Raw genomic sequence first — 54,106 nt, 5'->3', positions numbered from 1 at the left:
TCTATGTTAATGACACAGCAGGCCCACAACAGGCACAGGAGTCAATTCTCCACCCACTCTGCTGCCCTCAACCACAGCTTTCCTGGGCTTAGTCCCTGCGTGGATTCATACCTGCCTGTTGGATTCCTGAACCCCTTTCAGCTGGTCACTTGAGCTGCCAGACTCAAAGGGAGAAGCAAAATGGGCTACCCTTCACTTTTTTCCAACTTGAATCCCCCTGGGTAAAATATTTTCTGTGCCTGTTTCACTCATATTCTGCTAGGTACATCCTAGGTCATGTGGTAGGTGCTCATGAGGACAGTGTGGCAATGTTTGCTATGACCTTCCAGCTCTCATGGCAGCAGCCACAGTGAAACCACCTTCAGATGGCTCCTGTCTCAGCTCTACGTGACCAGTTGAGAAACAGAGTACTTTTCATACACCAGTGCACAGTGCAGCCTCTGGATCAGCTACGTTTAGGCTGTTCTGATGTACAGGTTTTTCTGTATCAAACCTGTTCATCACATTTCTCTGTGTTTTCCCACCCCTCTGTAGTGATCCAGTACCTCTGCTGCTGCCACAACCGGCTTGGATCCAATGTACTCTTTCTTCTTTGTTCATTGCACCTGAATTTCTGAGACCACAAGATTCTCTGACGGTCCAACACTGAATTTTGTGAAATTCTTCTTTCACCTACTTCACTGAGAAGCAGTACTCCTGCTTCTTGAATCCTGAGCCCTGGAGTAACTAGAAATGCAGGTTACTTCTAATCCTTCATCGTGAATCTCCCCAGAATAGATTCTTAACCAAACTTTCTGCAAAGTAGGAAGAGAAAACCATATGATGGGATTTCAACTTTTAGGAATAAGCTCACTAATAATAATCCACTTGTAATATCCAAAGCCTGAGTGTATGCAGTCGTGTGTCACTAAATGACAGGATGACATTCTGAGAAGTTCACTGATAAGCAATGTTATTGTGGGAACATCAGAGAGTGTACTTACACACTATCACTGCGTGTGGCCTCCTAATGCAATACAGAGACACTAAACACAAGATGCATGAGGCTGCTACCCATATATGATAATGATAAATACCTAATGCAGTGATGGTCATTTATAATGTATTGTACACTGTTCATTCTCATATGTGCTAAAACTGTGTATGACTAGTAGCACAGGTTTGTTTACACCAGTACCACCACATACACATGAGTAATGCACAGCGTGACAAATGACAGCTGCAATGTCACTAGGCAATGGGAATTTTTCAGCTCTACTGTAGTCTTGAGAGACCACTATTGCACAGGCAATTCCTTATTGACTGAAACATTGCATGGCATGTGACTATATATGTCTGTTTATATGTAACATTTTGAGAGTTGGCTGTCCTTTCCATTTCATAATCTCCTACATTTACTGTTTTAAAGAAATATAGCACAGAACAGCACACAAATCATAAGTGCACAGCTCAATGAATTTTCGAAACTCAACAGGTGCAGCCTATCTTCCCTAAGTTTACTTTCCAAGGCAGCATTTAGAATTTAGAATCTAAGTTGGATATCTGCCAGAAGCAATAGTAAAATAATGTTTATTTTCCAACCTAAAGAATAGAAAAAAAAGGGATAAGCCTTGAGGCTTGAGAGGAACATTTTAAAAGATTATCTTTATTTAGGTTTCTGATTCAACACATGTGTCAAAGACTAATAAACATAAAGTAAATAAGACATTAACTGGAAGTCTTACATCTTTCTAAACTCCGTCCAAGAATTCAAGATTGCCACTATTACCAGAATCCCAATGTAATCAAATTGTAGACAAGCCGCCTCAAGCATCATGGTATGTGCATGGATATGGAGAGGGAAAAGGCATGCTAGCTGGCTCTCCTCTTTCCCCTGTTGACCTCTTCCCTTTTGACAGTCCACTTTTGTTTTTTAAAGCTAAGTTCTAAATAAAGACCAAAGATAATTCAAGGTCAATCTGACCACATTCTTTTTCAGAGGAATGTATTATTCTTAACATGTTGTGTTTTCAACTTTGTTTTTGCCAGGATGAAGTTCAGACTGAGATGTACGGAACAATCTAGATGACAGTGCAGACTAAGTCAAATAGTAAAGTTGAGCAGTAGCCTGAGATAAGGCATGAATGCACACACGCACTCCTGCACACACAGCACCGTGCTATCCTGAACACAGGTTCCTTCAAGTGCCTACCAAGAGGCAATCTAGGTGTAGCAGTTAATCTCAACTGCTGAGAATTCTGAAAAATGCACCCCAAAACTTTATGCTAACATGTTTTATCAAACACACACAGAGAAAAAAGAGAGAGGAGAAAAAGTGAAACTAAAAATCAAAAAACCCTAAAACCCCTTTATCTCTCTCACAATGGCTCTTGAGCAAGGAATTCATGTAGCAGCGTCAATGGCTGGCTCTTTAATAACTTGGAAATAAAAATTTGTTTTATTATGCATTTCTTAGGTAGTCATGACTACAAAGTTTTCAGTGTAGGTTACCTATGAAACAAGAACTAAACAGAAGATCCAGTAACAAAGAAATATTTCTTTTGTACTAATAAATACTAAGTTCTCAAAGCACAAGTAACTACGTTTTTTTCTTGCCTTGTGGGGAAAGCAAGGCTCTGTGCAAGGAGAGTTCATATCTAACTAACAAAGGGTGATGATGCACATTTTTTTCCCTACAGTTGAACAGTTAACAATTCACATTACAGGTTATTTCTGGTTGAATCAGTTAGAAGCCAATCACAAGCCACAGCAGCACATGGTGTCAAAGCCACATTCTGGTCACATTTGTTCCATAGTTGCTACTCAGAATCTCACTTGGATTACAGATGTGCACTCTTGGCCTATTAACTCTAAAAAATACATTCAAAGGGAAAAATGGAAGTTTCTACTGTATAATATTAAATATCGACAACATAATGGTTCTTATTTTTAGGAGTGTGTTCAATAATGAGTTAGGCATGTCAGAAAACATGAACTCTTTTTTTTTCTTTCCACATATTTTTATTGGTATATTCTAGTCATACACAATGATGGGATTTTTTGTTACATGTTCATACATACACAAAATATAACAATATAATTTGGCCAATATCACACCCCAACACTCCCCACCCCACTCTCCCCTCCTTGGTCCCTTTCCTCTGTAGATCTCCCTTTTATTTTCATGATATCCCTGAACCCCTCACCTTTCTTTTCCTTTTTATTTATAGCTTCCACATATGAGAGAAAACATACAATCCTTGACCACCCAAGCTTAGCTTATTTCACTTAACATAATGGTCTCGAGTTCCATCCATTTTCCTGCAAATGACATAATTTCATGTTTCTTTGTGACTGAATAACACTCCATTGTGTATGTGTACCACATTTTCTTTATCCACTCATCTGCTGATAGACACACACCTAGGTTGACTTTATAGTTTAGTTCTTTTGAATTGTGCTTCTTTAAACAAGGGTATGTATGTATCACAGTCATAAAATGACTTTTGTTCTTCAATATAAATAATGAGGAGTGGTGTAACTTGGTCATATGGTGGTTCCATGCCTAGTTTTTTGAGGCGCCTAGATATTGATTTCTATACTGGTTGTACTACAAAACATGAACTCTTAAAAATTCCTGATAAATTAATATTCAGTTCTCTAATTATATCTAACAGATACATATTCTCATGATACATATTCTCTAGTAAGCTATTTTCATCCACAGCATATATAAATATGCAAGCACAGGTGGTAAAAAAGCACTTTACTACCAAAGTACAAATCATAATTGTTGAAAAATAAAAAGAAAAGAAAGATGGAGCAAACATTAAGAAAATAGTGACTCCATGTTCCACATCAAAGTAAAACCAGACGGTATATTTGTGCTAAATGAATGGAAATAATGCATTAGAATATACGTCTTTGTACACCATACTTGCTGATACTGGGTAAAATAAGCAGTCCTCAGTGCTAACGCCACTTTCCTGTACTCATCTCTTTTTTTTCTGCCAAGCAATATTGTATTTTGTGCCTATTATACCAAGATAGTTCTCTAATGTCAGTATTTTCTACCTTTAATGTAATTGTTCAAATTTTATCTCAGGAGAACACAAAGAATGGGAGGAAAAATCACACTGATTGGGTTACAATCACCTTGCCCTCCACAGTAGGAATCAAAGAGCACATTCTAATCAGCCACTGAAACCACCCACTGACACTCATGTTAGACTCATGTAGAGGGGCCAGTTTAGGTAGATTAGCATTAAGGATAAAGGGAAGAATCTCAACTTAAAATGCAAGAATTATCCATCCTACATTTGTGGAGAAGATATAGCCACGTGATTCCTTCCTTAGTCCATTTTAAAAGACATGGAAGTCGAATTACATTAGAAATAACCTACAAAAGTGTACCTGTAGAAAGCTCTACTAAATCAGTGTCTTGGGCACTGATTCTTCTAACTTCCCACTCTACACTGAAAGTCAGATTTTCAAAGGTGTGAACTGTAGTGTTGAATTCTTGGTAGGTTTGGTCAACGCCATAATAATTGGACAAGGGGTGATAACAGCTCAAAAATTTTCTGCAGATTCATGGAAAAAAATATTAAAAAAAAAATATCCCTTTTTTATTTTACAAAAGCCAAGGAAATGAAGCTCTGAGGCCAAGCAAAAATTGCACACTGCTGCTGTATTACCAAATACCAAATAGCCAATGTTCCAGCCAGGGAATGGACATACATGTAGATTCAAGTAAAACACGGATGGAAAGTCGTCTGGTTAGTGTTGTAGACCCACAACACTGGCTGCGTTTCCAACAAACGTTTACATACAACACAATGAAGAGTGAAGCCTAGATAACCTCAGTGCAAATAAGTCAGATCCAAATATGCCAGGGAAGGAAGCCTTTGGCGTTGAGTAGACGGCTCCAATGGACGAGTTCCAACTTGAAATTCAGACTAAGCACATGCATTAAGGCTGGGAGGAGGGGTGCACCGAATGTTGCGAAGGGGCAGGCTGCAAGGTGCCTGCCGAGGGGACCGCGGGCTGCATGGGTGGCGGAGGTGGAGGCGGAGGCAGCTGGACTGGGGTTTGTGTGTTGGGAGACGGAGGCGGTGTGGGCCGTTTGAATTTGTCAGGACTGTTGCTTCTCCGTGGTGAAGGCCTCTGTGGAGAGGACAGGAAGCAGGTCAGCCTGGGGCACCAGCAAGTACCAACACAGCATCACTAGGATCAGAGACTCCTGGAGCACTGAGCTGCAGACACCAGGAACCAGTGGTCTCCTTCTGTATCCCCACTGGTTCCTGGGGAGGCAGGAAAGCTCAATCAGTGCTTACACCTACACCTACACCTGTGGGAAAGCAAGGCAGTATTACTATAAAACTGGCATTGACCACACTACTGGATGTGGCCCCATCAATGACACAGCTGTAACATTTAAAAACAGCTGTCATGTCTTATATCTTTACTGCCAGTTGTAGGTCCTCAATTTCTTCTATCACCCCTCTCAAACAACTTTTCCATATTCCAAAGGTCACAGCCCAACAAAACAGTCCCTTTTGTACAAAGTCCATCAAACTGAATTTGAAAGAGCTTCATAAATGTCTTAAATGATTTAATAGAGTTTCTCTCTGAAATATTCTTTCATTAGAAATATCCTCAAGTCTTTCCACCTTTCTCAACCTATTAAGTATCTTCCTTTCTCTCTCTCCATCTCTTTCTCTATACCCTCACCTTCTTTCTTCCCCTCTTTCTACCTCTCTTCTGGGGATCAAACTAGGGCCTCATGCATGCTAGCTAGGCAAACACTTTACCACTAGTTACATCCGAAGCCCGCCCCCTCCCCATCCTTTTTTTTTTTTTTCTTTTTTGGTACTGGCGATTAAACCTAGGAGCACTTAACCATGGACCCACATCCCCAACCCTATTTTATATTTTTTTAGAGACAGGGTCTCACTGAGTTGATTAGGGCCTTGCTAAGTGCTGAGACTGGGTTTGAACTCACAATCCTCCTGCCTCAGCCTCCTGAGTTGCTCGGTTTATAGGCGTGTACTAACATATGCAGCTTCCCCAACCTTTTTGAGACAGGGTCCCACTAAGTTGTCAAAGCTGGTCTTGAACTTGCAACCTCCTGCTTCAGCCTCCCAAGGGTCTGGGATTATAGATGTTCACCACCATGCTGGTCCTATTAGCTACCTTTTTGACTGCTCTGTTAGAAAACTATGTAGCTAAGTGTACAGGGAAAAAAAAAAACAATTTTCTTTAATGGAGTTAGAATCAGATGCACTTAAGCTTCCTCTAATTCCAGGAGATAAATTTCTTGATAAAACTAGAAACAAGATTAACTTTAGGGAGACTATCAAGGGTTAGTAAACCATGAAGGTGTAGATAATAAATATTTTCCAACATTATGGCAATCAACAGTAATTCTTTATTTTTTCTCGTGCAGTACCAGGGATTAAACCCAGGGATGCTTAACCACAAAGCCACATCCCCAAACATTTTCTTTTATATTTTATTAGAAAGAAGGTCTCACTGAGTTTTTAAGGCTGGTTTTGAACTAGCAATCCTCCTGCCTCAGCCTCCTGAATCACAGGTATTATAGACGTGCGCCACCACGCCTGGCTAATTATTTAGTGTTTTCAACCATGTAGGTTTTTAAATGCAGACAGTTAACTGAAAATAAAAACAAATGAGAAGGGCAGTGGGCTTACTGAACAGCATGCGGGGTAATGAGGAATATAAAAAAGCAAGCCCTGGAATAGAACAGAAAGCCCAGAAAGAAATGCACACATATGCCATCAACTGATCTATGACAAGCATGCCAAGAACATACATGGGACAGTCTCTTCAAAAAAAGATGTTGGGAAAACTGGATAGCCACATGTGAAATAATACAATTGGACCCTTATAATAAAAATCAACTCAAATGGATTAAAGACTTTAAGACCAGAATCTATAAAAGTCCTAGAAAAAAATAATCAACAGAAAGGGCAACCTACAGAATGGGAGATAATGTCTACAAACCACATATCTGATAAGGGATTAATATCTGAAATGTATAAGGAAATTCTATGACTTAGGGAAAAAAACAAACACAAATAACTGAATTACAAGGGAACTGGGGGTTACATAATGTTATATCACTTTTCTATCATATGAGAAACCTTGGGTTTGATCCCCAGCATCACCACCAGCAAAATTGTAAAAACTAATAAGAAGAAACAGCAGGCTTAAATAGGCATTTCTTCATAGATAAAGATGGTTGATAAGTATGTGAAAAGATGTTCAATGTCACCAATCATCAGGGAAATATAAATCGAAACTACAATGAGGTATCATTTCATACCTGTCAGGATGGCTATTATTATACTATCTTGGCAAGAATATGGAGAAGTTGGAACCCTTATACATGTTGGTGGGAATTTAAAATGTAGCAGCCACTACAAGAAAAAAAAAAAAAGGTATGGAGATGCCCTGTTCCACCAAATGAAAATAAAACTACCCTAGATATAGATACCAGGAATTCCACCTGTGGGTGATCATCTGCAAGAAAGGAAATCAGGATCTCAGAGAGATATTTGTACCCCTGTGTTCCACATAGCATCATTCTCAACAGCCTAGATGTGGAAACAACCTAACTGTCCATCTGTGGATGAGTTCATAAGAAAAAATGTGGTAGACAAATAAAATATTATTCCTTTCAAAAGAAGGAGATCCTACTGTAGGTGACAACATAAATGAACCTGGAACACACTATGCTAAGTGAAATAAAGTCACAGAAAGACAGAAGGATAATAAATGGTTCTACATGTATGTGGAATCTAAAACAGTCAGACGCAGAGACAGAAAGTTGGTTGCCAGCAACTGGAAAGGAAGAGGAGAAAAGGTAGAATTACTGTTCAACAGGCATAAATTTTCTGTTAAGCAAGATGAACAAGCTCCAGAGAGTTGCCATACAACATTGTGCCTACAGTTACAATACTGTATTGTCTGCTTAAAAATTCAAGGGAACTGTTTTCATCTGAAGTGTTTCTATCACAATAAAAAAAATGTTGAACCAGACACAGTGGCACATGCCTGTAATTTCAGCAACTTGGGAGGATGAGGCTGGAGGAGCTCCAGTTCAAGTTCATCCTGAGGAACTTATTGAGACCCTGTCTCAAAATAAAAAAAAACAAAGGGGGTTGGGGATGTGGCTCAGTGGTTATATGCCCCTGTGTTCAATTACTCATACCAAAAAGAAAAGAAAAAAAAAATGTTGAGCCCTGTCAGGAGTTCAACTGAGGTGAAGGACAGGAATAGGAAGATATAAGAAGACACAAGAATTAAGTGTGTGTGTCGGGGAGGGGGGATAGAGCTAAGAGCTAAAAATCAAATGTGAGAAAAGGGGAAATGTCAAAAGATACCCCAAAAATAAGCAGACCAAATTACTTTGTGTCTGGTGTGTTGTAGGCATAACAGTAAACAGAACTACTGGAAACTTTATAACCTGAAAATATTCAACGCAGGGAACAAAAAAGCTCTTTATATCTCAGTGTTTCCTGAAAGAAAGTGACATTTCAGGAAAAAACAGTCCACAGCAATGTTTTGCATACTCTTCATCTAGGACCTCAGGATCTTCTCCAAAGTGTTTTATAAGTACACAAGTCCAGACTCTCCTTACTATTGAGAGGTCAACGTAGCCGCATTTTAACATGCATGTGATAATGGGAATTGACTCCAGGGCCTCATGCACGAGGCACCACTGAGTAACACCCCCTATCCAGACCACTGTATTTTGAAAAAGTTCCAAAAGAGATTTTTACCTATTTGCAGCCTAGGAAGCCCTGATCTTTGGAGAGTTAGGGCTGAAGGGTCCACTGGTTTGGGCCATCACTTACTGTTATTCATTCAAATCCAACTCTCTTTACATTTGGAGTTCCCAGAATCTAGCAGGAAAACTACCACAGGCTAGGTTCCATATGAATGAATAAGTAAAAATGGAAACAAAGGAGCCGCTGGGGGAGTGTGGATAGGAACTCCCTATGAATGATTTTGTGCCTGTGATCCTCCATTAGATGCCAAGCCAAGGGAATTCTACTTTGCTTTTCTGAATGACATGAAAGGGAGAAGCAGCTAAGGATGCTTGTCGAACTCTTTTTGCTACCACAATAGTATTCAGCCACCAAGGTTCTTCCCTCAGTTGTCCGACACAGGACTTTGCTGTGCCCTCAACACCTAATGTCAAGGGCTTGCTGTGTTTCTTGGTTTAAATATTAATTACTGATGCTTTCTGTTTGACCTATTTCCATTTCCAATTGTGAATTTTTTATTCCCAGCAAAGTGGAGGTCTGAGGTAAAGCGACCAGTCTTTTGGAGCTAAGCAGTCACTTAATATGATGATGCCTACTGGTATCACAAGGGCATTGTTCAGCTGGGAGAGGGAAGAAGAGATTGTCTTAAATAGGTTTAGTGAATAAAACTCTGATTATACTTCTTATGAAAGTGTTAAATTTAAGAGAAACTCTATAAAAGTGGATCCTTATCCCCAAAAAGAGCTCAAGAGGTTCATTTAAAATTTAAAAAAGAATCTAAAAATCTAACCCATTTTCTAGTATTATGAGGCTAATTTTTCTGAAGAGTTATTATGAGTATAATAACTCTTATATTAAGCCAGTAAACAAGAATATTCAAAAACTATTACCTACCTACAAAAAAAAAAAAAATCCGTTCTCTGGCTGCTATAAAGGACTTCTTCATTTGGCTCCAAACTACTTTCTGATGCTCTAGGTCAGTATTCCCAATGTGGGTATAAAAATCTTGCTTGACTAACCCCGAACCAAACAAATAAGAATTTCAGCTGGGTGCAGTGACACACACTTATAATCACAATCACTCAGGAGGCTGAGGCAGGAGAACTACAAGTTCAAACCTAGCCTTGGCAATTTTATGAGAACCTGTCTCAAAATAAAAAATAAAAAGAACTCTGGATGTAAGTCAGTGGTAAGGTCCTCTTGGTTTCATCCTGAATACCGAAAATCTCCAAAGTTAAGGGGAGCTGGTCCCCAGAGCAGCAAGATGAGAAGCAGAGAGATCTTATCACTCCTCCTTCAGACCTGTCTATACCTCCTATACCCACTGCTTGAGATTGTCTTTGCTTTTCCTGACTCTTCCTTCCCCCAGGGTTCTTTCCCAAGCACCTCCCCCATCCTATGAAGAGGCAAAAAGCCCAGACTTTAAAGCCAAACTGAAAGATTACCCTGGATCCCAACTGTGTCACTTGGCACTGAACAAAAGTGGACAAGTCACTTAATCCCATTATGCTTTAAATTCATCAGCTGGCAAGTGGGACTATGCTACAAAACTATCGTAAGGGTGAAATGAGTTTTCATCATATGTATTGTTTTACCTACTTCCCCAGGTCCTGCTGTGGCTTATAGGCCCTGTTGTCTCTTAGAGGCCCTGTCTTACTAATTTTTGTTTTCCCTTAAATGCTAATGATTAAACATCTCACCCTCTTGCCCAGGAATAGAATAAAATATAAAATCCAAAACAAAACCCAAAACCCTAGGTTGAAATTGCAAACTGCAAAAACTGGCTCACTAAATAGAATATAGTCAGGCATAGCTTAATGAGGAGGGTGCCTTCTGAGAAATGCATCCCTAGGTGACTTCATTATTTTATGAGCATCACAGAGGGTGCATACACAAACTAAGTCAGATATAATGTCTCTTGGCAATACCCTATTACATGCAGTCCATCACTGACAGAAACATCATTATGCTGCACCCATTTCTTCCATTGCTCAAATTGTTCTAGTTCTGGTGTTTGAGAGCTCCTGTATTCACCAGAACACCCCCCCCATTTTATTTTTTTGAGCACTTCCTTACCCTATTGTACTACCAGGTGCCCCAGATGTGGAAACATTCATTACTCAAACAGCCCATATTCTTTTCACTGAAGAATGGAATTAGAAACCAAAATCTGGGACCTGGGAATGCTCAATATTAGTGGAAGCAGAGTTATTTTTAGACCTCATTATTATCTACCTCTGATTTAGATGCATCAGAACATGCTAATTAGGAATAATATCCTTTTCTTAGGCACCATAAAATATGGAAGAATTTGAAAAATAATTGTTGAAAAGTAATTCATTTCGTACGTGTAATTCACACATATAAAGCTACATGTAGTCAAGAAGAGGACCTTTCAGAAGTTATTAGATTGGTGTTTTTCAAACCAATTGTGAAAGAGGATGCAAACTACTTTAAAAACCTGGTGAAAATGTAAGCTTTCGAATGTTGGCCACAAACAAGGAGGGAAGAAGAAAAGCCACGATATTTAAAGTGGAAATGAAAAGTATACAGACTTCTACTAAGAAAGTGTTGAGATATTCTTAAGAATATCACTGAGAACCAAAAATTCTTCCAGAAAACAAAACAAAATGAAAAATTATTGTAATATTCCTGTTTTGCTTTTATGCTATTATAGCACCATGATATTACCAGATTAGGATGATTTAAATCTACAGCCAAATAGGAGATAAAAGTCTACTTTTAGGATATAACTTAATATAAAATATTCTCATTTAGGTTATCTGAAAGAAAAAAAAACAGTAGTTATTATTTATTCCATAGTTTAAGGGAAAATCAAATAGCTCATCTAGCCAAGCTAGGCTTACACTTTAATAGTTCCCACTACAGGGACAAAAGCAGAAGAAGTCAAAATTATCCAAATGGAATAAGATTTTCCTGCAGAATATGTTATAATAGAAGTAATATCCTGAATCAAGTTTTGACTTTTTTTTTCTTTTTTCAGTGACTGAAATATTCTTTTTAATCAATTGGAAATTAAATGTCTCTAAAGTTTAATTTAATATCACACATGATATTAAATTATACTTAGTATGAATCAGCATTGCCATCAACTGCCAAGTAACCCTCCATCTTGCCTCTGCCTGATTCATGCCTTCTTTCTACGTCAATAAATCAGTAAGCAGAAAAAAGACCTTTACTGTGGTAATGAAGCCAAGAGCTATTTTGAGAAAACTGTGAGACAAATAGGAAGAGAAGACTTCAGGCCACTGGAGAGAAGGAGAAACAGATTCAGAAACATCCTCTTGGCAAGAACAAGGGACAATGACTATGCCATTATCCACGGGTTAAAGTCCTTTCAGTCTGTGATCAGTCCCTCTTTACCTTGCTTGAAGTCAGACAACATACTGGCCCCAAATAGACACAAGCTGCCACTCTATGTGTCACATATTTCATCTTTTGATTTTCTCCACTTAAAAAAAAAAAAGTCTCAGCAGCCCAGTGCTGGGCTAGATCCCCAAAATCACAAAACCCAGCCAGCCATTCCTTTCTCATGTTCTTATTGATGGCCAATGGAATTACAGCACATTTTCTATCCTATCAACCTTAAGAGGAGGGATCCTTCACTTTAATTATCGTTAACAGAACACATGAAACGCTGTTGCCCTACATGAAAGGTGTTTGTACAAAACCTTCACACTGCTCCACTTGAAAGCAGTCACCTCACTGGATTCCACTGTGAAACTCCTCCTCCATCCCCCTCCCGGACTCCATACACTTTTCCTCTGGTTCTTTTAAAACATGTTTATCAACAACCACAAGAACAACGGTCTCACCATTTCAGTCACAAGCTGCAATTCCTTAGCTGCCACCTGTCTTTCCTCCCCCTCCTCCACCTGCCTCCTGTCCCCTCCTCTCCTTTCTCTTCCTCTCTTGCTGGACTCAATTACTTGTCCTCCTGGCCCAAAAGCCCCACACAGTGCTGGTGCTGAGCCAGATGCCCCGGGGTAGGGTGCTTTCAGGTTCATATGAAACAAGCCTGCTTTGGAGGAGAGGCTTCCAAGAGCAAAGCCAGAAGCAGCCTGCCAGACCCAAGTCCACTGCTTCTTGCCTGGCCAGCCTACTGGGGCCCAGTCCCATTCATGAGTCATGGGAAACATTAGGAGGCAGCTCCTGCTAAGCAGAACACAGGCTGTGGAAACAGCTGTGCCCTGCCTTCTGTCTTACTGGATCTGTGACCCGTAGGTGGGGAACCTCCTAATGGCTGCTTCCCCAAGTTTAATATGGGAAAAATGATACTATAATATAATAAATAAAAATGATATTATAATAATAAAAATGATACTATAAAACTACAATGGTTATTATTCTGAAGATAAAAATTGGAACATGATAAAGGAACCCATAGAAGATTTGTTATAAGGCATCTTGGAAATCTACCTAGGAATTCTGTCCATCCACTGAGATTTAACATCTTAGCCAAAGACAGTCTTCTTAACAGTCTTCTTTTAAGAGGTATTTTGTATTCAAATTTCTTTAAGGGAGGTTAAAAATTTTGAAGAAAAATACCAGCTAGCACTACAACTTTTGTGCTTAGAAATTTCAAGTAAAGATTTACTCTTGACAGAGACTTGTTTTGTTACTTTTGAAAATCCAGCGACTTTGTTCATAAGACTTTTATATGCTAGAAGGGAACATATTCAGGGTTGTCTATTAAACATTCTGGAAATCAATCAATGAGGTAGCTGAAGACATATACTCACCACGTGATATAGACCTACTTGAACTTGGCGGTGTGTAAGGGATTGGGCTGGACACAGTACGAGGTCTTAATCTTTGTGCAGACATCTCGTTAAAATACCTAAGAGGAAAGAAGGGGAAATGATCAGAACTAACTGCATTTAAAATAGTTCTTAAGAGAGCTCCTATGAGAAAGTGTTTGGAGGTCAGTCACATCTCAAAGTCAAAATCTGGAATGTTCAGAGTGATAATGTACCTAGGAGACATTTATAATATAAACTCCCAAGTCACACTACCCCACTATTTGGCAAAGGGTAGGGAATTCAGGATGCTTTTGCTCAGGATTGTGATCTGGTCACAGAGTCTTTGTGATACAACAGAGAGGACAGACTTTTCTCCAGCACACCATGGCTATGAGGAAATTCACCTCCAATGTCCCAAGAATTACAAAGACACCCATGTTTTAATGGGAATATTTGAATTAATATTTGATACTAAAATCAAGGATTTCCCCTGAGATTTATTATATCAAATTAAAGTTTAAAGAGACATACATCCATGAACTGAATGTCACCTCTTTACAAGGCAAGCCATGCTTACCAAATGGCCACAGGCGGACATGAGTATCAAGCACCTTTGGCTGGTCATGCTCGGTCACACTTTGCTGAGTCTGACTTTTTCCTGGATTTGAAAGTCACATCAGACCACAGAATGCTGAAATGTGATTGTGAGGAACATCAGTTTTCACTCTGTGAACCAAGCACAGAGTGCTGAGGAGGAGAAATTTCTGCTTGAGAGACTTCCTGATAAACTATCCTTTGGGAGCCTTTCAGCCCTATGCTTATACACCCTTATCTCAAGGAAGATCTCAGCCCTGATACTCAGTTCACAGGAAGAACTGACGTGGCCACTTCCAAACACGTTTATGGGACTTGAATAAAATCAGGCTCCTTAATTTCACAAGTATGTCGACTACATAGCCATTACTGTTCTCTTTAGAGAGGCTCACCACAGTGACCCTGGGAGGGACCTCTCTTTGTATTCTATATCCAGGTAGGCAGCCAAAACCACCTATTATGGTCTGAAGTGTCATGATTTTTTTTTCTCCCAAATGTGAGACGATCATTTCTAGAAGCACTTATTGGGCAGCTGTACTTATTGGATGGGATAATCTGACCTATGAAAGGTAAAGCAGATCTTCTGGAATGAATACTAGTTCTGGAAAATATATTCATCTGGAATCAGCATTGTCACCACAGTCAGAAGAAACTGTCCCTACAGTATGTGTTATCCAAAATTGGATGGCTACAGGATGCTTTGAAAGGTAACTCAAGGTCTGCTCTGAGACTCAAGGTGGTTAATAAAGTAGGTAATAAGCCATCTAGTTTTCTAGCTGACATTATCGGTCAAAAGATTCTCAGTGGATTTTTAGGGGGGGAAAATGGGAAAATGCCAGAAATAGATCAGTGAAATTTAGAATTATGGATGACAGTTTTGAAATGCAAACTTTTCAGAAAGAACAATGTTCATTCTTTCAAATGAGGACACATACAAATATTTTAAATAGGATAATCTACTGTCCTCTTCTTGTAAATGCCTATTTTCTCATTTATATACTTTCTTACAGAAAATCTTATATTTTTCTTGAAACTGTCCACAGCAAACAGATCAAAATCCTTGGCAGCCCCCGGATCTATTTCGTAACAGGAAGTGCTGATGTGCTTGGTTGAAGTGCTCATATGGCTTGGTTTCAGACATGTTTGGCATCAACACTGCTATTCCTCAGACCCTGCTGTCATATACTGGCTGCCCCAGTAGAGTTGGAGGGGCCCCTGAGGAAGCTCTGTCTCACCTCTCACACTGAGATGTGGTCTAAGGTCCCTAATCCAGAACAGGGAATTTCCTTGCAGAAATAATCTGATTAAGAGAAAAGCTAATCCCCTACCTGCAGGGTTTCTCTGTTAATTAAACAGCGTTGTTGTTGTAGTTGTTGTTGTTTTATAATTTACACTTGTCATTTATCTTAAGAACACTTTCCTCTGAAGTTCAGAGGAGGAGGTAGAAAAGAGACATCAAGATAAGGGATAATAGCTGAACCAGTTCCCCTAGTTGAGCCCATCCATAGGGGCACAATGAGGAGGTTCACCATATTGTCTCAAGCAGGTGAAGGGAATGTGTTAGTTTTATTTTTAAAAGGTAGCTGCAGAAAGACTCAGAAGTTATCCACTGTGCTATGGCAAAGTCCTTGGGATATCAGCCCCCTGCACCTGTCTCCTGCTGGTTCCTTCAACCTACAACAGACATTTGTTTCCTTGGGCTGCCCTACAGCTTGTTTATCCTTCCAAGGGAGTTAAGATATGCCCATGCTTTAAACAGCCTTAACACAGAATTAGACTAAGTCAACAACAAAGGCAAACTTTGCTTCCATTTCTTCCCCACCAAATAATCTTAAAATGAAAAAAAAAAAGTGTTTTCTTCATTTTCTGTTTAAGGTGGCATTCATCATCACTGTTAATTTGAAATGTGTTTAAGCCATCTACTGTTATCATATCTAACAGGATGCAAAGAGAGGTCTCTTAGGGCCTGTTTTGTTTTCTTCTAAGACTCATAGGACATGTGCGCACCTTTTATCATCCATTAATAAGCTGGACTCGCTCTCGGAGAGCTGTCGACAGAGGGCTGCTCTTCTCTCCATTTCCCTCTGCAGCTTCCTCTGCAGCCGCAAGTTCTCTTCCCTCATGCGACGTTCCTCCTCCAGATACTGGGCCATTTTCTCTGAATCTGCAAAGCCAGAGTTCTCAATTAAACCACATTTCACACAATCAGTAGCCAAATCTTAAAAAGGAGACTCTAGTTCCTAGGCAGCAGATAGGGGAATTACTGCCAGACAGTACTTCATGCTCTCATGCACACAAATGAAATCTGTATTTAAAGTTTATTCCAAATATCAAAGTTTACCATTGATTTACAATTAGAGAAACATACAAAAGGCAGTGCTGGGAGGTGGGCATCTTCATTCCCATTCCTTTGCATTCAAAGGAGCTTTAAGTAGAAGAGGAAATGGAATTGTAGCTGAGTCTGGAGGTAGTGGCTTCTCTAAGTTGCTGGAACTGAAGAGAAGGGAGCCCAGTTGGGGATAATGGATTCTGCCACAGGATGCCCTCTAGGTATCAGCTTGGTTGCTTCTCTGCTCCAGACACTGCAGGTGGCCTATGGGGCCTGTCACACTTGTTAGCACAAGTATTGTCCCTGGTAGGGGAAGTGCGTAAAAAAGCACCATGCTACAATAACAGTTAATATTCTTTTTTTATTTAATATTTGTTAGTTATATATGGACACGATATCTGTATTTTATTTATTTATTTTTATGAGGTACTGAGGATTGAACCCAGTGCCTTATGTGTGCTAGGTGAGCACTCTACCACTGAGCCACAACCACAGAACATTCTTTTGATAAAAACAGAAATTGACAGTTAATAAGAAAGTTTTAGAATAATAGTTCAAATAGGCCTTATTTGTGGTGTGCAATGCTGTTACCCTGACTCATGCACAGCCAACCAGATGTTAGTGAAAATCTGTATACTGCTAGCACCCCTTGGGCCTGTGTCTTGCCAATGCTCTATACCTGGTTCTCGGGAGATGCCCCATATAACCAGCCTCCCAGCTGTACATTATCACTGTACACTATACAATATCCCAGGCGGAGCCATTTAGATTCTCTTTCCCAGGATGTGAAATAGGAAACTTACATCTTTATGAGAGCCCAGAATCTCCTTCTGCTAAGTTCCCCTGTCCTTCTGAGGTTATTCTTCATAGGATCCTGTGGCTGTGTCCAATAAAAAGCAAACACCCCTCCCCCTAGTTCTGGTTAACCTCAGACCTATTCTGCTGTTACCAAGTAACCAGAAAAAACTTAATATAAAACTCAGTATCTACCATCTGCTTGCTTCCTTCTTTTTCCCTGTTTTAGTCAATGAACTTAGGAAAAAGTAAAATCCCCATCTATTTCTCTCCTTTGAAAAACAGCTGCAAATTTAGTGACTATGCACATGTCTGACAGCTTCCTATAAGTTACTACTCTGTATTATCGACCAGCCCAAATTTAAGAACAAGGGAGGAGCTTAAATGCTGCATGGACAATTTCTCTCCCACATCTGACTCTACTTGGATTCCCAATGCCCATCAAATTTGTTTCAGTTTTAAGCAACTCTATGAAGGTCTAGTATTTCAGCAAATAACTTTTTATAATAATTGTTTGATGATTTCCAAGAACACATCATTACACAATATATAAAAGCTCTCGAATATCCTCATTTTAGAAATTCAAATAAAAATATCAAATATTAAACACTATTGTGTACCCTAAACACTAAATCCCTCAGTTGTTTTTCAATATAGCCAGAAACCCTGCTGTCTAATCCAGTCTCAAAAATCCCTTTAATTGAAGGCATGCTGGGAAAATATTTACAAAGTGCACTTTTAATAAGAATGATTTAAATTATTTCTTCCCAAATATGAAAGTGTGCAGAATTTTTCACTTAGCTCTACAGTTAAGTATTAGTTAGGCCTCTGGGCATACTGACTGTTTCTGGAACTGCAAGGGTGACTATCAGAGCAAGTTACCTTTTTCTTCCATAAGTAGAAAAGTCTCCCCTGAATTAAAGGTTCATGAGGCTCCTAGAACACTTATTTAAGAGGAAGCATGTCTTTCAAAAAAAAGTCAATTCTTTAACATCTGAGGCATTTGCAGGGAAATACTGAAACATAAACCCATAAGAACGTTACCTAACTGAGGGTGGGTGCTAAATCCCCAGGCCTTTTTAAAAAAATTTATTTATTCATTCATTTTTATTTGGAGACAGGGTCTTTCAGGAAGGAATGAAAGAGGATCTGACAATTCCAAAATTCATTCAGATGCCAGAGGCACAGAAAAGACCCCAGGTCCAACTCCTTAGGATGTCAAGGACCCAGGCACAGAGGGTGGCACCATGTCATTCCTTGGGTGCCCTCTACTGGGCTTTCTTACATGTGTCATGTGCATTTCTTCTCTCCCTAGTCCTTAGGAGCCACAGTTTGTTTTCTCCCAATCTTTAGCTACCTCCCCATATTTAGTCAAAAATACCATCAATTGAGGGTGATTTTTAGACAAATGTAAAAGAGGAGGCCCCCAAAGGATCCTAACCTGGCCTATACATTTTGCATTCCGTTACAATTTGATGGATAAGCAATACAAATTCCCAGACCCCATCTGAGCCAATTAAATTAGAATCCCTGAGCATGAGAGGCCCAGCTACTGCCAGATTAAGATTCCCAGCAGATTCTAATGCTCAATCAGAGCAAAGAACTATTGAGAGACAGGATCACATTCACATGCAGTGGGACTTCCAGGTGGAGGCCATGGCCATATTTGCATTCATAGGAGACGAAAGTTATCAAATCTAAGGGGATGAGGCAGACAGTGAGGAAAAGCTACCATTCATCCTCCCAAGACCAACAGAACCAACTGCAGGCAGCTAAGAGCCACTTGCTGCTTCTTTGGTTCAGCTGTTTTTGTCCTTATACAATCAGAAAAGCACTTATGGATACCTGCACTGGTATCTACAGTCTTTTCAGAGACCAAATCGTGTAACAGGGAGAAAAAAGTGATGGTGAAAAATCCTCCCCAATTTTTTTCCCCAAAAAGTTTCCTTGGAGTGCAACAAAGCAAGTATATAAAAGAGGAAGAAAATGGCAAACTGACAGCACTGCAAAGAGCTCAGAAAGGTGCTCAAAGGTATTTGTCTACCTAACACAGAAAAACTCAAAAACAGACAAATAATAGCTGAGAGATTTTTGATTAACCTCACATTTTCATGGAGTATACTTAGTATATAGCAACCTGGGATACACATCAGAATTACTTGTATTTAACATTCACAAAAATAGAATGTCCCAAACGCTCTACCTTGGTGTAAGTCCAGAACCTCTGTAGTATCAGAATGATGATCTGTGTCCACATGCTAATCCTCAACACTTATTAAAGCCATTACTTTTCATGACAAAAGGGACATTGCAGATGTGATTAAATTAAGGATTTTGAGATGGAGAGATTATCCCAGATCATTAGGGTAGGCCCAACATGACCATAAGAGTCCTGATAAAGGGAGGCAGGGGCCAGGTGTGGTGGTGTGCACCTGTAATTCCACTTGCTCAGGAGATCTAGGCAGGAGGGTTGCAGGTTTGAGGCCAGCCTGAGCAACTTAGAAAGATTCAATCTCAAAATAATTTAAAAAACAGAGAGAACTGGGGAAGTAGTTTAGTGGTAAAGCTCCCCTGGGTTTGATGTACAGTACCACAAAATAAGAAATTTTTTAAAAAATGAAAAAGTAAGAATAAAGGGAAGCAGGGCAATCAGAGTGAAAAGGAAAAGAGACAAGGAAGCAGAGTTGGGAGTGATGCCACGCAGGGAAGGGCCTGGAGCCCAGAAAGGCAGCAGCCTCTAGAGGCTGGAAATGGCAAGACCAAAGCTCCTCTCAGTCTCATCTGGAGCCTCCCCACAGGACTCTGATATTAGCTCAGTGTGATCCATGTCAGACTCCTGGCCTCCAGAGCTATAAGGTAATAAATTTGTGATATTTTGATTGAGGTGATTTGTTCTAGCAGAAGTAGGAATCTTACATACCATACTTTGTAGAGTCTGGAGATGATCTGGATGCACCATCCCAGATGCATCACTGGACTAGAACTTACAGTGAGTCTCCAGAAGAAACAAAGAACCACTAAAATCTCCAATGCACATTCTGTTTGATCCAGGAAAAGCACCTAGGATCTATGCTGAAGGTGTTCTTGCAGAGGCTTCAAACATATATACAGAAATGTTCACTGCAGTTGTTGCCTTAAAAAACATATATAGGGTTTTTTTTTTTTTTTTTTTTTGCAGGGGCAAGATGGCAGATTGAAGTGAGGCAGCATTACTCCTAGCTCAGCTACTCAGAACTCAAGCAGCAAGAATATTGCTCCTCCCTGAGGCTTAGAGTGAAAAATCCTGAGACTAGAGGGGCACGTCTGCCCTAGCAGAACCAGAGACTGCTTGACTCATTAAGCAGATCTTAAAAAAAAAAAAAAAAATGCCCTGAGTTTTATCAATCGTCCATGGAGAGCGGATGCAGGAGCCATCTTGTGACTGCAGCACAGCAGTGCCAACTGGAACTTGAGACCCAGATCTGTGAGTTCGCGGCTAGTTCCACATCTATATGTCTGAGCCTAGCAAACCCTAACTGAGCCTAACAAATCCATGGAAATCAGAGACAGAGAATTTTGCCCAGGGGAACACAAGCTGGAGAAAATAGAGAGAATCTGCTCTCCCCAACCCTGTGAGTCCTGCGGCTCCTGTGGGCTAACAAGGCCAGCTATAACAAGTGTGAGGGCACTTGCTCCCAATTTGCGCAGCTGACAGGTCCCAGTACACTCCTGGTGTGCCACCCACCACCCACCGTGTTCAGCACCAGCCAGGTCCCTAGAAGCCACCTGTCCTTGGTGCCCACCTGGTCCAGCACCCGCTGAGTCCTAGGCACCCACCAGGTCTGGCACCACCAGTCTGACACCCACCCAAGCCCCTCCAGCCCCCAGTATAATGCTTTGTCCACTAGGTCCACAGTTCCACCACTGGCCCATAGCCCAGCCTGCTCACCACTCTGCTGCCAGGTCTGCCCAGCCTAGCCCAGCCCACAACTTCACCACCAGCCCACAAGGCCCATTGTCTGGCCCTGATCCACGTGGCCCAGGCCTGCTAGGCCCACCTGACATAACCAGCCACTTTGCCACTTAGCCACAGCCCAGCCTGCCTGGCCCACCACTTCACAGTAGATCTACCTGACCCACACAGCTGCTTCACCACCTGGTCCACCCAGCCCCCAGTCTCCCGATCCCCCATCCCCCGACCTGGCCCACCAATCCAGCTACTAGGCCCACAGTTCTGCTACCAGTCCATAGCCCAGAATGCCAGGCAGCTAAATTCACTGCCAGGCCTGCCTGGCCCTGCCCACAGCTTCACCACCCGACTGCAAGGCCCGTTGCCCAGACCTGTTCCACATGGCCGGGCCAGCTAAGCCCACCAGACATAACCAGCCATTATGCCATCCATCTGCAGCCCAGCCTGTTGGCCCACCAATTCAGACCAAGCATGATTGGCCTAGCTACCGGCTTTCCCACCAGGCCCTCTAGTCTTGCCACTTTCGTGCTTGGCCCACCTGGCCTAGGTTGGCTAGGCCTGTTTAACAAGCCACTACACCACCTGGAACAGCCAGCCACTTTGGTGCCCAGCTGCAGCCCAGCTTGCCTAACATGCCACTTTGCTGCCAGGCCCACCTAGCCTAGCCAGCGGCTTTGCCACCCAGCCCACAGCCTGGCCCACCCACAGCAATCTCCCAAGAAGGGAAGTTGGGAAGTCTTAAAACACAACCTTCAACTCAGTGGGCAACACAATAAAATGGAAGAATTCGACAGCCCATGCACATACTCCCACACTCAGTTCATCCTTCAAGAAGAGACAAAATCAGTTGGGCACAGACAGTGAACACATATGCTCACTGACAATTTTGTTCACCATAGTGGAAACAATACCTTAATATGTTTTCATCAAGATTTTTAACTTTTTTTAAAATCTGTTGTTGTTTGGCTTTGCTTTTGCTTTTTGTTTTTGGTTTTTGTTTTATTTGAATGTGTACTGATCAATTCAAGGGCACCTATGCATATACATGTTTCTCTCTCCTCATTTATAAGGTTTTTATTTATTTATTTTTTTGAAAGTGTTATTTTCCCATGCTCTGTTTTTTGAGGATTAGGATTTTTGATTAGCATATTTTGAATTTGTTTTATATAGTCTTTGGGTCTATCTCCCTTGACTCCTTCTCTCTTTTTTCCATTGCTGACAGCCAAATTCCATTTTCTCTCTCTCCTCCTTTATGTTCTTCTATTTTTTCTTCCCCTTCCTCATTAATATATCCTAAGTTACCACTGCATTCACTTTTTTCACTCTTTGAAATTGCCAATGCTTTTCTACCCTCCTCTGACTTCTACTTTTCTCATACTCAACTCTACAATACCTCTTAATACTAATTGATGTATATAGCAGCTTCCCCTACCACCAAACCACACCAATAATTAATACAGCATAAGACATAGAAAACCCCGGTTGTTTGATCTTATATCAGACATAATTCATGATTATTTACTGTTTTTACTGATGAAAATTGCTGATCCTACTATTTCTGCAAATTATACCAATCTCTATTGCTATGTATTGTTTGCATGGATTGTTGCTATTATTAGGCTCTCCCTCAATCTGTGAGGTACTTGTAACATAGAGGGAGCCTATAAACTGATAGGGTAGAAACTCTACAGGTTCAGATCAGAAAGCTAGTTGGGAAGACACACAGACAATGTGAAAAGCAAGGGAACAAACCATCCAAAAAAAAAAAAAACACAAAATACCTCAACAACAGAATCCATTGACACTACAGTGGAGGAAATGTCAGAAATGGAATTCAGAGACTTCATATTTAAGCTTATTTGTAAGGTAAAAGATAACATAAGAAATGAAATCAGAGAGAAAAAACAAGAAGCGAAATATCATTTCAATAAGAGGATAGAGATCCTGAAAAAGAATCAATTAGAAATCCTCAAATTGAAAGAATCAATAAACCAAATTAAAAACTCATTGGAAAACATCACCAGGAGAATAGATCACTTGGAAGACAACGTCTCAGGCAATGAATACAAAATATATAATCTTGAAAATAAAGGTGACCCTTGAGAAAAGATTTAAGAGACCATGATCAGAAATTTCAAGAAATATGGGATAACATGAAAAGATCAAACTTAAGATTTCTCAGAATAAATGAAAGCTTGAAGACACAAAACAAAGGAATCCATGATCTTTTCAAAGAAATAATAACAGGAAATTTCCCAAACCTTAAGAATGAAGTAGAAAATCAAAAATAGGAGGTGTACAAGTCCCCAAATATACAAAATTACAATAGACCTTCACCAAGTCACATTATTATGAAAATGCCTAACATACAGATTAAGGATAAAATTTGAAAGGCTGCCAGAGAAAAATGACAGATCATATTTAGAGGGAAAACAATCCATATCTCAGCTAATTTCTCAACCTTGACCAAAAAAGCTAGGTCTTAAAATAATATAGACCAAAATCTGAAAGAAAATGAATGCCTATCAAGAAACTATACTCAGCTAATTAAGCTTCAGAATTGACAATAAAATAAAAACCTTCCACAATAAACAAAAGATGAAAGAATTACAATTAGAAAGCCTGCACTATAAAACATACTCAATAAAATATTTCATAAAGAAGACATGAAAAATAAAAGTGAAAAACCAGCAAAGGGAGGAACTACACTAGAAGAAAAGTCAATCAAGGGAGAAACTAATTTAAATTAAAACCCAGAAATAACTCAAAATGATGGGAAAAAAATTTTACCTCAATATTAACATTGAATGTAAATGACTTAAACTCATCCATTTAAAGATGGCAGATTATATTTAAAAACAAGATACAACCATCTCAAAGTGACTCACCTCATAAGCAAACATATCCACAGATAGAAGGAAAAAGGGAGGGAAAAAATATAATTCATATGGATCTCATAAACAGGGTTTTCTATTCTCATATCAAAAAAAGTGGAATTTAAGCCAAAGTTAATCAGAAGGTACAAATAAGTTTATTTCATACTTCTTAAAGAAATTATACGTGAACAAGACAGAACAATTATAATTATTTATGCCCCACATGGTGGAGCATCTACGTACATCACATAAACCCTTCTTAATTTCAAGAATCAAAGAGACTATGGGACACTATGAAGGCAGTGCCAAGAGGAAAGTTTATTGCATGGAGTTTATTCTTTAAAACAAGAAAAAATAAACAAATAAACGATCTGACATTACAGCTCAAAGCTCTAGAAAAAGAGGAACAAACCGACACCAAAAGTAGTAGAAGACAGAAAATAATTAAAATCAGGACAGAAATCAGTGAAATTAAAACAAAAGAAACAATTCAAAAAATGACAAAACAAAAAGCTGGTTCTTTGAAAAAAAAATAAATAAAATTAACAAACCTTTAGCCACCCTAAGAAAAGAAGGAGAAAGAAAACTCAAATCACTAACATCTGTGATGAAAAAGAAAATATCATGACAGACACTATTGAAATATAAGGCACCAACAAATTTCTAGAGGCATATGATCAACCCAAACTGAGTCAAGAGGACATGCACAATTTAAACAGATCAATTACAAGCAAGGAAATAGAAGACACCATCAAAAGCCTACCAACCAAGAAAAGCCCAGGACCAGGCAGATTTACAGCTGAGTTCCACCAGACTTACAAAGAAGAATTAATACCAATAGTCCTCAAATTATTCCATGAAATACAAAAGGAAGGACCCCTTCCAAACTCATTCTATGAAGCTAGTATCATCCTGATCAAAACCAGGCAGAGACACATCAAGGAAAGAAAATTTCAGACCAATCTCCTTGATGAACATTTATGCAAAAACTCTTAATAAAATTTTGGCAAATTGCATACAAAACATATTTAAAAAATAGTGCACCATGATAAAGTGGGGTTTATTCCAGGGATGCAAGTTTGGTTCAACATACAGAAATCAATAAATACAATTCATCACATCAATAGACTTAAAGATAAGAATTATATGATTGTATCAATTGATGCAGAGAAAGCATTTGACAAAATATACCACCCTTTCATGTACAAAACACTAGAAAAAATAGGGATAGGGTCTGTGATATTTTCTTTTTCATCACAGATGTTAGTGATTTGAGTTTTCTTTCTCCTTCTTTTCTTAGGGTGGCTAAAGGTTTGTCAATTTTATTTATTTTTTTTTCAAAGAACCAGCTTTTTGTTTTGTCATTTTTTGAATTGTTTCTTTTGTTTTAATTTCACATACCTCAATATTGTAAAAGCTATCTATGTTATACCCAAGGTCAACATCATTCTAAATGGAGAAAAATTGAAAGCATTCCCTCTAAAAACTGGAACAAGACAGGGATGCCCTCTTTCACCACTTCTATTCACCACATAGACCTTGAAACTCCAGCCAGAGCAATTAGACAGACAAAAGAAATTAAAGGGATATGAATAGGAAAAGAAGAACTCAAACTACCATTATTTGCTGATGACATGATTCTATAATCAGAGAATCCAAAAAACTTCATCAGAACACTTCTAGAACTCATAAAAAATTTTAGCAAAGAAGCAGAGTATAAAATTAACACTCATAAATTAATTGTGTTCCTATACATCAATGATGAATCAGCTGAGAGAGAAATTAGGAAATATATCCCATTCACAATAGTCTCAGAAAAAATAAAATACTTGTGAATCGATCTTACAAAAGAGGCAAAAGTCCTCTAATGAAAGCTACAGAATACAAAGAAAATAATTGAGTAAGACCTTAGAAGACAGAAAGATCTCCCATGTTCTTAGATAGGCAGGATTTAATGTTGTCAAAATGGACATACTAACAAAAGTGCAATACATATTTAATGCAATTCCTACTAAAATTCCAATGACATTCTTCATAGAAATAGAAAAGGCAGTCATGAAATTTATTTGGAAAAACAAGAGACCCAAAATAGCCAAAGCAATCCTTAGCAAGATAAGTGAAGCAGGTGGCATCATAATACCAAACCTTAAGTTATAGTATAGATCAATAGTACAAAAACAGCAAGCTATTGACACCAAAACAGCCACAAATATCAATGGAACAGAGTAGAAGAAACTGAGACAAATCCACATAAATATTAATATTTCATACTAGACAAAGGTGTATATTGGATATTAGATAGCCTTTGCAACAAATGGTGCTGGGAAAACTGGAAATATACAGGTAGTAGAATGGAATTTAACACCAATTTCTTAATCTGTACAAAATTCAACTCAAAGTGGATCAAGAAACTAGGCATCAGACCAGAGACCCTGTGCCTAGTTGAAGAAAATGTAGGCCAACTCTCCATAATAATGAGCTAAAGAACCAACCTCCTCTACAAGACTCGTAAAGAAGTAAAATCAAAAATCAATAAAACTTCACGGAGGGCTGGGGATATGGCTCAAGCGGTAGCGTGCTGGCCTGGCATGCGTGCGGCCCAGGGTTCGATCCTCAGCACCACATACAAACAAAGATGTTGTGTCCGCTGAGAACTAAAATATATATATATAAACTTCATCAAAAAGAAGAGAGCCACCTGCACCTCAGATAAAGCATTAATCTCCAGAATATACAAAAAACTCAGAAAACTTAACACCAAAAAAAAAATAACCCTATCAATCAATGAGAAAAAGAACTAAATAGACACTTCAGAAAAGAAGTACAAATGGTCAACAAATATATGCAAAAAATGTTCAACATCACTAACAATTAGAGAAATGTAAATCATAACTACAGTGAGATTCTGTCTCACTCCATTCAGAATAGCAGTTATCAAGAATACAAGTAACAATACTTTGGCAAGGATGTGGGGGGAAATGTTAACTCATACATTGCTGGTGGGACTGCAAATTGTTGTAACCAATCTGGGAAACAGTATGAACATTCCTCAGAAAACATGGAATGAAACCACCATATGATCCAGTTATCCCACTCCTTGGTATATACCCAAAGGGCTTAAAATCAGTATACTATATTGATGCAGCCAAATCAATGTTCACAGCAGCTTAATTCACAATAACTAAGCTATGAAACCAAACTAGATGTCCTTCAACAGATGAATGGACAGAGGAATTATGGTATATATACACAATAGAATTTTACTCAGCCATAAAGAAGAATGAAATTATGGCATTTGTCAATAAATGGATGGAGCAGGACCTGCTAAGTGAAATAAGCCAATTCAAAAAAAAAAAAAAAACAAAGACCAAATGTTCTCTCTGGTATGTGGATGCTGACACATAATAAGGGGGCTGAAGGGAGAAATAAAAGTTTATTTGATTAGTCAAAGGAGAATGGAGGGAAGGAAGGGAGATGAAAATAGCAATAACCATAGAATAAATCAGACATTACTTTCCTGAATACATGACCAATGAAACTCCACATTGTGTACCACAAAAATGGGATACTAATTATAAGTTATACGTCATGTATATATACGTCAAAATATTCTATTATATTGTATGTCTAAAAAATAAAAATAAAAAAATGAGTGATAACAAAAAGTGTCCTTTGGGATGGAGCTACTTAAATTATGGTATAATCATACAATCATCATACAATCAAATACTATGTATCCTTTACAAAAGGGCCTAAGGTAGCTCTGCAAGTATTAGCTGGGGAAAAATAAAACCTGCAAGACATAAAAAGTAAAGAGAGAAAGGTGAAAAAAAAAGTAAATTCATTTGTAAGAAAGAATTTTATACACATCTGTGTATCTAAGTATTCAGAAATCTAGTTCCTTTGATTTCCAACTCAACATCTTGGCCTTTTGCAAAATATTAAATATAAATATCAAAAGCATTTATTCTTCAAATACCATGAACAAATGTCAGATAAGACTAAATTTAATAGGAGGATAAGCCCTCTATTCTCTGCCTATGTAAGTGCCTCCGTATGTGTATTGAGGTCTCCTGCATGGTTTTGGTTAGCACAATCCTAGAGATAAACATGGGAACAAATATTAAAAATATTGCATGTGATTCTGCACTTCTGATATTATTTGTATTATCTTCTGGAAGAATTCTAAACTGCTCTCCTATAATACTTTTAAAACTATTCCAGGATGGCCAGTAAATTTATGTAAATATCTTTCAACAATAACTTCAATGTGGATTCAAAATTAATGCAAAATGATCAGTGAATTAAGTAATAATACCATGCATTTGGTAATGCATTAATTCAATTGATGGAAAATCAGTGAAACAAGAGGCTATATCCACTGTAACTGAGCAGCTCTCAGTTGCTTTCTTAGCCTTTCGATTTCATTCTTTGAAAACCTGATGTGGCATATCATGTTTCTGGAGAATCAATCTCCATGGAAATATCTCTAGGTGATGGTGGAGCAGAGAGAGGCTGGTCCAATTTCTCCTACAGCACTCTTCATTGAAAAGAAAAATTCCAACAATGAAAAACCATTTGCTTTCAAAAAGACAACATGCTAGCTGGAAATTTTGTTCTAACTGTAAACTCCTGTAATTGCCAGAAGTCACAGTGTCACTTAACTCCCCTGCCCATTTTTAATCTGTTCATCCTTACCTGGTATTAAAGGTCAAAGGGCAGAGCTAAAAGATCTCACCTCCTAATTTTCTTTTGAATGATTATTGGTAATTCACCATTACTTAAAATCTCTGTTTAACATTTGGTAGTGATTATTATGCCTGGAATACAGTAGGCACTCTGAATTGTCTGCAATTTAGCATTTTGGTTTCAAGGTATGGAGATAATAAAGGAATTCCACTCAATGCTTTTGGTCAAACTTATGAACTACTATGAATCTCTTTGGAGGATGAGGATAAAGTCACATAAAGAAACTCAACTTTTCTTTATTTGGTGTGGAGATGGGGTAGAGCTGGAGATTGAACCCAGGAGTTCTTTACCACTAAGCTACATCCAAGTTCTTTTTATTCTGAGGCAGAGTCTCAATAAGTTGCTGAAGTTGGCCAGAAACTTGCCATCCTCATGCCTCAGTGTCCCAAGTCACTTGGAATTACAGGAGTGCACCACCTCACTCGGTAAGAAACTCAGCTCCTAAAATTCATTGACAAATGTCAAGGGCATGCATGACAAGCTGAACTGAGGGACTCTGTTTCTGGACAAAACAAAGGTAAAAAGTTAAAAACCAAACCAAAATTACTTAGTTATTAACTAGTGGTACTACTTTCTCCCCCAATTATCATTAGGTTGAAGTATATAAAATGCTGGCATTCAATAGCTTTTGACCTAAAATAATCCTTTAATATTATTCAATTCAATAACTTCATATTAATATATAAAACAGTCCAAGTGCATTCTGCAAAGACTGAATGGTAACAGATCTCTAATGCCTTTCTGAGTTGCTATTGTTTCTGGTTCTGTTTTATTTTAAACTTTTTTCCTTTGAGTGTGCCCAAGTGCAAATTGTGAATTACCAGTAGGCCTTTCTTTTTTTTTTTTTTTTTTGAGAAAAGTAGAATGTTAAATATTATAAGAAGTCCTACACTCATTGCATAAAATAAACTTTTCATAATTGAATTTATTAGTATTATTACAATAACATAAAACATAGCTTATTCAATTTTAGCTTGAACATTTCTTGTATGTAATTTCATTTTTCTTAAAGCTGTGTGGTACGTGTGCACTTGTAAATCTAGAGACGGCTCAAAACAATTTACGAATGTGCATCCAAACAGAATATTTGTGGCAGAAGGACTTTGGGCAGCAAACAAGAGATTATAGTGAAGTGATTTAATAAACACCTTCAAGATTTTTTTATACCCATACATACATCCCACAGATAGAACCTTCCTGCCACCCTGAAATCCCTTTTTATCTATTCCCAAAGTAGAGAGATTAAAACTGAGGATCTGAGAGCATCTTTCCCAAAGGGGTTTAATAAGCGTTTGTTGAGTGACAGTTCATACACATATGTACATTTAACTCACAAAGAATCTTCACCTTAAACAACGTTAGGCATTTTTTTACAGTAGGTTTTAAAACAAATAGTAATTCTTATATTTAAAATTCTTAGCCTTCCTGATAAATAAAATACTAGAGATGTGTAATAATTGATAGTACATAGTATATCCTAAGTACTTTAGAAAGTGGCTGCAAAGCTCAATTCACAAGAGCTAAAGTATGGAACCAACCTAGGTGGCCTTCAATAAATGAATGGATAAAGAAAATGTGGTATATATACAAAATGGAGTATTACTCAGCCATAAAAAAAAGAATGGCTTTATGACATTTGACAGCAAATGAATGGATTTGGATACTATCAGGTTAAGTGAAATACTTCAGTTCCAAAAATACAAAGGTCAAATGAGTTCTCTGATAGATGGAAGCTAACCCACAATAAGAGGGTAGGGGGTGAGGGGAAGAATAGAAATGCAGTAGATTCCTACAATAAGGGCAATGGAGGGAAGGGAAGGGGGATAAGTGAAGGAAAGACAGTAGAATGAATCTGACATAGATTTCCCATAAACATATACGAAAACAACACAATGAATCCTACCACCATGTACATCCATAAGAAAGGGACTCTAACTAAAATAAGATATAGTCTGTGCTTGCATAATTATATCAAAATGGATTCTGCTGACATATACAACTAAAAAGAACTAATAAAAATTTAAAAAAGCAAAATGGCTGCAGAAAGCAATCCAGTGAAGGTGAAAAGTTGAAATTACAACTACCTTGAAAATATTTGAAGGTAAACAATAGCACCATGAATTCTGTTGTTGCCTTGTGACACCAAATGAAAAGAAATTGTACTGGGAAAATAAATGGACAAAGTGCAAAGAGGTGGCCCATACAAGAAGAGTTCAGAAGGTTCAACATTTATTTTATTTTATGTGTGTTACCCAAGAAAGTCAAAGATGGGGCTGGGGATGTGACTCAAGCAGTAGTGCGCTCACCTGGCATGCATGCGGCCCGGGTTCGATCCTCAGCACCACATACACACAAAGATGTTGTGTCCACCAAAAACTAAAAAAATAAAATATTAAAATTCTCTCTCTCTCTCTCTCTCTCTCTCTCTCTTTAAAAAAAAAAAGAAAGAAAGTCAAAGGTCCCGTTGTTATCCCTCAGTCACACACACACTGAAAAGCAAGACTATAAACAAACTGCTTTTGGGCTTCAAGTTTATTTATCCTTTTCCAAAGATGATTTACTGGGCTTCTTATTCTTGTTCCAGTGCATTTTCAAGATTAATCTTCTCTTGTCTCAACTGAAGGATGGAAAAAAATTTACCAAGAAGGGCAGGCCACTGAAACATAGTTAATTAGATTTGTTTGTTTGTTTGTTTCAAGCATTAAGACTCACCTAGAGAAAAGTCCAGACAGGATCAAATTTCTGGCACAGACACATTACATTAAGTGCATCTAATTGATTTTAGTTTTTCTTTCTTTTTTTCTTTTTCCCTTTTTGCTACTAGGGATTGAACCCAGCTGAGCTTTATCACTGAGCTACATCCCCAACCATCTTATCTTGAGATAGGGTCTCACTCAGTTGCTTAGAGCCTCATTAAATTGCTGAGGTTGATCTCAAACATGAGATCCTCCTGCTTCAGGCTCCCAAGTCACTGGGATTACAGGTGTGCACAGCCATGTCCTGCAAGTGCATCTAATTCTTAAACCTTACTTGAGAAAACTAAGACAGGATCACTTGTGGATGTGAATGTTTAATTGCTGCCTGGCACAGTTCCGTATTTATTCAAGGTATTTGTAAAGTTTTCCTTAGATAGGGTTGGGGAGTTCTGTTTACTAGTGGTCCCAAGAGCTATGTGAATTTTTTCCTTGGTTCTCCACATAGTTCCATGTTAAATCAGGAAGGCTAGGTTACCATTTATATAAATAACTCTTTAAAGACTTGGAAACAATTCTACATACTGGCTGATTAATGTATCTAAATACATGCTCAAAAATTTTAAAAACATACACAAAAAAGAAATACCAAATTCACAGAACGGGATATAGTGAGGATTTAGAGAAGAAGAAGAATTTGATTTGGGGAAGGGTATTTATTTGAAGAGAGAACCCCAAACTGCATTCCATTTCATAAGATAAAATAAACATAGGGAAAATTCATTAATCACTCGATATTGAGCAATAAACAATAAATACTGAGAACAATGTCCTACACTGGATAACAGATATGAAGGAATGAATCAAGGAATCAGAAAATTCTGCCTTCATGGAATTTCACTTTAGTGCAGACCAAGATAGTGAATGAAACAAGGATATATATGTGAAAGAGATCAGAAGAAAAAGAGAACTGATTAAATAGTTGTAGAAATGGCTGGCCATTTGAATACATTGTTTTCTATAACTTTAGGGACATTTGCAAAGCAGCAGGCAATGCATTACAACAAACTCCTGTAGTTACATTTATATATATATATATATACTGATGTGTTTATGATTGCAAACCTTGAGCCCAACTTCTGGTTTCAAATCCCACTTTCATCAACTGCCATTGAAAAACTTTAGGAAAATTACTATATACAATTTCATCATTTGCAAAATAGAGGATGAAAATAATGTCTAGCTCACTGAGTTATTGTGAGTCTTTAATTAAATTAACTCCTGCAAATCATTACTAACTGCTTCACACATAGAATGTGCTCAACAGTTGTGGGCAGTGATAACTGCTGTCTCTGATTAGCTATTCTACTTCTGTCCCACTGTTCTAGAACATAAGCTCCATGAGGCCTCCACACTTGCCTGCTTTGTTAACTGATGTACCCTCAGTGTCTAGAACATCTGTCAGTTTACAGGTCATCAACAAATCCTGGAGGCTTCTTAAACAAGAGAATGAGCCCAGATCACACAGTAGACTGAAATCAGAGCTTCGAAATATTGTTTGCATGGTGGAATGTGACTTTGGAAAACAGTTCAAGGGTAAGAAGTGGAGAGGAGGCGGATAGTCAACATGAATTAGAAAGCGTTTTGCACTGTCAGGGTGAGAGCCAGGTAACAGGCAATCATCCCCCAGAATGTTAAACAGGTTCTACCTCCAGCAAGGAGAAACCTTTGGGCAATTCACAGAACTCCCACTCACCTTTGTCAATCCCTGAGCTAATCACATTTTTGACCCAGTTCAATCCATATCCTTTCTTTAAAAAAAAAAATCCCAGAAATCTGTGTAACCTCTGATGTCCCCTTGTGAAACTAAAAGCTAAGAGCAAGCATTACAAGAGGAATTTTGTAAACAAGAGGAAATTCAAGAAGGCATCATTTTGTAGTATGAAATCTGAAAGAGGAATGTAAGACCAATTATTTTTCAAGTAATCATATAAATGCTAATCAGCAACTAAAAAGAAAATTCAAAAAAAAAAAAGTAGAATTTAGTAGGCATGAGCCCGAGAGTATCCCACTTATCTGCCCTGAGCCTCATCATCCTCACCTATGAAATGAGAAGCCTAGCCTAGGCAAACTCTGAGTTCCCTTTCTGGCCTACCCATTTTATACTCTCTACAATAGAAGTAGCAAAAGAGAACACCTAAATCGGTAGGTGTTATTTTTAAAGGCGAGGAACCCATTGGCCTGGGAGATGGCATGACTGAGGCAAAGTGGTACAGATGTAGGAATGGATATTGGTCAAACAGCAGTCAACATTGCTGGGCACACCCAATAAGCAAGTACAGAATTAATCCAGAGATTAATCCATTTTGTGGATTAATCCATTTTGTGGATTAATAGTTTGAAAGGACTATAGTACTAGGTGGCAAATGTAAGTCAATAGGGTATGGCTAGAGGAATTAGATCACTAGGGGCTTCTCCATGAGAATTTATCTTGTCCCTGCCAGCTCCTCCTTTACTGTCCCTGCTCCCAGCCACCATAAGCTGAGTAGTTGTCCTCACCCATGCCCTTCTGCCATGATGTTTTGCTTCATATCCAGCCCTGAGCAATGGAGTTAGCTGAGCATGGAGTGAGACCTCTGAAAACATGAGCTAAAACACATTTTTACTCCTCTAAGTTGTTCTTGTCAGATATTTTGGTAACAGCAATGAGAGGCTGACGAACACATAAGCCCCTCTTCATTGTCAACAATACTTGGCAGTAGCAAATTTGGTGGGTAGCTGATGGAGAAGAAGTAAGGACAGCTAAGGAAATCCTAGGAAGAGTATTCAGAAACGGGTGAGGAAAGAAAAGCACAAGCTGAAAACACACGTGAATCTCAGCTATCTCTTAGGACCTACCGGTAAATTACCCAGTATTGGTCTACCCTCACCCCAGAAAACCAGGGTTCCTTGGGTGTGAAATGTGGGTTTGCTGATCCCAATTTGCTCACAATTTACTTCCATGAAGTAGACAACCCAGAAGGCCCCACCGTGGCAGTTTCCATTCTCCAGTATTTCATACTCTGGCACTGCCATAGGAGTCTGTATTATCTTTAGCCTTACAAAGATAAGGGACCCTTGTTTTCTCAGCTTTAAGAATCTCAACTTGCCAGCAATGCTGAGGATCTATCACGGGCACTAAAGGCAGAGAAATGAAAGGAAATCATATTGAGCCCCATATTCAATCATATTGAATAACTTCCCCTTAAGTTCTTTATCAGGCTCACCCCACTACAACTCCTGCCCACCTAATTCCACATTGCATAGAATTACAGCCAAGTATACACATCTGTTCTGTGTGAGAGACTTTCAGAGCTATATTGTCCTGGACTTTGTGCAATCTTACAGTACAAGAAGTCAGAAACTGTTCCCTGAGATGAAAACATCCACCCAGTGATGCAATGCTTCTAATATTGTTATCCATCTGGAATAATCTCTCCAAGCTCCTTCCCAGGTTTTTGTTTTGTTTTGGTTTGGTTTTTATTTTAAATTAGGTATTCATACATTAAGCACCAACTCATCCATAGTCAAATATCTAATCCTCAGGTTGATGGATCCCCTCCTGACTGTGATTATTATACAAGTACCCAGCACAAATGGATACAGCTGACTGTGGAACATTCATTTAAAAGGCCAATTTGTAATTAAGGCAGCTCTATGGACTGCCAAATTCTTAACTCCAGTTCAGTAGCTCCACTTCTCATTGCAGGTTAGTTAACATCAGACCAAGCATTCTTGTTATGTTCCTGAAATAAACTTAGAACTTATTCACTGAGTAAACAGCAAACGTGGCTCTGCTGAATTCACAGCTTGCCCTGCCTACATTTCATCAGGTAGGTGCTGACCACCCCTGAAGAAGCAGGAAGGTAGGGACAGCCAAGGATGGCCCCAGGCTACCATGCTTCTTTCTCACCACTGCATTTTCCCATTTAGGACTCTGATGCTAGGGCAGGGATAGAGGAAAGGATGCTATCCACAAAAAGAAAAAGCCTGATGAGAACTCTAGAGCTGTTCTCAGCAAAGGATGCAAAAGGTTTTCGTGTAAATTTTCAATGTACTTTGAAAGGGTTTTAATCAAACTATCATTTTATTATCATTAGTATGAGAAAATGTAGTTTGAATTCCCCAAATTTGACTTAAAAATAAATTCCAAAAGCAGTCCATTATAATCAAGACATTCACTAATGTAGGCATAATAAAGAAAAGGAAATAAAGGACATCATTCAAACAGAACAGATAGTTTGTTACAGCACATGGTAAAAAAAAAAGCATTTAAAATGATGATATAAGAAACACACCTGATGTTTATAAAAATAAACAGCAGAATACTCAAAGACCTACATTGACCAAACCCTTAATTGGCCAGATTTTGTTGTTGTTGTTGTTGTTAATGGAAAAGGGCAAATGCTAAGAAAACAAGTGGGTTTGGGAGTTAACAATTCCCCCAAACCTTCCAGGTTGTCAGGTCTGAAGGCCATTAACAGCTCAGCTTAATCTCCTATCACTTTATTATGCAATATAATTGAGTTTCAATTATTCAAAATGCTGAACTGTAGATGCATCAGAATCATCTGGGGAAATAAATGTTCAACATTCATAAAATGCCTAAATCACAATTGGAAATAAGCAGTTTTGTTCCTACTACTACAAGAGCATACATATCAAAGAGTCTTGCCTCATTCCATTTTACTTTCCCATATACTTCAATTAATCCATGTTTTGCATACACAATGTAAAGCAGTAACTAATAGGAATTATTAGGGGACTATTAAAATATATCATGCTGGGAGTGAAAGAAGACATACTGGAGATGGAGAAAACTATGTTATATGCATTTATGCCTATGTCAAAATGAATCCCACTATTAAATGTAACTATAATATGCTAATAATTATAAAATATAAAAAATAAAATGTATCAAGTGCAAGTGATAAAAGATAGCTAACAACAATGTACAGCGGTGGGTCTTTGTTCATTAGAGCAAAAGAAATTGATGCATATCAAGGCCCTTGTAAAACAAAAACAAACCAATTCCAAAACCAGTAGAAAGAAGGAAATAATTAAGATTCAAAAATCGATGAAATTGGGCTGGGGATGTGGCTCAAGCAGTAATGCGCTCACCTGGCATGCGTTGGGTGCTGGGTTCGATCCTCAGTACCACATAAAAATAAAATTAAAAAAAGATGTTGTGTCCACTGAAAACTTAAAATAAATACTAAAAAAAAATTTTTTTTAAATCAATGAAATTGGGCTGGAGCTGGTGCTCAGTGGTAGCTTGCCTGGCATGCTTGAGGAACTGGGTTTGATCCTCAGCACCACATAAAAAGAAGGTATTATATTCACCTACATCTAAAAAAATACATATTTTTAAAAATTGATGAAATTAAGAATAATAAAAAACCACAGAAGATAGATGAAACAAAGAATTGGTGAGAATAAATTTCCTTGCCTTGTTCCAGATTTTAAAACAAATGTGTTTAGTCTTTCCCTACTATGATGCTGACTTTGAATTTTTATATATAGCCTTCCTGATGCTGATGTAGTATTCATCACTTAATACTGTATTGTTCAGTCTCCATGTGTTTATAGAGTTTGTGTAGGGTTTTTGTTGTTGTTGTTCTTGTTCTTCATTTCTAATTTCATTCCATTTTGATCTGATAAGATTCAAGTTACTATAATATTTTTTTGTGTATTTCCAAAGATTTTATTTGTGACCTAAAATAAGGTCTATTTTGGAGATTTCAGGAACTATTGGGAAGAAAGTATATTCAACTATTGTTTGATGAAATATTCTACAGGTATCTGTTAAATCCATCTGATTTATAATATTTCTCAGGTTCAAAGAGTCTTTACTGAGTTTATGTCTGTATGATCTATACATTGATGAGAGAGGTGTATTGAAATCAGCCAGTATTATTGTATGGGGGTCCATTTGAGGCTTTAATTTGAGTAGTATCTCTTTTATGTGATTTGTTGCACATATATATTTGCTAAATAATTGCTATCATTATATCTTCTTGTTGCATTGTTCCCTTTACCAATATGAAGTGACCTTCTTTGTCTCTTCTAATTTTGGTTTGAAGTCTGCTTTGTCACATATAACAGTAGCTACTCCTACTTGTGTTTTAGCTTCTTTCATATGATTTATCTATTTCCATTCTTTCACTTTAGCCTATGATTATCTTTGCCAGTAAGGTGAGCCTCTTCAAACAATGTATAATTTGTTTTTAATCCACTCTGCCAGAATGTCTTTTAATTAAAAAGAGACCATTTATATTCAATATTATCATATTGAATATATGATGATGTTTATTAATTCCTGATACCTTATTTCTTTAATTTTTTAATTGTAGATGGACACAAAACTTTTATTGTATTTATTTACTTGTTTATTTATTTATTTATTTTTATGTGGTGCTGAGGATAAAACCCAGTGCCCCACATGTGCCAGACGAGTATACTACCACTGAGCAACAACCCCACCTGATATCTTATTTCTCTTTTTTTATTCTTTTTTTATTTGTTTTAATCATGACAGTACAATGACCTTGAAATATTATACATTTGAAACAGATGGGATATAATTTCTCATTTTTCTGAGTACAGGGTTGCAGAATCACATTGGTCATGCAGTCACATATATACACACAGTAATAATGTCTGTTTCATTCTACTCTACTTCCTATCTCCCCATCCCCTCCCCTCCCTTCCCATCACTTCTCTCTACCTAATCTAAGGTAATGCTAATCTTTTTTTTCCTCTCACATCTTCATACATATATTTTGTATAACAATGAGGGTCTCCTTCCACCATCCATATAATTCCCCTTCTTCCTCCCTTTCCCTCCCACCCCTCTTCCCTATGTAGAGGTAATCTTCTTCCCATGCTCTTCCTCTCTTCCCCATTTTGAGTCACACCACCCCCCCCTTATATCAGAGAAGACATTCGGCATTTGTTTTTTAGGGATTGACTAACTTCACTTAGCATAATCTGCTCTAATGCCACCCATTTCCCTGCAAATCTTATTATTTTTTAGTGGTGAGTATTTTTTTTATCTATTCATGTTGAGGACCGCAAATCAAGTCAAGATGGCACCTGGCAGTTCGCCAGGAGGAGTGGTTTGTGAAGCAACACCACCGAGCCATTTAGATGGTGGGGATTCCTTATTAACTGATTGCTGTATCTAGATGATGCTAATTGAGTCAAGCTGTGTGTAATCAGGTATATATACCTCTGCTGTTCCACAATGAAGGGGCTCCTGCTACCTTGGGTGCCTGCTACCTTGAGTTCCTGCTCAGTTCCCACTGAGTTTCCCCGCAATAAAGCAGTTCCCACTTCAACCTTCAAGTTGCTTGTCACCTCCTGATTATTTTGCCCAGCCGGACTGCAGCACATTCATCCATTGAAGGGTATCACAGTCTAGCTATTGTGAATTGTGCTACTATAAACATTGATGTGGCTGTGTGTCCCTGTAGTACGCTGTTTTTAGGTCCTTTGGGTATAGTCCAAGAAGAGGAATAGCTGGGTCAAATGGTGGTTCCATTACCAGCTTTCCAAGGAATCTCCATACTGCTTTCCAAATTGGCTGCGCCAATTTGCAGTCCCACCAGCAGTATATGACTGTACCTTTCCCCCCACATCCTTGCCAGCACTTGTTGTTTGTCTTCATTATGGCTGCCATTCTTACTGGAGTGAGATGGTCTGATACCTTATTTTTAATGCTTAATTTAGTTCTGTATATCATTTGCTTAGCTACTCTTCAATTTGTAAACTCTGGGGTTTATTTTGTATTTCTTCTTTGTGGAAATAAATATTTCCTTCTTTATTTCTTTAAGCAGATTCTGTGCTGCCAGTTTAGTAATGAGAAATTCTTTAGTTTCCGCTTATCTTGGAAGGGATTTTATTTCTCTCTCTCTTTTTATTTTGAAGAATAGTTTTTTCTGGATATAACAATCTTGGATGAGATTTATTTTAGTTTCAACGCTTGGGACACACCATTTTAAGTTCTCTGCTTTTATAGAATGTCCTGAGAAATCCTAAGTAATTCTGATTGGCTTGACTCTAAATGTGAGCTGTCATTTTTCTCTTAAGGATTTTTAAAACCCTTGCTTGTTCATTTTAATTATAATGTGTTGTGGAAAGTTTCTTTTTTGGTCTTGGTATTTTGGTTTTGTTTTTGAAGTTCTATATTTCCCTCTTATTCTTAAGATTTGAACATTTTTCTGATATTATTTCCCTGAGGAGATTATCTATTCCTTTAGCCTGCACTCATAACCCTATTCAGTTTTAATGATTCTTAAATTTGGTCTCTTAATGTTGTCCCAGGATTCTTGTACATTCTAATTATGATTACTTTTTTTCACTACTTTAATATCATCTGAATGTTGTGGGCTGGCCACTTTGTCTTTCAGCTCTGAGATACTGTTTTCAGTATGGCCTATTCTCTTACAGAGACTTTAAACTGAACATGTTCTTTGTTTTTTTTGTGTTTTTCTTTTCCAAGATTGGTTTTTTTCTTTTTCCAAATCTCTATCTCCTTATTGAATTTCTCACCCATATCCTGTATTGCTTTTCTTAATCCATTCATTTGCTTTTCTGTGTTCTTTTGGAATTCATTGATTATTTTTATGATCTTTCTTTCAAATTCATCATCTGCTATTTCATTTATTTTGATATATTTAGGGTGATTGTTGGCAAATTATGAATTTTAGGAGGTGTTTTGTTACCTTGGCCTTTCATATTTGTCATACTCCTGTGCTAGGTTGTCTGCATCAGTTGCAAAAGATTTCTCTTCTGCTCTTATGGGTGGACCTTTTTAGGGCACAGCCTTCTCTTACCAGAGTGTCCTAATGTGATGAGGATTGAGACCCCCTTATAGGTGTGATATCCATAGCCTTTGTGTTAATTCTTTCTGTTTTTGCTATTAAAGTGTATGTCTATGAGTAGGACCTAAGGACCCATCCCCAGGTGTTCCTACTTGGGGCCTGGTCATTAGTTTGGTTTTGTTTATCTCTTTTATTCTTTGTATTAAAGTAGAGTTAAAGTATGAGTGCCATTTATTTGTGTGTGGAACAAGATGTGCTGTCTTTTGGCTGAGTTTAGTTCAGCACTCTCTACCCGTGGATTTGTAGGTTCCCAGAACCTCACAGAAAAGGGGAAAACAAAAATAGAAACAACAAATGCACATAGTATATAGCATTAAAATACATACCTGGTTCCTAGTTGTGACATCTAAAATACTATCACAAAAAGAGGAATGGTGGAGTCAGCAATTGCAACAGCAAAAACAATAAATAAATATGAACTAGATCTGGCATTAAAGCAGAGATTATGTGTCAATTATGCCATCTACAGCACTAATAATTGCAACAACATGAATGGTGCAGACAGGAGTTATATAAACCAATTATTATAAAACATAATAAAATATAGTTCATTAAGAAACAAAAATGCTATATGAAGGTAGAAGAGTTTAGAATGTTTAAAATGTAAACAGAATATAAAAGAGATGTAGTGAGTGATGGTTATAAAGAAAAAAAGAGAAAAGGTTGAAAAACAATCAAAAGTGAAAGAAGAGAATTTAGCTGTTAGTGGGAGAAGAAAGGAGAGGAAGAAATAAGAAAAACAAGCAAAATCAAATAAACCAAACACCCTAACCCTCAAAAGAGAAGGCAAAGAAAAATAACTACCTTTAAAAATGCTAAAATGAGCAAAAAAGAAGAAACAAATATGCACATGAGCCATTAAGCACAGCAAGAACACCAAAGGAAAAAATATTCCTTATGAAAATTGAAGGAATCGTCTCTGCTGAGGCTACCAAAATAGATGGTCAGTGCCTATTCTCAACTGTTTTTCTTGCCTCATTTTCTTAAGCATACACACAAGCACAAGCACAAGAGCTAGCCATTGTTAATCCCTTCCTCTTTCTTTGTTTCTCAATGAGCCACCAGTTGGAGTGGCCTAAAACATAAGCTAGTTGAAATAGCTCTCAGCTTCCCTTCTCACCAGTATAAGGTAGGATGGAATGGGAGTCCTCTCCATGGGATATTTATCCAGAGCCCAGATCAATGCAATCCTAGAGTGAGGTTGATGCAGAATTCTATGAAGGGAGTTCCAGCAGTTTAGATTTAGGATTACTCAGGACTAAGGGGGTTACTGGGTGATTCATGCTGTGGAGATATTAAATCAACACACACCCCTAGCACCAGGCAGATGCCAATCTCTGCTGGGAGTCTAGATCTCAGGAGCTTCTCAAGAATTCTACTCATGTGGCAAGGGAGACTCCCGCAATCTGGCTGGGCACAAAATAACCGAGCCACCACAGAGTCTTGTAGATTCAAACAGCAACTCTTTATTCCCGAACTCTCACCGCTTCTCTACACGCACTTTCTGGGAAAAATACACTCCCTCCACCGGGCTCTGCATACCAATACTCTCAGAACCCCCCGAAAACTCAATGGGAACTCCAAAGGAGCCTGAGGCAGCAGGATATGCCCTAATCCAAGCAGGATCCGCCCTAATCCTGGAGCCGCCCTATTCACAGCAGGATCCACCCTAAACCTGGAGCCACCCTAATCCCTGAGCACGGTCACCTTTCAACCCAAAATGCCATGCATCATTCCTACTTGGCTATAGCTTTCAGCATCTCCCTCCTTCTGTTTAGTTAAACAACAAGCAATGTGGCTTTGGGACCATGCCTGTTAGGTTGTCCAAATCAACATATGGTCCTCAACATATGGTCATCGGATGAGCTGACCTCTAGGTGTCAGCCTCCTGTCTTAGGTTGGTACCACTGCAATTGGATCATACCCATCACTGACTACCGGTTCAGCATACAGCCATACTTGTGGATAGGCCTATGCACCAGTGAGGTTCTTTGCCTCACCTCTGTTGGCCCCCAAATTTGGCCTTGGTGCCAATGGGGGGGTGAGGTTCTTTGCCTCACCTCTGTTGGCCCCCAAATTTTAGACCATCACTAGCAGAAGGGAGGAGGATACAGAAATGCCAGACACCAAATCAATTGACGGCTCCTTTGGAAAAATTGTATCACCAGTGACACCATCAGCAAAGATACGTCAGCACTACCACAATTCGCTGCACCAAGAGATAGTTCACAATGCATACAAGTGATACATAGTCCAGGCAAGTTATGCAAGCAGTTCAAAGAATCTATCAATATGTCCATTTCCTCCCAAAGTAAATCGACTCCTTGATTGAGCATTACTTGTTGAGTTATTATTCATTGATGCATCAGTTTATACAGTTTACTGTGATAGCTATCATAGAAGCTGTAGTTTGGTTTTATCTTTGTCTTCACCGGCACTGGGATGAAGATAGGAATTCTGGCAATGATGCTAAAAAGAAATTATGTGACATTCCAACAGGTACTAAGAAAACAATTTTCTGAACAATTTACATTATCCTGAACAGAATTATTAAATATAATGAAAAGGAAAGGTGAAAGTAAACAAACAGATCTGTTAACCTCCTTATTTGTACACATATTAAAACAATCTTCAACAGCTGTTTACCCAATTTAAATTAAACCATTAAAATCACATGAATAAAAAAAAATTTGGATCCATTTTTTCATGAGCGCTCCTCATATATGATATATGGACATACGCACACACAGACATACAACACAAAACACAAGTGTGCACACAAACGTACAACACATAAGACAATAGTAAAGGCCTTGTAGCTTTACACAGGTGAAATATCCAATGCAATGTTTAAAAACTCCACAGTCAAAAAATAAAACTGATCAGAAAAACATTAACCTAGGTCTGTATGAGCTTAAAAAATAAAATAGAATTTTATGATGTGGGAAAAGGCAATAATAAAATAGATATTGAAAAAAGCATCCTGGTTAATCACTGTCAAAGATGTAAGAATAGCCAAGCTGGAGCTCTGGATATCAGCTGTTATGGATTTGAGTCAAATCATCTTTTTTTTGGTCTGTAGAAATTGCTTTGGTTAGTCTCTCCGGAATCCAAATCGGCTGCTATTCTCCCTGTGGAAACACACAAACAGAACCCCGACTCCAGACAATGACTGGGTCAGGACCTTTCCATTGTCCTGTTAGAATATCGTTCCAAAGTACCTTAGGCTTATGTACATTTTTTTGATACATATGCCTTTCTGCAGCACTAAGCCCTGATGAATCCAAATTTTAAAAGTTTAGAGTAAAAAGCATTATTTTAAGTTTATCTTTGGGGGATATATACCCCTTTCCAATTCCCTCTTTTTGCTTTAATAAGTACATTTTAATAGTTTGATGAACTCTTTCAACTATGCCTTGTCCCTGTGGATTGTATGGGATTCCTGTTATATGAGTAATGCCAAATGATGAGCAAAATTGTTTAAAAGAGGTAGAGGTATAGCCAGGATCATTATCCGTTTTTAACTGTTTTGGAACGCCCACAGTGGCAAAATTTTGTAAGCAATGAGCTATAATATCTTTAGTTTTTTCTCCAGGATGAAGGGAGCCCATCAAAAATCTGGAAGAAGTATCAACTGTAACATGCAAATATTTTAATTTTCCAAATTCTGGCAAGTGTGTGACGTCCATCTGTCAAATATGGTTAGGTATCAATTCTCTAGGATTGACTCCAAGATTAACATGTGGTAAAAAGGTCACACAATTTTGACATTGTTTTATATGTCTGGCTTGTTCCTTAGTTATTTTAAAACGCTTTTGTAAAGTATTAGCATTGACATGAAACCTTTTATGAAAATTTGTAGCTTCTTCTAGTGTAGAGAAAATATGTATGTCATGTGTAGTTTTATCTGCTAAATCATTGCCCAAACTAAGGGCTCCAGTCGATCCTGTATGTGCCCTGATATGTCCTATAAAGAATGGATCTTTTCTGTCCCAGATTAGACTTTGTATAGTGGAAAACAAAGAGAAAACAGTAGAGGAAGGAGAAATCCTACCAGCATCTTCAAGGGATACTATAGCATTAACTATATACTATCAGAAAATAAATTAAATACAGAATCTTTAAACATCACAAAAGCTTGTAAAACTGCATTAAGCTCTACCTTTTGAGCTGATTGTTTGGGTACTAAAAATGTAAAAGTTTGATCAGGGGTAACTACTGCTGCTGTACCATTATTTGATCCATCAGTGAATATATTTGGAGCATTCATGATAGGGGTTTTTCTTGTCATTTTTGGAAAAACTACAGGATGCGAAGACCAAAGAGACAACAAAGGATTAGATGGTAAGTGATTATCAAATGAAACATTAGATTTACACATGATTATTGCCCAAGTATTTAACTCATTAGCTAACTGATCAATTTGATCCATAGTATATGGAGTAATAATTTTATTGGGAGAAATTCCAAACACTCCCTTTGCTGCTTTTATTCCTTTGAGTATTAATTGTCCTACAGCCTCAGGACACCTAGTAAGAATAGTGTTAGGAGAATAAGATAAATGTATCCACAATAAGGGACCTTCTTGCCAAAATACTCCTGTAGGAATATTTTTTGTTGGTAGTACAATAAATAATAAAGGCAAACTTATATCAATTCTATCCAAATGCATATTTTCCATATATGTTTCAATAATTTTTAATGCCTTTCTTGCTTCAGGAGTTAACATGCGGGGTGAATTTGGATCTGATGGACCTTTTAGGATATCAAATAAAGGTCCCAACTCTCCTATTGGTATGCCTAGATAAGGCCTTATCCAATTTATGTCTCCCAATAACTTTTGAAAGTCATTAAGTGATTTGAGTTGATCTACTCATATTTGAATTTTTGGTGGATGGACCATGGTTGAGGATAATAGAACTCCTAAATAATTAATTGGAAAATTTAATTGTACTTTATCTATTGCTATCTCTAGATTATAATTTTTTAATAAATTTGTAAGTGTGGCATGACATTCTAACAATGTGTTTTTATCTTTATGTGCTAGTAATACATCATCCATATAGTGAAATATTTGTAGTTCAGGATTTTGATTTCTAAGTGGCTGGATCGCTTTGTTAACATAAATTTGACACATAGTTGGGCTGTTAGCCATCCCTTGAGGGAGTACTTTCCATTCATATCTCTGATCAGGACCTTCATGATTCAGCACAGGGATAGTAAATGCAAAACATGGACTATCCTCAGGATGAATTGGAATTGAAAAAAACAATCTTTAATATCTATAATAAAACATACCAGGTTTTTGGCAAAGCAGACAATTGGGGAATCCCTGATTGAGCAGGTCCCATATTAACCATCTCATTATTAATGGCTCTTAAATCTTGCAATAATCTCCATTTACCAGATTTCTTTTTGATGACAAAAATGGGAGTATTATGGGGAGATATGGAATGTTGTATATGTCCCTCCGCCATTTATTGTTTGACCAGGTCATGGGCTACTTGTATCTTTTCTTTAGTCAGGGGCCACTGAGGAACCCACACTGGTCTTTCTGATTTCCAAGTAATTTTGATTGTCTCAGTGGCCCCTTCTGAAAACCCAATCCATGTCTATTTATTCCTTGATCTATTTGAATTGGTGCTGCTATTCCTTGTTTTTGTTCTCCTAATTTTTTTTCGTTCCTAAAACCTTGTCTAGCCCTAGTAGTGGGTGCACTAGGATTGATGTTATTTGTTAATGTCAAATCTAATTGATCTAGGACATCTCGTCCCCATAAATTTACGGGAAGATGATCCAATACATATGACTGTATAGTTCCTTCACATCCTTTAGGATCCTTCCAATCTAATACCATTGCACTTCTATGGGGATTAGTTGCCACTCCTAGGCCTCAAAGCATTTGAGTGGCTTGTTGTAATGGCCAATATTTTGGCCATTCTTGACGAGATATGATGCTAAGTTCAGCACCTGTGTCCAGTAGCCCATTAAATTCATGTCCTTGAATATTTAGTTTTAGCATGGGGCGAGAATCTAAATTTAAAGACAGCATAGCCCAATCTACACCTGTGGAACCTAATCCCCTGGAACCTCTTTCTATACTACGACTGGAAAATTTATCATTCAGGCTGGGTATTATTAACAAATGTGCTATTCTATCTCCTGGTGAAATTACTGATATACCTCTTGGAGAACTAGCTATAATTTTTATTTCACCTACATAATTGGGATCAATTACCCCAGAACTTATCATAAGTCCTTTTAGTGTAGAAGAACTACGTCCCAATAATAAGCCTACTGTTCTTTGGGGAAGAGGTCCTTTTACTCCTGTCGGAATGATTTGAACTCCCATCTCTGGAGTTAATACTGATCTGGCGGAGGCACAGATGTCCAACCCTGCGCTCCCTCTGGTTTGTCTGATGAGGGATTTAATGGATAATGTGTCTTGGGCACTACCCTTATGATGTTACTGGGTTCCTCCACTGCCCCGTATATTTGTGCTTGTGGGCCTCGGAGCATTGGGCCCCCCAGTCCATTTTTTGGCAATGGAGCCTGATGCCTTTCTCCACGATATCGTGGGTAAATACCTTGTCCTTGTCCGTTTTTTGATAAGGGAGTACCCTCTATGGTGGTTTGAGAATGGCATTCATTAGCCCAATGTCTCCCTCTATGGCATCATGGGCAAATACGTGGTATTCTATTCCTTTGATACCTAGTTTTGTTAAACCCTTTTCCTATGGGGCAATTCCTTTTAAAATGTCCTGTTTGTTCACAATTGTAGCATGTTTTTGGCCTGTTGTACTGCAGCTGCCAAGACTTGCCCTTGTTCATTAACATCTCTACATAATTTAATATATGTGTTTAAATCTTCATGTTTCCATGGTCTAATAACCTCTCTGCAGCAACGATTTGCTTGGTCATAAGCCAGTTGTTTTATTAATGGCATTTTGTTCTGTATCCCCCAAAATTCTGGCAGCTGTTTGAATAAGCCTATCTACAAATTCAGCATAAGGTTCATTAGCTCTCTGTATTACCTTAGATAGCTGACCTTGTAAATCTCCATGTCCTTGTACAGTCTTTCATGCCCTAACTGCGTCTGCAGCAATTTGTGCATATATAGCAGGATCATATTCAATTTGTTGCTGTTTACCCTCATAAGATCCTTTTCCTAAAAACATATCTAGATTTCTTTCAGGGTAACCAGCTGCTGCATTTCACCTAGCTGTCTCCATGCAAAATTCCTCATTGGCAACCTTCCATAACAAATATTGTCCTCCATTTAGCACAGATTTACACATGCTAGCCCAGTCTGCTGGCATCATGTCCAAGTTGGTAATGGATTTGACCATGCTTACTGTGAAGAGTGCTTGGGGACCATAGGTTGTTACAGCCTCCTTTAACTGCTTCACTGTTTTGAAATCTAAAGCACAGTGAATTCGCTGCCCTCCTGCCTTCTCAATTACAGGGCATGCTAATCTTTGAGGTCCTGTCTCAGGATCCCACTTATCAATTATGGGGTGTGAGGGCCACTCAGCTGTCTCCATCGGTGGGGCTGTTGGTTGAATTACACCCTCTGGTGATAGAACGGAGTTAGTAGCAGCCTCCTGTTGTAGCTTCCCCCCTGATAGCTTTTTCTCCTCTAAGCTTTCTTCCTTTAAATTTTCTTCCTCTGAGTAGCTGGAGAGACCTTCTCTTTTGCTTGATCTAACATGTTTTCTACCATAGTCTGGACCTCTCTAACAATTTACTTAATACTCTTTCAGTTTGTTTTTTACTAATTTCTAATCTACTATAAAGATAACGCAACCCAATAAGATAACACAAAACAAAACCAAAACTGAATGAAACAAAAACGGAATAAAAAATCGTTGTATCAATTTTCTCTTCCTCAGGGCCGAAAAACTTCAAACCTTGAGCCAACCATTTTTCCCAGTTTTCCTGAGAAAGTTCTAGGGATAGGAAGCTTGAAAAAAAAACAAAATAAATCAAAACAAGAACACATTGTTTTTTGAAATGGTCACCCATTCTCTCGCCTTCCCTCAGGGGCGAGCAATTTCACTTACCTCCAAGCTTCAGATGTTCCCCGTACAGGCCGCCAAATGCCGCAGTCTAGCTGGGCACAAAATTAACGGAGCCACCAGACAGCCTTGTGGATTCAAACAGCAACTCTTTATTCCCGAACTCTCACCGACACTCTACACGCACTTTCTGGGAAAAATACACTCTCTCCACCGGGCTCTGCGTACCAATACTCTCAGAACCCCGCGAAAACTCAACGGGAACTCTGAAGGAGCGGGCGCCTAAGGCAGCAGGATACACCCTATTCCCAGCAGGATCCACCCTAAACCTGGAGCCACCCTAATCCCTGAGCAGGGTCACCTTTCAACCCAAAATGCCATGTGTCATTCCTACTTGGCTATAGCTTTCAGCAGGAGACAATTCTCCACACACTCTTCTGCCCACAAACACAGCCTGTCTTCCCAGACCTCGTCATTAATAGTATTCACAACCTGTTTAGATTGCTAACCCTCTTCAACTTCTCACATGAGGCACCAAATTCAAAGGGAAAGCAATTTGGGCTCCCCTTCATTTTTCTGATTTGAATCCTCCTGGGTACAATTTTCTTTGTTCCTGTTTTGTTTCTGTTCTTCTAGGCACACCCTAGGCCACATTTGTTACTTGCTGGGACAGTGTGGAGTATTTTCTGTGACTTCTAGGCTTCACAGCAGCAGCTGCAGCATGACCTCCTCAAGATGGCTCCACCTCAGTTCTCCATTAGCCAGTTGAGAAATACAAAGCACTTTTCAAACACTAGTTCACAGTGTAGCCTCTTGCTCAGTTAAATTTAGGCAGCTTTTCTGATATACAGTGTGTTATTTTTTTTTCATACCAAAACTGTCCATTTGTGTGTGTGTGTGTGTGTGTGTGTGTGTGTGTGTTATCCCTGCCCCCCCCCCCCGATGAAAAAGCTCCACCAATAACCAGCCTGGCTACAATCAACTTTTTCCTTTGTTCATTGGACCCAAATTTCTGAGTCTCTAAGACACTCTGACTGTTCAGTACTGAATTTTAGTTAAATTCTTCTTTCATCGACCTTCCTGTGAAGCATTACATGTCATTTCATAATTTAAGGGGATTCCTTACAAATAGTTACCACCAATGGAAAGAAAAGCAGATTTCAAAGTAACTAATTAAAATTCAAAGAACTAATTAAAATATTAAGCATAGGGAACAGATTTATAACTGGTTTCCTTTTTTCGCATTATTGAAGTTAAACTCAGAGCAAGGGCCTCACCCCTGAGCTATATCCTCAACTCTTTTCTTAATTTTATTTATTATTATTATTATTATTATTATTATTATTATTATTTACCAGGGATTGAACCCAGGAGTGCTCAACCACTGAGCCACAACCACAGCCCTTTTTATATTGTCATTTAGACAGGGTCTCACTAAGTTGCTTAGGACCTCACTATCTAACTGGTTTGAACTCACAATTCTCCTGCCTCATCCTCCCAAACTGCTGGGATCAGAGGCATGTGCCACTGTACATGGCCTTAAATTTTATTTTCAAAACAGGGTCTCAATAAGTTGCCCAGCCTGGCCTCAAACTGATGATCTTCCTGCTTCGGCCTCGTTAGTAGTTATCCATTACAGGTGTGTACCACAATGCAGGCTAAATCTGATTCCTTTTCAGACAGACCCTGACCACTGACCTGTGCTGCCTTTTAAGACAAATCTGATACTGAAATCTCAGTCTTAAAACAAGAACAAGGTTTTGAGAAAAAAGGAAAATGAAATTTTGTTGCTTTGCTGGCAGTGAAGAAACACAAGAGAAACCCTGTCCCAGACACTGTGATTCTAACAGTCAGGGGGAATAGAATGCTTTTAAAGAGGTGGTTCAAAGCCTACACTCCAGCTGTGCCCTGCGAGGCATCGCAATTCATTTGTAGTCTTGAAATATAGCCTTTTCTTAGATCTTCCACTGCCAACCCTGAAGTCATTCCTATGGTTCATGCATTGAAGGACAAGTAACTCAGCTTAGAATGGGAGGGTTCATCTTGCTTCCCCCGTGGTTCGGGGAAGTGAAAGGGGGGAAAATGTCATTTGAAAAATAAGCTGCACTGGCAAAGTTACATTGTTTATATTCAAAGCAGGAAGTGGACCCCTGTTACATTTTTCCCACTGTCATTCTCTACCTTCCATTTCTACAGAGAAATGGGCAATGGTATGTCCAAGCTACTTCTTACTGAAACTGGGAAAGGTTCTAGAATGGAAAGAATTTACATGTTGTCATCTTTTTGCTTTGGCCCTTTATCAGAGGAGATAGAGAGGTGATTATAATCTTAGAGGGGACCTGGAAAAAGCACACTTATGTACAGCAGTTAATATTTGACTGATTGTTGTACATACTGCCTTAATCTAACTTCTGTTGCTAAAGCCACATTTTTGTCTTTCCCTGAGGATATCAGAAATGATCTCTAATACACTCTTTCTTTGTGGATTCAATTTACACCTGCTCCTGGGGATATCTGTATTGAGGAGAGCAACCAGCAACACCTTATTACACTGCAGGTGGGTTTCTTGGAATGATTTAACCACCATATTTAATAAGGTGTAACTTTTTTTCTGTTTTTCTGTAGATCAGGGTCTCCGGGATGTATGTAATTTTCATTGGATGTCCTGTGTTTTACTCTCTTGGTGGGTCATATCTGCAATGAAAGATGGTCCATTGTATCCAAGATGGTCCACTGACTCAAGGAGGGGAGCCCATATTGTGGGATCCATTTCTTCAAGAGGACTCTAGTTATTTCTAAAACATTTTCTGTCCTGGTAGGATAAGTCTTGATCCACACAGAGGTATCTACCAGTACAAACAAATATCTAAAGTTTTCCATGGTACAGGGTGTTTAGATAAAATCTATTTGTCATTCATAAACAGACTGCATTTTTCATATCCTGTCCCTTTTGGACTCAGTTGTCTTTTAGTCTTTGGATTGTTTTGGCTGCATAAGAAACAGCTCAGAATCACTTGTTGCATAGTCTGTTGGCTCTTGTAAATGGGACTAGATTAAATTTACCAAGGCATCCCTCCTTCATAAGCCCTCTCATGTAGGTGTTTTATCAACAGCAGATCAGCACTTCAAGGGGGGAAACGAAGTCCCTGGGAATTCTGTCTCTGCTTGGTGATGCTACCCAAGGAATGAAAACTCCATTTTTTTTTCAAGATGGCAGAATAAAGAAGGTGTCTTTCCTGACTGCTCCATGGTGTGAAACCAAGAAAGTAGACAGATAGCTTCTCAGCAAGGTGGATAAACCAATAAAGGGAGAGGGGAACTTTACCGAATTTTAATACTGGACATTCAAAGTAGATTGGGGACTCAGGAGATTGGATATAATAAGAAAGAAATCCCCAGCAACACTGCCACTGCTGAGGCCAGAGGCACTAGGAGCAAAGTGGAGGGACATGAGAAATAAAGGAACCCACATTTTAAGGAGGCCTGAGGCATGTCTGGGTAAGAAGAGCTTAGAGATCAAAGACATTGCTTGACTAAACTGAAAGTCATGCTAAACAATATCCTTGTGCAGGAAAGAAAATCCTTCTCTCCTGGATGCAAGTGGAGGACAGAGGAAGAGTCCATTTTGCAGCCACAGTGCAGGGGCTGGCAGTGAGGGAGGCAATTCCTGGAAAAACCTGAGTTTGGCCCAATGTACAGGCCTGGAAAACCCACACTGCATGACATAGAGCATGCCTAAGTGACCAGGAGAAAATAAAACACGGAGAGAGGTTTAAACAGGGGACTACATGGAAACCCACCCTGCTCTCCCCCTCTCCCTCTAATCCAGCTGCTTGAAGGGACTGGCTGGGAGATCTGGGCCTGGCTGGGAACTCGTAAGTGTGGGAGTGGGAGAGATTGTGTTTGGAAACTGAACTAGAGACAAAAAATTATGGACTCCACAGGTGATGTGGTGGACTAAGAATTGGGTTCTCTACCATGTAAGTAAAATCCAGGAGAGATCTCTGGGGTTCAGTCTTCCAGCATTGACTGGCAACTGCTGGGCCCTGGAGGCTTGTTGATTTAAAATCTCCAGGGCCACTGCAATTCAACAGTGAACCTGGAATATACCTAAACCTAAACCCCACCTCCAGAAGTTCTGCCTACAGGATAACCTCTCTCATTCCAACAACCCCACCCTGAGGGTGGAACAAACATCACACTCCAGATGACCTGACCCAACACTGCTGATAAGGGAAGCTGAGGATCTTTTAAACTCCAGTGGAAACAATTTTTTTTTTTTGAGTTTCTTTCCTCTCTCTTTTCTTTTCTCTGTTCAATTGTGAATATAATGGTTCATGGATATTTATTTATTCATATTTATATTTGTATTTTTCTCATTTCCACCATTTTTGAAGCCAGTTATTTTGCATGAATCAGTATTTTGAAGGCTATGATGTTTGCTTAGTATATTTTGGTTTTGCTTGTATTATTTTTTTTAATCTCTCACTTATCTATTTTCTTTGATTCTCTTTAATTTTTATGTCATATATATATTGATTTTTATGTTTTATATATATATATATATCTCACTTATATATTTTCCTTGATTCTCTTTCCTTCTTTCCTTCTGCTAACAGTGAATCTCTGTTTTCTATTTCACTCTTCCTTTAACTTTTTACTTTTATTTTCTCTCCTCCTTCCTCATAATCATCACATCCTAAATCACTTCTGTTCTTCCCCTGTTCACCATTTGAAATTGTAAATCCTTTTGCAAACTTAGTATTTTTATTGTAGGCAAAAACTGATCATATCATTTCTGTTAATTGTGACAATTAACATTGTAGATGTCATAGCAAAAAATATTTAGTTTAATACTGTATACATTAAACCCAAGGCCAACATCATTCTAAATGAAGAAAAATTGAAAGCATTCCCTCTAAAAACTGGAACAAGGTAGGGATGCCTTCTTTTACTACTTCTATGCAACATAGTTCTTGAAATCCTAGCCAGAGTAATTGGACAGAAGAAAGAAATTAAAGGGATATGAATGAAAAATAAAAGTAAAGAAGAAAAGAAAACTATCCCTATTTGCCAATGACATGATTCTACATTTAGAAGGCCCAAAAAAACTACATCAGGAAAATTCTAGAACTCATAAATGAATTCAAGCAGTAGAATATAAACTAACACCCATAAATTAATTGCATGACCATATACCAATGATGAGTCAGCTGAAAGAAAAATTAGAAAAACTATTCTATTCAAAAAGCCCCCCCAAAAAATCTATTTAAAAATAAATCTAACTAAATAGGTGGAAGGCCCCTACAATGAAAACTATAGCCAGCAAAGTAGTGTATCCCTGCAATCCCAGCATATTAGGGTGCTGAGGCAGGAGGATGGTGAGTTCAAAGCCTGCCTCAGCAATTTAGTGAGACCCTAAGCAACTTAACTAAAACCTAAATAAATACCTAAATAAAATCCAAAAAAGGGGGGGCTACAGATATGGCTCAGTGGTTAGATGCCCTGGGTTCAATCCCCAGTACCAAAAAAATAAATAAGGAAGGAAAGAAACAGAATACTAAAGAAAGAAATTGAAAAAGAACTTAGAAGATGAGAAGATTCCCCATTTTCTGGATATGCAGAATTAATGCTGTCAAAATGTC

The 54,106-nt window shown here is 38.4% G+C and overlaps 1 protein-coding gene across 4 annotated transcripts; it reads right to left on the bottom strand.

Moving 5' to 3' along the window:
- Positions 1-3,153: 3,153 nt before the first annotated feature.
- Positions 3,154-17,404, bottom strand: LOC120885753 (coiled-coil domain-containing protein 6-like). Of its 4 annotated transcripts, none has more exons than XM_040273462.2 (4): positions 17,261-17,404; positions 16,136-16,292; positions 13,535-13,632; positions 3,154-5,142 (listed from the first exon to the last, which is right to left on the bottom strand). In XM_040273462.2, the coding sequence occupies exons 2-4, from the start codon at positions 16,279-16,281 to the stop codon at positions 5,111-5,113; spliced, it is 276 nt and encodes a 91-aa protein (XP_040129396.1). In that variant the 5' UTR covers positions 16,282-16,292; positions 17,261-17,404; the 3' UTR covers positions 3,154-5,110. The 4 variants fall into 4 exon arrangements, 2 of the variants coding, with proteins under 2 accessions (XP_040129396.1, XP_077897882.1); XM_078041756.1 differs by having other exon boundaries at positions 13,553-13,632; XR_013435954.1 differs by lacking the exons at positions 16,136-16,292; positions 17,261-17,404 and adding an exon at positions 14,112-14,133.
- Between the last annotated feature and the right edge of the window lie 36,702 nt (positions 17,405-54,106).

The sequence above is a fragment of the Ictidomys tridecemlineatus genome, chromosome 1 (assembly GCF_052094955.1).
Source record: "Ictidomys tridecemlineatus isolate mIctTri1 chromosome 1, mIctTri1.hap1, whole genome shotgun sequence".
Taxonomy (NCBI): domain Eukaryota; kingdom Metazoa; phylum Chordata; class Mammalia; order Rodentia; family Sciuridae; genus Ictidomys; species Ictidomys tridecemlineatus.
Note: the sequence above shows the minus strand (reverse complement) of the source record. Positions and strands in the feature narration are given on the sequence as shown.

Coding starts and splice junctions, on each gene's coding strand:
- LOC120885753 (XM_040273462.2), bottom strand. CDS start 16,281: ATGGCCCAGTATCTGGAGGAGGAACGTCGCATGAGGGAAGAGAACTTG. Junction 13,633..16,135: donor TTATTAATGGATGATAAAAG/GTGCGCACATGT, acceptor CTTTCCTCTTAG/GTATTTTAACGAGATGTCTG. Junction 5,143..13,534: donor AAGTAGGTCTATATCACGTG/GTGAGTATATGT, acceptor TCCTCTCCACAG/AGGCCTTCACCACGGAGAAG.